This window comes from Gastrolobium bilobum, unplaced genomic scaffold, assembly GCF_033153095.1.
Source record: "Gastrolobium bilobum isolate Gb01-03AN ecotype WA unplaced genomic scaffold, APGP_CSIRO_Gbil_v1 utg762, whole genome shotgun sequence".
NCBI classification, from domain to species: Eukaryota; Viridiplantae; Streptophyta; class Magnoliopsida; order Fabales; family Fabaceae; genus Gastrolobium; species Gastrolobium bilobum.
In genome coordinates, this window is record NW_026899802.1 from 65,729 (window position 1) to 137,817 (window position 72,089).

Genomic DNA, 72,089 nt, shown 5'->3' on the forward strand with positions numbered 1-72,089 from the left:
AGAACAATCTAAATCCGAATCATTGTTGATAATTTTCATGGCCGAGGAAATCAATCAAATCTTTGCATTGCGTTAGTAATTACACTATGGTAAAATTTTAAAACAAAAAAAGATAAAAATAAAAATAAAATAAATAACATGGTGATTATTTTGAAATAAAAAAACGTTGCCTCTACAGGAAAGTTGCAGTGAGGTAGCGCCAAAATGGTGACCACGACACTGCCAAAGCAAGACCAAGACCTGACCCACAGTATAACGGGTGATTCAGATCATCACCACCACTACCATCAAAGATGAACCTTTCTTAATTTTCCATAATTAAAATAAATAAATAAATAAAAATGAATAATGAGAAGAAGGAGAAGAATTGTACGTAGTTAGTGTTTACCTTGAGATGGACCACGCCGGAAGAAGAAGAAGAAGAAGAAGAAAGAGGAGGTTTGTGGTTCTTCCGGCGATTATTGCCGCCGCCGTCTCTGTCCATCCTGGCGAGGCGGTTGGCGGATACTTCTCCGATCAGGCGAACGTCGTCGACGGGGGTCAGCAGATTGAGATTCTCCGGCCACCGGATCTTGGAGTAAGAAAGGACGCCATTGCGCAGAAGGAACCACCGGGATCTCCAGCCCTTGCCGAAATTGGTCCACTTGTAGAGCACGCCGGCCACCGTGGTCTCCGATCCCCGATGCAAACTTCCGTCAGATCCACCCGCCGCAAAACTCGCCGGAAGGCTCCTGGTTCTGGACAGCGCCGCCGCGTCTGGCTCCGGCGAGTGGCTCCCGATCCCGGGACTCTCCAGGGAGATGCAGCACAAGGGGTGCATTTCCTTCACTCGCATTCTTCACTTCTAATCGCCAAAAATCCTTTTTTTTTTACTTGTCTTTTGCTTTCTTCTTTTCGTAGTTCACTTCTTCATTGGAACAGAAGCTGCATTGAAAATGGCATGAGGTGAATGATTTAGGGTTCTTAAAAAAAAGGTAGCTTGGAGTGATGAGGAGCTCTGAAACTGAGAAAGAAGTAGATCGAAGGAGGAGGATTAATTAATAACAAGAGGAGTGGAATGACGAAGATTCATTGATTAAATATATAACAATTAGTTTATTAAAAAATGTAAGGGTTTTATTTTATTTTTTATTTTTATTTTAAAAGGAGGTTTTGCTTGTAAGTGAATAAAAATTTGTTTGAGTAAGGAACATTTGTAGATGGCGATATATATAGAGAGTAAGGGGTGTGGCAGAGTAGTAATTAAATTAAAATTAGTGATTTTAAAGGTTGAAAATTGAGACAAAAGCGGTATGGAAACACTGTTTGTCACTTTAAATGACATAAAATTACGTTATTTCATACAAAATAATTTTTGTAATTTTTATTTTTGGTATCTATCTCTCTCCTAAATGACATTTACCTCATTAACAAACCCAAAACCCCGGACATATAAGTGAAGAAACCCAGCTTCCGTTTGTTGCGATTTGACGTTCTATTTCGTGAGTCGTGACTCCTTTAGATGCACCGAGAGGGGGGGTTTTCGTGAGTCAATGAGGGTGTCAAATTATCGGTAAAATATCGTGGGGGTGTGAACTGTGAAAGAGAACACTCTAGCTTGAAGGAAAAAGGAGACAGGGTGGCAGTTGACGAGGATGAGTGGGAAACTGAGGCGCGTTATAAATGCTATTTACCGCGTAATCATGAAATTTTCATCTTCCAATTTCTTCCATTGTGTTTTCTATTTTACCCCAGAAAACACTCATTTTAGATTTTACTGCTATTTTTAATCATATGTCCTTCGCATTGAAATGTGACTCAATGTGTTAGAATCGTGATGATTATGTTGTACCAAAAATTTAGGAAATGTGAAATGAAAATATCATAATCGACTTTTCATTAAAGATTAATGATTAAATATAGCACACTTTTCTAATGATATACTATGAATTATTACAACTATATCTTCTAAAATGCGTACATGAATTATTATGATCGAACACTTTCATTTTTCTTGTGTTTCTGTACTAAATAATTGTTTTATAGTGTTTTAAAATATCTGGAGGAAAAAAGACAGAAATAAACTAATCTTGATGGCCCATTTTGTTCTCATTGTAATTTAAAAAATACTTATATACAGTGTTTCAAAACTTGATTCTCATTGTAATTTTTGCATATTGTACAATTTTTATTTTTATTTTTAAATTTGAAGAAGAAAAATTACCACACTCTAAATCTCAAACAAAGTAAAGTTTACAAATTATTACAGATCTTAAGGTTACCATATTAATCCAGCCTATAAGTAGCTTTTTTTATGGCCTCAAATCTCAATGAAAGTACTAATTATTACGGACCTTGAGGTCATCACCTCAAAAAATACCTGAAGGGTGGGAATGCTCACGACCTTATAAACCGCACAATAGTTGTATAGGCAAACAATGTGGGACTTGTAAGTTGTAACACAAATAAATTTTTTTTTTTTTTTTTTTTTGCAATAAATGTTTTAGAAACAACTTAGTAATGATAGAATTATCATTTACATATTTTTACATTTCTCTTGTAATAGGAGTTAAAATTATCTCTTATAACTCATAATGAGGTTATTATGAGTTTGATTAAATGATACTTTGAAAAAATTTATATTACAATAAAAAAGTAAAATTCTCAAATGCACTTATTTTTTCTCCCAAATCTCAAAATAATCTGGTTTTGAAGTTTCACCAAATAATTTTATTTGTTGCAAACTAATTTTTACAATAAAATTATATAAGTATAATGTATATTATTCTGCCATCATATTTCAAGGCATGACATGAACATATGATATTTGATAATCTAGCATCTTCTAATTATCTCATATATATATATATATATATATATATGGGAACAGATTCACTTATTATCAAAAAAGTTTACAATTCTTACAACCAATTTAATCACCGTTGATTTCCGTTAATCTAACGATTATAGTTTATTGGAAATTAATAACATTTATTTTGTCATATTTATTAATTTCCAATAAATTATAACCGTTAGATTGACCGAAATCAATGGTGATTAAATTGGTTGTAAGAGTTGTAAACTTTTTTTTGCGGTAAGTATATCTTCTATATATATATACATATAGGGATAGGTTATTGTGCCTACTCCTATTTTACCTAGGGTGTTCGCGGTCTGGATTAGATCGATTTTGAAAGTAAAAATCATTTGATCTAATACCTTCAGTTTAATCATGTAATCATCCATTTGGTTTGAATTTTTTTCAAATCTGATCCGATCCAATCCAATTTATTCAGTATGGATTGGATCGGTTGTCAATTTTTTTAAAAGCTTAAGATTTTAATGATGGTTATTTGGCAAATAACATATCTTTTATATGTATCAGCTTTGTAAAGTTTGTATGATGATTATTGTGCAATCTAGAAGCATTGTACGACAAAAAGATATATTATCATCTTTTACTTTCAACAAAAAAAATTATAATATGGTTGCTTGAGATACGAAATAATCAAAATTTTCATCCTATAGAGGAGCTGTTGTACAACAATAACCTATGTAATAAAAATATGTGAAAAGTATTTATCCAGTCACTGGAGATAAAGTTATCTCCAGTTAGCTGAAAACTACGTCGTTTTGGGTTATAAGATTAAAAAATTATAATGACAAAGACTAATATAACCCTGCAATATATTATAATTACAAAAATACCTTGTTTTCTGCCCCAAAACGACATCGTTTTGAGTTCACTTGAGGTAACTTTATCTCCGGTGACTGGAGAAATTCTTTACCCTAAAAATATATTATGTTTCTTAGCAACAAAAAAAGCATAACATAGATTAAGCACAACTCACTTTCTTCAACGTGATGGGTTAATGAGTCCTGGATTTAGAATGTTGCTATATGATTTTTTGATTATGATTGGGGAAAGGCTCAAGTAAGTAGATGGTAAGGTTGGGGATAATTGGATCGATTTGGATTGGGTCAATTTTTAACAACTCATCCAAAAATCGATCCAATCCAATTAAATTTTGCGGTTTTTTTTCGATTTTTCGGTTCGGTCACCACAGTTTGAATTGGTTTGGATCGGTTGATGAACACCCCTATATCAAACTTTTGATACAAAATCATAACTGTTGATTTTTGTCAATCAACTGTTATCATTTATTGGGAATAAATGATTAATTAATAAGTTTGATTTCCAATAAATGATAATCATTGATTGACGGAAATCAGCGATTAGGATTTGGTTTCAAATTTCAAAGTTTGACACCGATATTAAAGCATACTATCACACACACACACAGAGATTGATGTTTCTTATGTTGTAGGATATGATTTTTTCTCTTACACACATAAAAGTGTGTAGAGCTAATGTTTTCTTTTTCTCTCCTCTTCGTATAGCCCTACATGGATCTCACATTTTTTTATGTATGTGTAGGAGAATAAATTATCTCTTATAACATGAGAAATATTAATTGTTATATATATATATATATATATAAAGGGATTAATTAAATAAAATATATTTTATATTGTGTTAGCTATTTTTTTTAACAAATTAAGCGAACTAATTCTCTGTAATTATATACACTGTTGTAAAACTAGGCCCGACCCGGCCGGGTTGACCCGGAACCTGGCGACCCGGTTATCGGACCGGTTCGGGTCAAGCATTAGACCGGTCATGCATCGATCCGAACAAAATCGGTCAAACCCAGTGACCTGGTGAGCCGGTTGGGTCATGCATTTAAAAAAATCAAAATTGTTTCATCATGTCAGAAAAAACGTAGAACTCATTTTAAAATCTTTATGTAATTTTATTTGCTAGTATACTCTTCTACAATGACCTCGAATTTCAACTTCCAATACTAAAGCAATTTACGGAATAATAAATTAAGAGAATGTGACATATGTCATTTTAATGTAGTTGAATTTGAAAAATATGAGCTCAATGTCATTGAGAGGTATGCTTATGGGGATTCTGAGTTGCAATTTAAATTGACATAGTAATAGCGTACATTTTTTATTTATTTATGCTTCATGTTTTTGAGCTTATTTAGTGAATCTTGTTTAATTCATTTTAGATATGGAGAATATAATTGAATTTATATATTCATATTTATATATACTTTTATATATCTATATATATCTTGGTCAACCGGTCTGACCAGTGACTCAGTACCTCGACCGGGTCGATTCCTGGGTCGAGTTTAATAACACTAATTATACATGTGACTATTTCATGTAAAACTAAACCCCAACTCTAAACCGCAACTCCGTATGTATTGTTGACTATGAGTATCTTAAATAAAGTTCCAATGTTTAAATGGAGACTTGAAGTCACATGGATATCGTATTTAGTATTAGGGAAATATTATTCTCATTTCACATAAGACAACTTCTCTCATGTTCTCTCACTTCGATTTTCGTACCCCACCTTTTTCTTTTTTTTTTCTTTTTTCTTGTAATGATGGGACCTACCTATTTTCTCTCTACAATATAAGATAACTATCTTATGTAAAAGAAGACTAATAAAGCCCTTAGTATTATATATATTTAACTGAAATGGTGGTTTGATGGTTAAGAAGGTTAACTTTTAGGAAATGGATCCTCTAATGTGCCAAAAAAACATGATATGGTCATGTGGGAAGATCACAACCATACAAAGGTAAATCAACGGTTATGATTTCGTAACTACTTATTTTATCATTTTTTCTCTCTCCTCCTTTTTTACCGTTGATCCACCTTTGTATGGTTATGATTCCCCACATTACATGGTCATGTGAATTTTCACATTAGAGGATCCAGATCCTAACTTTTAACTTTAATTATTTGGGTTTGTTGAGAATGGTGCAGGAGAGCTCAAAATTATTAGCAAAGGATTCTTTCATCGCCAAATGACAAGTTACAATGAATAGATCGATATTACATTTTAACTCAAAATCTTAATAATGTAAATTTATGAGTCTTTTTGCACTTATATAATTCTCATTTGAATCGCAACAAGCTCCTGAAATTATAAATAATTTTAAATTTGTGGTGTGTTTTAAGATCAATTTCAATTATCTTAATTCTACTACTTAAACTAACAATGTGAGTTAACTCATTAATTAACCATGATAATTACATGACTTAAGTTTAAATTTAAAAATTCTTTATAAAAAAAAATTATGATCTTAATATAAATTCTTGCTAATATAAAGTATTTACCTTAACTTTAAATTAAATTGAAAAAGAAAAATCACTTCATTTTAAATTCTTTTATAGAGGAAAAAATTACTTAAACTTAATTTCAATTTGAGCACAAATTTAAATGAGAATATCTTAATGTAATGAAAAAAGAAATGTTATATATTTAAATATTTAAAATAGTTTTGTAATTAATCGAGATTTAGGCACGTGGTAGCGCACACATATTATAAGTGATGAAGTAGAAGAGGCAAGGCCTAGGGTGGTATTTGGGTACTATTGGGTCATGGGTAGCTGGTTCCTGGCATCCTTGAGGTGAGCCCAGGCCTCTGACAGTGACTCCAACTTACATTTCATAAAATTAACCAATAGCAATAAAAAGAAAACTTAGGTACTATCTATAAAAATAATAAGCTTTATATAGAATTGGCATATAAGATTAACATTAATAAGATTTAACTACTTTCCACGGCACCTATCCTTTTTCGGTTTCTTTCATTTGAGCCCAGTTTCACATGCGGCTCGTTCTTCCACTTCCCACGCTTCCCACTTAATAATCTTTTCTTTCTTTCTTTCCTGTCTTCGAGGTCTACCTTTTGGCCCTTCAGATTTTGCTTAGGCTGTAGTTATGTGCCTTGTGGAAAGGAAAACACAAATTGTACGCAAGTTAACTTGGCACATGGTACCTTTTTTCCATTTCATTTACTTTTTCAGTTTTCTTTTTGTACAACCAAAAAAATCTCTCAGCAGATGTGATTCACAATATTTTCAAAGCTCTTTTAATTGTAATTTAAATTTTAACATCCGGAAACTGTTATATAAAACTTTCAAAAATAAAATAAAAATAAAAATGGATATTTATATCATAATTAATAATTTATATTAGAAGAAGATTATACTTTAACCTATTTTCGTGTACAACTTCTTACAATCATATCTTAACTTAATTTTCGCCAATCAACTGTTATTTTTTCACAAATCATCCTTAGTAATTAATTATTAATTCACAATAAATGATTACTTAGCGGAAATCAACGATTAATATATAATTGTAAGAGATTGTAAACAAAAATAAATTGTACATATAACCTTCTTCTTTATATTATATTGTACATTCATATAAAAATATATTGACTTAAAAGAGTAAACAATGCACAACTCCCGTCTATTTATGCTAATTTTTTTCATATTATTTAATTATTTATTAATAAAATAAGAGACAATAAGGATTGAACTCGAGATCATTTGATTACAGAGATTCTGATATTATATAAAGATTATTTCAGCCTAAAATTTAAAATTATTAAATAAAATCTCATTAATAATTTTATATTATATGAATGTAGTATTTATCATTTATAACATAAAAATAAACAGCCATATAGTTTATTATTGTACCATCTTTTATAAATACACGAGTTTTGTGTAAATTTTAACAGTAATTTATTCTTTTTCCGTTTCTCATAATATGTCATAATTCTTTGAATATAAAATTAATTTCTTTTAAATATGAAGCAATACGATTAGATAATTTTTATAAATATCACCTTCAATATTTGAACCTTTTTTCTTTTTTAAAAATATAATTAGTTTATTATTACAGTAATTTTAATAGTAAAATGAATAAACCAACGGCAAACCTAAAGTACAGTGGAACTAGCTTCGTTATATAAATATTTTTATTTGATATGTATTACTCTACAATATATAAAAATTATTCATAATTTATTCCAACAATCAAAGAAAAACCATACTTTTGCTTGGATGCCTTTTAAACATCCGAGGCACAAAAACCTTAGCCCGAAGCACAAAAGTATATTCTAAATTTCAATAGCTACTTTTTTATCCAAAGCAAGATAAAAAGGTACGCACTATCGTTCAAATAAGGGGTACAATTACAAGGATACCTAAAAAAAAAAAGGGCGTGCGTGCGTGCGGATATTAGAAAATGGTAACATGACGTCTCTCAAGTTACAATTACAGCTACTTCTTGGGATCAGTTTGCATTAGTTCCGTTATTCATATTCTACTAGTATATAATCAATTCAAATCTCATCTTCATGCAAAAATTCTCAAAGAAGCTCCCCCTACTAGCATTTTGTTACTAAATTAACAATCCTACCTATAGCTACAGCTTATAAGTTAGTTCTTTTTTACATTATAGGGTGGACAAAAATCCTTCTTTTAAGCCTGAATGTTTTTCAAAGACGCGGATCCAAATTTGATTAGTGGCCAAAGTTGATTTGGTATATCATGCTATACGCATATGAATAGTAGTCGAAATTAATAGGAAGGAGGATATGATTTTGAAAGTTAACTAGAACTTTTATATATATATATATACGGGGGAAAAATATTTATGCAGTCACTTTAGATAAGATTGTCTATAGCTATCATTTTTTCACTAAGTACGACCGGTCGTACATTAAAATTGTATTTTCTCGCTCTGCCACGTCAGCCGACAATATTTGAGGAAAAAGAAAAAAAGAACAGCTTTGTTGTTATAACTAAGTATGACCGATCGTACTTAGTAAAGATGGAATAGCTATAGACAACCTTATCTAAAGTGACTGTAGAAATACTTTTATATATATATATATATATATATATATATATAAGGGTAGGAATAGGGGCTAGGGAGGGAAAAAAACAATCCCGGTCCGGAATCGAAAATTAAATGTGAAATTGGGAGTAAACAAATCAAATCAAAAACACTTACCCCAAAAATAATAGTGTTATCTCTTTATGAGACCAAAACTATCTACTTATCTATAAGCCAGTTGTCTGTATTAAGGGTATCTTAATGGTCCTCGCCATTCCATGTGTCCGGCCCCACTCACAACCAAAACAAGCAACATTAGTTAGTCCCAATCACAAGTCAAGTCTTTGCACTATATATCCATATAATGATGCTTTATAAAACGGAAAGGCAGATCCAGTTAGCTGCGAGTGCCAAATAAGGAAGACTTTAATCTCACTTTGTGACCTTATAATTCAATATCCAAATTTTCTGTATATATATATATATATATATATATATATATATATATATATATATATATATCAACTTTATAAATTAGTCTTTTTCTTCGTTCCTTTTTGATGGCTGGTTGCACTAATTGACACGAGGAACAGTTTTGTTTCTTTTGTTTTATACAATCTATATGATACTGATATGGCGCTATCCCCTTTTTTAGTTTGTTTGTTTGCTTATTTATTTTTATTATCGAGCTTGGAAAAGTGTTTTTTAGAGGATTGGGATTGGGGATCTGGGATCCCACATGTTCATGTGTTAAAGGAGTATAGAACGCCATGAAATATGGGTTAATTAAGTGATGTGATGCCACCATAACATTAAAGCATCTCAAGTTTATTAACTACTAATGTATACTTTTTTAAGCAAAATTAAATTATGACTCGTAAAGATCATTCACTTTTTTACTTTAGTTATTTCACCAACATTGAATTACATCAAATGTGACATTATAAACACCATATCATATCAAGCTGAGAAGACATTTAAAGAAAAAAGGTTCAGATCTATCTTATCTAATTCTTTTAAAATAAAAAATGGGGTGATGGAGTGTGAAAGTAGCTAGCTCCAAACAGCGACTGATTCTTGGCTTAATTTTATTGTATTTTATTCTTGAGATATTCTAATCGGTTCATTGTTTTATGACTAGTTCGATTTGAGACGAGTTCTAAGATTAAGGCTTAAAATCTCTTACAGAAATGATACTGGAAAAAAATCGAACACATACTCTCACCTCCCACCTACTCATTGTTTGGTATTTTTTTTTTTTCATTTTCATTTTTTTTTCTCCTTTTGTTTTCTTCTTCTTTTGATCTGGAGATGTCTATCTATGACAAGTGTCCCAGCTTGTATTGATTTCACGGATATGCAAAATGGATAGCATAATCCCGAGGAGCCTCTCTGCAATTGTGCAAACGTCTTAGATACTTGGTTTTTATGCATTAGAAACCGTCGACCCAGCCACAGATTGGTCTTATTACAGCAAATCATTAACTATGTATGGTTGTGATGTAAAATAACTCGTTACCCAGAAAACAAATAATGAATTAACCAAGATATCATTTAAAGTGATTAAATCAGTACATGTTTTAAATTACTAGCTAAGTAATTAAGTGCAATAACTAATCGGTATATAATACTTCGATGATTTTTTTTATTTTTTATTTTTTATAATATACTTCGATGATGTTTAATTAGTTCGCGAGCATACAATCTTCAGATTTTTCGATTTTATAAAACAAGTGTGTTTTCTGTTTACAATAAAATATTTGTGTTTGATGCATGTGAGAGTGATTATCATAGTTAGACATCACAATCTGCGTTACGCTTTTTTTTTTTATTTCTATTATAATTAGTATATTTTTATTAACAGTTATAAAAATATCAATTATTTTTCATTTTTTATTTTTAAGAATTGGAGAAATTATTTTAAAAACAAGTTTTTTTTTTTTTTTTTTTTTTTTTTTTTACTATTTCCTTTGTAAATACTTGCAAAAAAAAGGCAACATTTTTATAATCATTATTAAAAATATATCGACTAAAAAAAAATCAAACTTACTATAATATGTTTATTATATATTTTTTGCAAATAGGGAGGGATATACTTGTTATTGTTTTTTAATTTATTTGGGGTAAACTATGTTTATAATTTTTAGTTAAGATGTTTATTAAATGTGGTATCAGAGTTTGTAGTATTGTATCCTTTTAGACTCAATTTTTTCCTATCATTAATTTCAAATTAATTAAATAAATTATATAAAAATCATACTATTAATAATAGTTTTAATAATTAAAACGTTTCTAGTTCATAATGTTAATTATTTACACTATAAAAATATATATAAAATGTGATATAATAATTTTATATAAACATAATTATTGATTAAATATAAATACATAATTAAGAAAGATCGGCACATTTAGAAATTTAAAAGTTATTTGATGAAAATTGTTACATGCAATTAAGCAAAGGATATTTGTTTCTCCTTTTACAGGAAAACAAAATTCCGTTTCTGCGGAAACATAATCTTATGGATCTCATAAGTCAAAAATAATAATTAAAAAACAAGATTAAAACTTGTATGTGAAGAAAGGAGTGTTGTTTTCTCCAATAACAGTAGAAAAACAACACCCATTAAACAAAATCACGGATGCTTAGATATTTGGAATATTATACTAAATATGAGCCTTACATCTTTTTACGCATAATTTTATTGTTCTTGAATTCTATTGCATATGACGTCCTTTTATTTATGTAGTTTAGGGACGGGTGTCTTATTTGTTAGCTGTTTGCCAAATCCATGAATATTCGATTAAGCTTTTGTATGTGTATTAGGAAGCAGCGGTGTGTGGGAGCATCATTTCCAAGTTATATGGGATGGTGTAATCCTCAGATTTTATTATTATTTTGTACATAATGAGGGATAGCTTTCTGCTTATACGTTGGGTGAGCTAATGATGCTAGTAGTAGGTGATGCATCGATCAAATAGAAAAAAGTTAAAAGGGACACACTTTCATTGATCTCAAACGTACTCGATACAGTATTTTATTTTATTTTATTTTTTTGGTTTATGCTTGTGTTTTATACTCAAATTTTCACCTTCAATTCCCATAGATATATTATAAATGAGAGGTAAAAATAATCATCCATCATATGTAATTGCTGTTGTGAAAATATGGAAAATGAAAACATAGGTCCCTTGGAATTTGAAGATTACGTGTATAAAATGAAGGCTTTTTATACTTCGACAAAACAGGCTCGGCTCGACGGACCAATCCGTCCAACTCGTCAAATGGGGTGGGGAGGGCTGAGTTTTTCAACTCATCTCAAAAGCGGGCCAGGACGGAGCGGGCTCATTTTTTGACGGGTTGATGACGGACCGAAGCGGGTCAGTGTAAAATAGACTCGGGTTGGCGGGCTGGCGAACTAACCCGCCAAACGAAGCGGGACAGATTGACTCATTTTTTGACGAGTTGATAGCGGGGTGGGACGGGGCGGGCCGCCCACTTTGCCACCTCTACCTACTATCACTGTAAAAGAAAATATTTACAATAACACATAGAAAATCACGATACACGTTCCAATCTTGATTAATGGTGAAGGGACGTCAGAAGTTGGGGACCCTAAAATGAAATATGTCCCAACTATTATTTGAAGTGATGACAACTAGCGAACTTGGTCTCCGTGATTCACTGTTCCACCGTGCTTTAGTGCTTAGTCCTTGTGCCCCTCTGAATAACTGAAAAGTTAATATTCTTGCTTGTAATTTAAATCCATGTGTTTTTCCTTCTCTCCCTCCCTGGCTGGCTAGTGTTGATAATGACCAAATTAAACAAAACGATTTGCGTAAAGTAAATTAACGTTGCAACTCAAAAATAACATCTTATTATGTATATATGCAGTGCAATGGGAGGATCTTGATTAACTACTTGTAGAGTTTGAAAGATGAGAAACCTGTTTGAAAAGATTTTCAAGGGGGAGAGGTGAGGCATAGGCAAGTTCAGTGCGTGCAGGCTGGCCCTCAAAACCCATCAGCTAGCCTATAGAATAATGAATTGGCCAATTGGGTTATTATATTCGTGAATAAGATATTGTAATAATTAATTAGTGTTACTATTGATGTTACGATTATATTGATTCAACGAATATATTTATTTTCATCTTTGTATGGTTATGATTCCCCATATTTAATATGAAAGCATTAAATATGGAAAATCATAATCATACAAAGATGGAAATAAATATAAAATATAAAATATGGAGAATCTTAACCATACAAAAATAAAAATAAATATAACCGTTGGATCAACATAATTGAGCTAACGATTAAATTGATGGATAATAATATTAATAATAACATTAATTGATTGTTACAATTTTCTCGCGGGCGGTTGCAGAGATTTAATTCCCACCTTTCATTTTACTTTTACTTTTTCTAAACTATCAATATCAAGGGTTCCCCTTGTTGTCTAAGGTCACAGGTTGTTTTTTTGCTGTGTGCAAGTAACATCATCCTAGTGAGTTATATATATTAAGAGAGAGAAACTAAACAAGGCATGGGTTAGCAAAGAAACCAACAAACAACCATCAAATCCGTGTTCATAAATGTACGTCCAATAGCACAATAAAAAACTTCACCTCCATGGGAGATTCAGATCGATCAGTCACCAAACTCTTGCAGTTGGGAAACAACTCATTGAAGCACTTACGAGTATTAACAACCGGCTGGCCCCTCCCACAGCTTCTCGTGTCTTCTATGAATGGAGCAACATTTCTTTGCTTCCCCACTATCATTTCTAAATTTTTACATCATTTCATCTAACTTAAATTTTGCTTAATCAACACGGCATGTGCCAGCCCACACTGCTGTTAGAAAAGTGATATTAAAATCATTAAGAGGGGATAATTATTATTAGAGAAATTACTTCAACAATATTCACGTTTTATGAAATATACTCAAGAAATTGGAATATACAATAACACAAAGTTAAAATGTACTATACCAAAATATATGAATGTAATAAGGAAAATTCGAGTCCAGTGTTAAATATTGTGTCCTGAAAAACCAATAAAAAAATCACATTTTTTTGAAAATATTTCAATCGGTTCATCACTTCGCGATTAGTCTCATTCGAGGCGGATCCAGGGATTAAGGCTTTAAACCCTTTAAAAGACGGTACTAGAGAGGATCGGACACATACTCTCACCCCCACCCACTCAGTTTCCGAGCATCAATTAAGCAACCATAATTTGGTATAAAAAAAACGTGTATATATATATTTGTAAAAAAGTAAGGTCGCGATTTAAATGATGCTTATTCAATAACGAAACAATATATTTTTTCAAAATAATTCAAACTATATATCTATATATATGTACATATATATGAGGTAAATATTTCTACAGTTATATACAGTTACCCCAAAAATTACGTCGTTTTGATTAATGAAGGGTGTTTCTGTAATTTTAGGTGAATCAATAAATGGTGTTTTCGTAATTTTAATTTTTTTTTTATCATATACATTTCACTGAAACACCCTTCATTAATTCATTTAAAATTACAGAAACATCCTTCATTAATCAAAACGACATAGTTTTTGGGTAGTTGTAGATAACTTTATCTAAAGTGGTTGTAGAAATATTTTTTCATATATATATATATATATGGAGTTTACATTTCTACAGCTGTTGCACGTGCATCAATCAAATACTTGCCATATATATATATTTGAAAGCATTAAATGCGGGGAATCATAACCATACAAAGGATGAAAGCATTAAATGTGGGGAATCATAATCATACACTTGTCGTTGCTATATGTAAAGCGGCTGCAAAAATAATTTTACACACACACATATATATATGGGAAAAATGTTTTCGCAGTTAATGCAGAGATGTTATCTGCATTTATTCTTAAAACGACATCGTTTTGGTATTTAAATCTTAAAAAATTATAAATATAAAGACTATTATAACCCTAAAATAAATTAAAATTACAAAAACACCATGATTTCCGTCCCAAAACGACGTCGTATTGGCTTACTGCAGATAACTTATCTGCGGTAACTGCAGAAAAAGCGAACCCTATATATATATATAGAGATAAGATCCTTTGACACCAGTGTCAAATTTGAAATTTGACACCTAATCTGAGAATCATTAGATCAAAAAAGATCAATGGTGTCACATGCTTACAAATCAGAGTCGTTGATCTTTTTTGATCTAATGATTCTCAGAAGAGGTATCAAATTTTGAATTTGACAATATATATGGGTTTAGTGAGTGTACAGTGACTGGATGTAAAATTTGGTCCAGTGCACTAAGTTATCTCGCGAGAACAGAATTATAGTAAATATTATAACTATGTTCTTCCGGGAGAATACCATTATAGTAAATATTATAACTATGTTCTTTCGGGAGAACACCATTATAATATTTAGTGCACTATATTCTCGCGGGAGAACTTAATGTGCTGGACGGTCCAGTCACTTAATTTTCATGTTTCCATATATATATATATATATATATATATATATATATATATATATATATATATACACGCGCTTCCACCGAATCCAATATTTAACCATAAATATATGGTGCTTTGTAATTGACGTATGGGGCCAAGCCTGTCAAAGTCACAATTTGGTTCACCAATTGGTTTGAATTCTAGTGTGAATGAAAGAAATTAAGATATAATATGTTGATTACGTTGACCAATATTGCAACACAAGTATAACTGATGTGGAGTGTATGCGAAAGTAAGCACACTGAAATGGTTGCATTGCATGAGGTGCATGGGAGAATTTATGATTGCAGTTATGTCCGTGTATTAGCAAGTTGTATAATACAAGGAGGGTCGGTGGTACATTTTGCATGTGGCCTTTTATGATGGCCGTTCTGTGCAGGGACATATAACCTTGCCCACAACAATGTAGCTCCCTAAGGACGGATTTGTGCAGTGGTCGTGGGGACCATCCTTTTCCCTTTTCATGAGTTGATTAATTTAATTTCCCAGCAAATAGTAAATAGTAATAGAAACAATCGAGAAAAAACTAAAAAGGAATAATTTCCAAAAAAAAAAAGGAATAATATATGAAAACATAGGTACACTGATCATCTCCAAATTTAAGTGGAAAGTAAAATATCAATCTCATGCAATATCAATCTCATGCAGTATCCAGTAAAATATCAATCTCTCCCTTTCTTCCTTTTCGGAGTCTTTATTTGGTTTGCCTTTCTAGGATGGAAAGGAAAGGAAAAGATTGGGAGGAAGAAGTTTCTTCCTTATTTGGTAGCAAATTAGCAAAGGAAAAGAAAGGATACAAGGTGATAAAATTTGTGTTCTTCTTATCCTCCCCATTTAGATATATTTTCATTTATTCACATGCATTTTTTGTCTTTTTCTTTAGGAAACTAAATAAATATGGGTGACAATTCAAGTCGACATGATCTAACACAACACAACATAAATTTGACACGAATATAAATATACATAATATGAATACGACACGAATTGGAAATCGGGTTAAAACTTTCGATACGAACAAGATCGTTTATTTTGGGAGTTGACATGACAAGAACCCTTAAACTCATAATGTATTACTTATTATGTGAGTTGACACGACACAACTAGACATGAATGTCAATTCCAAATTGTGTTACTTATTATGCAGATCGACACGACACGACAAGACATGAATAACCTGTTTATAACACGACACTACACAACAGGAATAACCTATAAGAAAATTTATGCGGGTCAATTGTGGATTCACGAGTTAACACGCGACACTATACAAAAATTTTTGGGTCAATTTTGATCAACTCGAAAGTGACATGAATTTGAAAACTAGTTGACCAAAACACGAATTTTTCGTGTCATGTCAAAGTATCGTGTTGAAAATTGTCACTCGTATAAATAATGGGAAAAAACAAATCTTTTCCATTGGATCATATTAAACAAGGAACATGATCCGTTTACAAACTTTTTTTACAATTACACTAATGTAGAACCGATCGTACACTGTGTGACTAATGTAGGACCGGTCTTACATAGTGTAGTTTGTAAGAGTTTGTAAACAAAAAAGTTTGTACATATAACCTGGCCTATGAGAGATACTTCTCTTTTCCTTTCTCTTCCTTCTCACCTAACAAAGTGTAAGAGTTTGGTCAGAGACCACGAGTCACACCTTACTTCTCCGCGCCAACAGTTAATTCCATTACCTTAATTTATGATAAATAGTTAATTTGTCATGGGATAAATAAGTCAAAGACGGAAGCAATAACATTTATTCTGCATCAACTCATGAGTTTGGTACATTATTGCTGAGAAAAGAAAAATCAATATGAATAATTTGGATAAACTTATGGGAGCCACAAATTGTGTCAAAGTTTAAATGTAATTTCAATGAGTCATTAAAAGGAAAAGGGAAAAAGGAAAAAAGAGTCTCTCGGCTTAAAATCAGATATGATAATAACCAGTGGGGTAAGGGGGAGACAGGTTTGAAATGATGCCTACTGTCTTCATCGCTTGAAACCCTTCAACCGTTTTGATTATTTCCACATGGTGTCAGTAATGGTTCTCCCCTGAATCTCTCTGCCCAGTTCCTCAGTTTGTTGCAGGTACAAGGCAAAATTAGAAAGACATGTAAAGTTCAACAGCATCTGCATCAAATTTTCAATTTAAATGAGTGGTCCTCTATTAGCTTTTTCATAATAGGTACCCGATATCATCACAGTACAAGTCATGAACATGAGTCCAAAAATCGTTTTAATGTTTCCACGGACAAATAAATGCCCACAAACTCCCAAAATAAATCGTACAAAATCACACGATTGCATGAATTTCCAGGAGAATACGCAATTCACAAGCTGACTGCCTCACCATGAGCTGTGTTCATCATTATTAATCATGTATGCATGCACGTTACAGGGTTTACAGCTTATCCTTTTTGTACCAAGTTTGATCGTGGTTATCCGGAGGATGCCACATCTTGACTGGTACAACATCACAACATTTGGGAAGTTCTATTGGGTATGGTTCTATAGCTCACACAAAGACCCAGATAGGTGCTGTACGAATGAATATGATGACATGACAGCTACCATATTATGACTATTGACGATCAAGCCTATGGCTGTGCTACGTACCCCCTACCCTATATTTGGTTATTTAGGGGTGACTTCACCTTGTTTAACATTGCCCTTTGCTGGGGTTTCAGGATTGCTGCCTTTATGCAATCTTGATTCTCCGAGACACCAACGCTGACAAAGATTTACATACCTGCACTTTCCTCTGCTCAATCATAAAAATCAATACATGATGTTTGACCAACGAGGATCATGCATTGATTTAAAAACACCCTGAAAAGTGAATGAAGAGGGCAAAAAAACAGGAACTGACCAAAATATAAAGCAACTGTGTAAATGAAAGTTGAAACAACGGGTGGAAATGTAAACTCATCAGCCTATTCATATTTTCGTATCGTACGGTGATCCTACCATGTATAGAAGTGCACAATCGTAAATAGCTAAAAGGTTTTATTTCTCTAATTTCACTAAGAAAAATCGTCTCCTATTGGACCCACCCACTTTACTTAAAAAAAAAAATAGAATACGAAAATAAAAGTAAGAATATAAGACAAAAAATCACTTATGCCACAAAAAATAAAATAAAACCCATAGTTAAAAGTGAATACTGTTTCAGATAAAAAAAAAATTATTTCCTACACATATAAAAAATGTGTGGAACCTGTATAAAAAAAGAGGTTTGCATTTGTCATTTAATATGACACAACAAACTTTCCTACACATACATTTTGTGAGGCCCACACTTTTTGAAGAAAAAAGAAAAAAAGAAAATTACGGTACGCAAAACGAATCTCTATAACATTACACAATCATTTTTCCTACAACATAACTCTTATAAAACCAATAAAAAAAGAGGAAAAAAAAAAACATAGATGGCACATAACTTTATGTATGTATAAAAAATAAAAATATCTCCTACTACGTGAAATGATAATGTGTTGATTTTACCACCCCCATCACAAAAAAAAGTAAAATAAAAATGATAATGCACTTAAACAACTTGACTGTTTGCATTTCAAGGCAAATATAGCATTAACAACATCCCGATTTGCGGAGCGTGAATCACACTGCTCTTAAAAGAAAACGTTGAATTTTTGCAGAGAGTCGGTTTCTCATTAGTCATTACTAAGAAAACAATCATGCAAGGAGAATATCAAAAGCAGGAAGGCATATGCCCCACAAAATACGAATTTCCACCGACTCCAAATCTTGAGCAGTTACTTAGTATTGACTTAGCAAAAAACCAGACATGCAGTGCTTCATGTACGTGGTAGGCCCCTCAAATTGAAGTGGATTCCGCGAATAACCTGTTTAAGCAGTATCCAAGATAATGATCTTCCTTCTTAGTCCATTATAATAAATTCTAACCTACATGTAGATGCAATTATTTTTCAGCAAAAGCACGAAGAAACAGACATTAAAAGAGTGAAATTGTCAATGTTCCGCGGACTAACACGAAAGAAGATGAATGCCTCCTCCAAACTAATATGCTTAAAATTCTCTTGGGAGTTAATAGAAATCAGCCCCACCTGTCAAGTCAATAAAACCAAAATGACTCGTTTCACTCGTCTAATGGTGCGTTCCACATTCCATATCCTAACTATGGCAATGATGCTGCCAGCTCAATATAACAACCCCCGTCTACGCTGATTTGGTAAGTTTATGAATCTATTCCTAAATTGAAAGGAAAGCAAAGAGCAATCAATCAGTCCATCAATAACATCTTATCAGATAAAGCATCTCACACTGTAAGAAGGCACATGCAAAAGAAGCAACTGTCCTAACAACTTTTTATCCTTCAATTGATGATGGTCTAAGTTTCAATTTACGGTCGGCAGCACACACATCAGACAAACACACGGTCCCTCAGAACAATTCCTCGAAGCAAACGCTTATTTGATCAAACTTCATAGATTACTAGATGCCATTGAGCATATGCTTACTTATAATTTTCATATTATAATGTTTTCTTGATGATTACTACCCCATAATTCAAATAATAATGCTCAATCCACCTGAACGGGCAAGGTAGGGATCGGAGATAGACTAGACATAAACCAACTCGTTCTGGCAGCAATTGTCAAAAAAGATAAAACATTTCAACTCTTCAGACGATATGCAACAAATTGTCTACATCTGCAAAAATTAGAAACATCTGACAGCAGTGGCAAATTTGCACACCGCGCAAAGAACTCAATACATATCATACATCCTTATAGTTTGAATGGAACATAAGACAAAAAGCTGCAAAGAAATGATATACAGATCTCCTGTACCATGCATGCTATATCACATGTCTACGCTTATTATCATATGCCCGTAGGGGAGAGTAGGGAGAGGCAGATAGTTAACGCCCAAGAATTAATTACAGCAATGAAGCTCCAAATCCAATCTGAACACATGATCAAGTGAAGAGTTGAGACCACAAGTATTTGCAAGATGTTAGTCATAAAGGTTTCCAACATTATCTCTGTGATGATCAAGATGCCAATGCACTAAAACATTCATGACTTCATTATCCGTTGGAAATCAATTAGAAAGATTCCATCCCTTCGAGTAGCATAAGCTCAATGCGCTCCATAAGAACCTAAAGCATTAGCAGGAAAAAAGCACACAGCCATCAGATTCTGCACCATTATCCATCTAATGGATATTCAGCCATACATGTTACATTGAGAAATTTGCTTCCACTTAGATTTAATCATCTTTTTACTTGCTTACATTTTAAGCCCCATAGGAGAGAGAAAGAGAGAGCAAATGGTTACAAGTACAAACAAACTCTGATGGTGAAAAGGGGATGGCAGAAGAGAAAGTTGTAGCCTTCATTGTTGTCAATTTTAAGCCTATTTCATGTGCAACTATTCTAATAAACCAATCCAAAAAAATAAAGCTAACGAAAAATAAAAGATGTACTTCAAGAGTTTAGTCAACAAGCTTCTCCAAGAACCTCATCCTCAGCTCCTTATGCTTAATAAACAGGAACCTTCTGAACCATCACCATCAGCCCAAAATCACATACGAATTGAAAGGCTATGAGCATGAAGATTACCAATCACAAATCCAAAATAAATGTGCTAAAAACTTCTTTAGCATTTCATTTTTTTTCACTCTTCTGTGACAGATGAACCCTTCCGTTAGCACGCATCTTCATAAATCATAATGCTTCATTTATTATCCCTCAGATTCTCTCTCTCCCGCTTTTCCTAAGACACCCTACCTCTCATCTCTGTAGTCTCATAATTGGAGCAAAGGTCACACTACACTTGACATGGACAATATCAATATAGTCTTTTTCCCCACCATTTGTTTTACTTTTCTTTTTCTTTTCCTAAGCCATTCCCATTGACGGCCCCTGAATGTTCCTGTAAGAACAAAAGTTTGTTACCAAGAACTCGACACAAAAAGAGATAGAGCTAACCAAAACTTACCTAGGAAAAGGTAGATAAACAAGACTTAATGTAGTGAGATATAGATTGACAGATAGTGTGTCTTAGGACGGAATGGAGAAAAGCTATAAGCAGAGTGGAGGGTTAGACCCGTTGTTATCTTTATATTCCAGATGGCCCCTTTTCTTTTCTTTTATCTTATTTCCCCTTCCCCGTCTTCTTCTTCTTTGTAGTCTCATAATTGGAGCAAAGGTCACACTACACTTGACATAGACAATATCAATATAGTCCTTTTCCCCACCATTTGTTTTACTTTTCTTTTTCTTTTCCTAAGCCATTCCCATTAATAAGTATGGAAAGGTGGAAACTCAACCGCAAGCCCAAATATGAGCAAAAGTTAAAATCGATTGATCAAATACAACATAAAGATGAGAACAGTCAAGACTCACTGTAGATTATAAAAAGAAAATTTAAGGAGAACAAATGACAAGTGAAAGCCAAATTGGATTACTATAGCATGGAAAGATAAGGGTTTTTTTTTTTTCTACAATCAAGACTCTCGCTCTAGATATGAGGACAGTTAAAATGGATTGAACAAATACAACATAAAGGTGAGAACAGTGAAGAGTCTCACTCTACATTCTAGAAAAAAAAATTAAGGAGGGGAACAAATGACAAGTGAAAGCAAAATTAGATTAACATAGCAAGGAAAGATAAGGTTTTTTTTTTAATGCTGAATCAAGGAACAATCCAACAAATAAGTTTATGAAATGGTTAATCAATAATGGTGCCTCACAGTAAAATAAATTAAAAATAAGCATTCTGCATTCTTTCCAATGAACTATTCTTTTATCGCATACACAGATAAAAAAAGAAACTGTACTTTAGACCAGCAGTTTCTCAATTCTATCTTTATGGGCACCTTACTAGCAATTTTTTCTGTAATCAAAGTTCATGAGAGAATTTCTTGATTCAAATCTGTTCTTACTTTTATTTGGTTTTATGGGCCACCAATCCTAACTAGTTTGGGATTATGGTGATGTTGATGTTGAACGATTCCAACCATGATTGAATATGGTTTGGTACAGAACGGAAAAATAAATTTATAATGTCTTTGAGGATATAATAAAAAGAAGCATATTCATTCAAATGATCATATTTGCAGCCTCTTTGGCAAAGCATTTCTTTTGTTAACTAAATTGGTCTTTTTTTGGGGAGGACAGCACTGTGGACTGTGCTCGTGCTTGCAGAGGTCAGTGGCAGAGCTATAAGAAAATTAATGAGGGGGCCAAAATAATGCTAATACACAATTAAAATTCTTGGTGGAGCTTGATGAAATTAACTTTTTGGGGAGCTTGATTAAATTAAGATTGCATTAAGGAATCTAACAATTCTTTAAAAGTCCCCAAATTCATTAACAAATTCATCATTACATTCTCTGGAGAAGAAGCTATAGGTTTAAACAATGACGAGTCTAAACCAATTTAATATTAATTAGCCCGAAGTCTAAGTATGCCTCAGTCTACCCTAACCATCCAATATTTTGCTTCCCTTCAATTGAAATCATTAATGATTCAAACATTTCAATTTCATCTCCTTGTTGCGGTGTGCCCTGCATCTTCCGCTATCAGTCTTACAAATTACAATGTCTTTTAATCTTTCTCCTTCTGAATTTGGGTTTATTATTCTCATATAAATTAATTTCTTTAAAGAATTTGTATAACGTCCTGAGCTTGAAAATTCTTTCAGTGACACATTTGACAACTAACTTCTCTCCATAGTCTGGTTACAGGTATCACACATGAGCACTTAAAATCAACATTATCATATATTTCATCTAAATAAAATATTATACAAAAAAATCTACCAGCTAGTACAGCCCCTACTTGATAGCTGAACAAAATGGACATTGATATGTTACCATGCATATATTGAAAAACCATATGTAATACACAGCAACCATATGGTACCAAAATCTAGTGTGATATTCACCATTTGGTAACACCACCACGACATAGCCATTCAACTCTAACAATTCCAAATTCTTGGATCTTACCTCAAATCAAAGGAATTTGAGAAAGCGCAAGGTGAACATAGCTTCGAGGACACCGAAGCAAGCTCCGAAGAAGACATCGAGAACATAATGCCTCCCGAGAACAACCCTAGAAATCACAGTGGCTAGGGCCCACGACCAAACGGCCGCGACCAACAGATTAACGGCCATAACCTCGTCTCCCCCGATCCAGCGACGAATCAGCATGGCGACACGTGGATGGTGCAGATTGGCGATGGCGTCGATGATCCAATGATGAGAGAGGTAAAAAATGGAGGCGATGAAGACAACCCTAGAGGAGTGACCGCTGGGGAAGGAGAAGTTGTCAACCGGAACGACGGCGTTGTACTCGTCGTGGTTGGAGTATGAGGGGCGAGATCTGCGAACGAGGAATTTGAGGAGAGCGATGAAGAGGAGGTCGAGGAGGGAGCCGAGGATGAGAGGGAGGAGGAGTTGGGAACGGAGCGGAGAAGATGAGGGGGTGGCGAGGAAGACGGAGAGGGAAACGGGGAAGAAGAAACGGAAGTCGGCGAAGAGCTCTAGGAGGCGTAGGAAGGGTCTATAGGCTATGGGTCTTGTGAGTGTGTGGATGTAGAGGGAGACGGTGGCGTCGAAGCTTACGATGCGGCGGAGTAACGGCAGCGCTTCCGTCGTGGATTTGGGTTGTTGATGGCCCATCGCAGTTGCTGATGAGGCTATCGAGATAGTTGGCTCATTGGCTGTCGTGGACTAGAGATGGAAAAGTTCCAACGAACCAAAACCGCTGGGGATAACGACGCCGTTTTATGGTTCTAAAAATTAAAAACAATTAGATTAAGAGAGAGGATATTCTTAGTATCAAAATTTTCTACTACTAACTTATTACTTATCTAATCACCATTGAATCGAATTAAAGAGAGAATGTTAAAAAGTTTTTGTAAAAAGAGAAAATATTGATCCAATGGTGATTTTTTTTTTTTGATAGACTAATCCAATGGTGATTAGATAGGTAGTAAGTTGGTAGTAGAAAATTTTGGTAGTAAGAATATCCCTCCTCTTAAAGTAAAGTCCCTTTTGAGTCCTTAATATAAAAACATGTCCCCCGCCTTTGTCCCTTATAAAAAAAAGTCAATTTTTGTCTTTTTACAATTCCAGTTCTTTGAAAATTGGTCCCTAAGAAATTCAACGAAGACCCAATTTAGTCCCTAAAAAAAAGACTAATATGGATATATTTTTTTGTAAGGGACGAAAATAGGAACCATATGTTTTGTTAAGAACCCAAAAAGAGCTTTACTCAAACAATTATTTGGACTAATTAAAGTAAGAAAAATATTTGTTATGTTAAACGATATAATTTTTTTTCTAGATGAAACCACGTCATTTTAGTATAGAATTGATGATTTTTTAAATCATCTCTCCTACATAAAAATAGGAAGCGAGAGAAAGTGGAGGAGAAAAAATATAAAAAAACTACAAATTTTGCATCAAAACAATATTGTTTTATTTAAAATGACATAAAATTATATCATTTAAAATAATAATGATAAATTTTTCCATTAAAATAAGAATTTATCATTTGTGTGTTCACTTGAAATAAAATTATTAAAGGATATTTTAAAGATCTTATTTATTTCTTGTTATGTAAATTTTATCAAAAATATTCTTCATCAATTTCTTCAATCCCCGAAACGAGTAGTTTTGGGTTACTTAAAATAACTTTATGGAAAAACCAACTAATTTGTACATACATTACCACTTATAGTGAATAAACCAAGTAATTTACCCAACAAGCTTCATTGCTTGCCGTTTTAATAAATGTTTGGGCTTTAAATTTCTATCAATTGGTTTCAGGTCATCATTAGTAGATGGGCCAAGCCTACACATGTTTTTATACTGGTACCAATTGAGAGGCAATATATTAGAGTAGTCAAATCACAATGTAGCCTATTTTCAACCTTTTACCACGCTTTGGGTGCACTTGTAAACTTTCGTTCATTGGTGCCCGAGAAGTGAACAAAACAGCTGGAGGTGTTTTTGTTGTAAAATCAACAAGGCAGAAGAACAAAAGATGCAAGAGCATCACATAACAACACACAAACAATATACTTGGTTTAGAATTTAAGGACTCGTTTGGTGCACCTGATAAAGAGAATATGATAGAATAATTTATCTTATCTTGCCTTTATCAATTGTTTGGTATGCCAAGCGGATAGGATATAGTTATTTGGTTGGTTTTTCTTATTTACCAAAGCCTAATTAGTTATTCCATGGGAGGCTTGGGTTAGAAAGTGTTAGGACAGGATAAGAAGATTTTTATTTTTATTTTTATTTTTCCCAATACATCCTTGCCACATGAGAAATTCTTTTTCTCTACCATCGTCTTCTATGCTCAAACCAAAACGGGAAACATCAATCATCATGAGTTCAGAGCAACAGTAAAACGAGAGACGCCCATAAAGAGCAACAGTAAAATCTCTCACGGTTTGTTTGTTACTTGTTCTCTTCTCTCGCTGCTGAAACCCTTCACCTTTACAGAATCCCTATTTCCTTTTCACCATGGGTAAGCTCTCTTCATCTTGATTTAATTCTCCTCTTCCTAGTTAACTGCATAGTTTTTTTTCCCTTATTTGTGCAATTCGTCCATAGTTTCATATTAATCCGTTTTGGATCTGCATGTTTCGAGTTTGTGATAGACATGTTTTGATCTGTGTTGCATTTTTTTAATCCTATTGATCGATGAATAATCGATATGATTTTATTTTGCTTGTTTTGGTTCCATTTTTTCGCTCAAGTTCTAATGATTGGGATTCCTCGAGTGAGTAAATGGATGCGACTATAGTGAGTATATTGAGCTCGGGCTTGTGATGTTCCATTTTGCACTTCTTAATTATGCGTACGAATTTATAACGTAAAGTTGTCTGCTGGATAGTAAAAGTATGTGTTGCGTGTTATATCACTTTTACTTGCAGTTCAATTTGTAAGCTTCGGGTGGCAGTAAGTGAATTTTGTTGGCAGTAAGCTGAGTTGCATGTTATGGTGGTGTTCTTTATTGGGGTAGTGGGTTGAAATCTAATTATTTTTTATTCTATTCATACTGAAGAAAAATTCAAAATTGAAATGAATTAGTGCTTTTCCTGAATCAAAACAAAAACATTCCACTTTGATTTTATATGGAACTTGGTGAGTTGGAGGAATATTTATGTATGTTTTGTATGAATGGTAGGTATTGAGGAGGACATTCGTTCTTTACATCTGGACTCAGCAGGTAATCTATAAGCCTATTGTTTTTTACATTTTAATTCTTTTCACTATGTATCTATGGCTTTATACCATTCTTGTTTAAATCTTTCCATCCAATCTTTATTTTGACATAGCAGAAGATAATCCAGAGGATGGAAAGCTAGAAGGTTTTTGATCTTAAACGTTTCTCCAACAATGGAAAAACACTTTTCTAATGATCTTTGATCCATTCTTTCTCCATTTTTGTACTGTACTATTTAACACTCATTCTAAGACTTCTTAATATTTTTTTTTGTCTAATTTATGATTTATTATTTGGTAATATGATAAGAATGGAATCCAAGAACATCATGCAACCAAGTGGCAAGAAAAGAAGAGATCGTAGGCAATGGTCTAATGAGGAAGATGAAGCTCTTCTTGATATTTTAATTGAAGCTATGAATCAAGGTCAAAGACTTGACAATGGACAATTCAAAGCACATACGTTAGAGTTCAATTGTCTTAATCAACTTCTGTCAACAAAGCACAATTTAAGAGAAAACATTATCAGATTGAAACTCAGCCAAGAAAAAAAAAATGGAGGGGCGCAAGCCATTGCTAATAGCATATCTGAATTGGGAAAGAGTTTAGAGAAATAGCTAGAATCAAGCTCAGAACGATTGGAAAGAGTTGCAGATCGCCTAGGAGTTGCCAAAGATGTATTTGATAATTCTATCGGCCTCATGAATGAATTGCAGAAACTTGATTTAACTGAAGAAGAGTGCTTGACTGCAGTAGATAAGATACTATATGTGCCCCATCGATTGCATATTTTTATGGGATCTAATGATGTTGTTCGTCTTACATTCGTGAAGTCATTGATATAGAGATTGCTATGGAGATTATCTATTTTGCTTGACTTTGTTGCTTTAATTATCTGATTAGATACAATGTCTTTGAAAATGATTTGAGAACTTGAGAACCTTGGTTATTAATGACTTGAGAACCATTATCTATTTTGTTTGACTTTATTCCATTGTCAATGTGCTCTTCTAGTAAGGTCGAATAATGGTTTTGCTTACTACTTTGGGTTGCCAAATTGGTTGTTGGCTTGTTGCCTTCTTCAGTGAGGGCTTTAATTTTGATAATCTTTGCTTACAATTTAGTTGGCTTTTGTCATAATCATTTTGTCATTTGTCATGCGTAGAATATCAAGTATTAGCAACTTGGACATACTATGGATCCTATAATTGGGGCATAAGTGCATGAAATATATATTTTTTCTTCCTCTTTCAATATATGCCACTGCTTAATCACAGTGCTATGAGGCAAAATGACGGAAGAAATTTGAGATAAACTTAGAAAAATTTGTAATTAGATACAATTTAATATTTTTTTTGGTAAAAAAAAATATATTCATAATTATGTATTTTTAATATATTTTATTTAAAATAAAGAATTTAAATTCTTTTAAATAATTTAAAATAGGAATTAATATATAATTAAAAAATTTAAACATAAAATAAAAAAGAATTATATGAAAATCTATTATTGAAGGTATTTTTGTCTATTTAAAGCATATCCCGGCACAATCTGATTCACACCAAACAACGGATAGGATGTCCTATCAGATAGCTTATCTAGTGCACATCAAACACAGGATAAGATATGAGCTTATCATGCTCATATCATATCCTACCCTTATCCTATCTTGTCCACCAAACGAGCCATAAATGTGTTAGATCTCTATATCCAATTGAAGGACACAAGTTAAAATTCCTATGTTGCTGCTTTATAAAATCAAAATATTACAATGTACAATAGGTCCAAGTTACAGGAAACATAAAAGCTTGAAAACAAACACAAGAACCTTAAACAACACATATCAAACTCAACATCCTTCTTTCACTAGAGATAATAATGTTCGAGTCAGGAATATTCATATTATGGTTAGGCTAGCACTCAAAATAAAATTTTTGCATTCACAAGGACTTGAACTCAATATCTTACTTAAGCGAAATTAAGCATGTACCACTTGAACTAACTTTCTTTGGTTAACTCAACATGCTTTTGGAATAGAGAGCACAATACGAACTCCAAAAGTGATACCTATATAAAAAGGAATTATATTTTCTTATGCAACAGGAGATATGTTATCTCATGTTGCACTCACAATTTTGTATGGGTCTCGTTGCACGGAAAAAGAGAAAAATATTAAAGTGGGACCCATACCTTTTTGAGTGTGTAGAAGAGACTTGTTGTCTCATGTGACATGAGATTAATATTTTCCATATAAAAATCACAAAATACTCTTTGTAAAAACCCTTTATTTTAAAAAAATAAATGAATAATACAAAAAATTGAAGAAGAAAAGGGAATCATTCAACAATCAATAATAACATGTCTTATTGGTCAAATTTCTTAACACCCCTGTTGCAGACAAACAAAAAAATCTATTAAAGAAAATCAAAAGGTCAAGTAAGGGTGTGCATGGGTCAAATTGAACTAAATTTTTCATAACCAGTTAATTCAGTCGAACTGAATTTATTTTTACTCAAACTGATTCGGTTCGGTTCGATTCAAAACTGGTTCGGTTTGAAAACCAGTTCGAATTGGTTTCTGAACCGATTTCTATTTTATTTTATTTTTGTACAAAACAAGTTTCTATTTTGAAGGAAGATAAGCAGCGTAAAAATGGTTCAGAGAACAAGATTTCACACTTTGGAGAATCGAAAATCACAACAAATGGCGCAAGTGAAGAAAAGAACCATGATGTCCACGTGCAGCAAAATGAAGGGGAAGGTGTAAAAGTGCTTTGCTGTGGTGAAATAGTCCAAGGAACCGAACAAAGATTTCAAAAAATTGATGCTGGAGATGATAACAGAGATGGAGATTTTTCTGACGCTTAGCAATGTTTCGATGATTTTGGTTCTTGAGATGTAAAAGAACTAATATGCCTAAATGGTTTGGTTCAATTCAAACCGGTTACAAATGACTCTCAACCAGTTAATAAATGAATTGTTTTAAAAAATAAAAACCGATTCAGATTCATGAATATTGGTTTGAAAAAGTAAGCTTTTAAATATGAATGAATTTAATACTTCTCTTATTTGATATAATCTGTTAATTGTTTTTATTTATTTTCTTTTAGATATTATAATGAACAATGGCTCAATAAAGATTATAGACTAGTTCCTCCACGCAAGTATCAAGAGATTAATCAAGAAAGACAAAAATGCATAAAGAGATACTTTCCTAACTTGGAGGACCGAAATAAAATAAATTTGAAGTATATGGACTTTGCTAGTAGGAGTGAGGGGTTTTAGAGATTATGATGCCATCCAAAATTGATATTCTACAGAACCCAAAGCTAGGTGGGTCTTCTTCTTCATCATATGCTGAACGAAATCAGAGTACTTATTCTTTTGTGCATTCTGCAAGGAGGAATAAGATGACTACAAAACGTGCTGAAGACTTGGTTTATATATATAGCAACCTTCGACTCTTATTAAGAAAAAGTCCACAATATGCACAAAGGGTGGAGATACATTTGAAAATGCTAGAATTTTTAAAGTTGCTACTCTTTCACTTGATGAGCCGGAGATGGAGTGAAATGTTACTCTAGATGAAAATGCTCCATGAATGTAGGCTACATATTTTATGGTTTTCTATAGTTATTCTATTATTTTTGTTTTATATTAATGTAATGCTATTATGGAAATAATTTATTTTCTTTGAATCTTTTTTGGTTAAATTGATGGGTATTATCAGTTTAGTTTTATTTTTTTTAAATTATTAAATATTAAATATAATATACACTATATAAGTTAAAGATATTATTTCATATTAAAATGTATCCCAACGTGTCAAAATTCATATTTTTTTAGAATTGATGTGTCAAGGTGTTGTACAGTGTCATGTAGCGTGTCGGTGTCGATGCTACACAGACTGCAACAAAACACTACACACAAGAGTCTAGCTAACAAAATGAATTTGATTAGTGCAAAGTTGAAAAATTGGTGAAGGAATCAAGAATGAAAATAGAAACATAAAAGGGGAAAGATGACAAGAACCATACTCAAAGTGTTAGGCAACAGATACTATGAGCCAAATGATGAAAGGGTAAGGGGGCGAGTTAAAAAAGGAGGATAGATGAGAAACTTTCAGGAAGGGATGTTCATTCTTTAGCACCAAAAGAGAGTGAAAAGAACTCTACTGTAATTTTCTAGAGTGGAGAGAGATTACAGAGAGAGGATCTTCCTAGAGTTGAAGCTAAGAAAAATATCTGAAAGATAAAAAAATGGGAGGCTAGTGTTGAAAGAGATTGTCTAAAAGAGAAAAAATATGTTGGCCATGAAGCCACAAAGAGCATCATTCACACTATTAGAAATTGTCTTACGATGAGAGCTTTGTGGAACACACTGCTTCATAGTCAGCGTAACCTCTTATGTGCCTCTCAAGAAAGCCTCCACATATCTCGATATATAATTTATATATTCATATGTTGGAAGATTAGGAATCAGAGAAATGCACAATTGAGTAGCAATTTTCTCATGATAAGCCAACAAAATCAACAATAGGTTACCCACCTCAGAAGGAAAACCATGTTGCAATAAGCAACAAAATGAAATAAGCCCCTACTTCAAACTATATGTAAGCATACATCAAGTGGCACCCACCTGAATTGGGGTGGATTAAGATCAATATGGATGGTGCTGTTAGAGGAAATCCTAGACTTACAGCTTGCAAAAGCATACTGAGGTATTCATAAGGCGAATGGTTGGTCGGTTTTGCTAATAGAATTGGCTACTACACACCCCTTATAACAAAATTTAGGGTATCTTAAGCGGTTTAGAATGTGCTTGGAATGAAGACTAGAGAAATGTGATTTTGGAAAGTGATTCAACAAGTGCAATCATATGTATGGGGCTTAACTTTTCATGTTTGAAAAAAAAAATCTTAATATGCACACACAATTAATAGGTCGATTTTGTCACAATTACTCAAACAAGGACTAGTGAGTCATTGTTTAAGATTATGACTCGAATGGTTGGTCGATTTAGCTAATAGTATTGACCATTACTCACTCCTTATAACAAAATTTGAGGTATCTTAAGAGGCTTAAAATGTGCTTGGAATGGAGCCTAGATAAATGTGATTTTGAAAAGTGATTCAACAAGTGCAATCATATGTATGGGGCTTCACATTTCATGCTTGAAAAAAAAATCTTAATATGCACACACAATTAATAGGTCAATTTTGTCACAAATACTCAAACAACGACTAGTGAGTCATTGTGCAAGATTATGACTCTAAATCGTTGGTCGATTTTGCTAATAGAATTGACCACTACTCACCCCTTATAACAAAATTTGGGGTATCTTAAATGGCTTAGAATGTGTTTGGAATGGAGGCTAGAGAAATGCGATTTTGAAAAATGATTCAACAAGTACAATCACTATGTTTGGGGGAAAAAAATCGTAATATGCACACACAATTAATAGGTCGATTTCGTGACAAATACTCAAACAACGACTAGTAAGTCATTGTTCAAGATTATGACTCTTGGATTTTAGCAAGATTATAAAGCTTTCATGCAATTGGCTTCAAAAGTTTATAAGTTGGTCAAAAAAAAATGGGGGGCCGTCATCGTTAACTCCTGCAACTAGGGCTATTGTTTTGCAAAATCTGTTTTTCAATGACAATATGATTAGCAAAGAAGGTCATGATTCTCCATTTCTTTAAACAAAAGTCATGCTAGATTTGGTTCCCCCTTTCGCTAACTCATTCCACTCGTAATTGTAACTTTCCCTACAAACTTGAATTTATTGAAAACATTTTTTTTAAGATAAATCACCATATTAATGTGTTTCACGATTCTTAAAACAAAGTGTAAAGAAACCCGAAAGCTTAAGTAATTTGGTAATAGCGTTTTTAATAGTTTATATTATTATGTAACATAAAGCTATGAGAGTTGACTCGTTTAAGTGTTTTGATTAAGGTTTTGGAATCTCAGCGTAGTTAGTTGTGTAGTTTGGAAGTTCATTCTTTTCTAAAAGTTAATATCCTAACCGTAGTTTTTGTGTGAAATGGTCATTTAAATGAGTACCCTAATAACAATCCTCAACACAGACTCTCCAAAATCTTAAATATGTTGCTGGTCCTCTTGACTAATAATATTGAAACATCCTATTCTTACCATTATATATAAAAAGGCAAAAGAGAAAAAATAACTGTACGTTGCGAAACCTTTAAAAACAAAGAGAATCAATCTATTGTCCCACTGGTATTATTACCATTCCAACTCTTTGTCCTTTCTCTGTCAGTAATTAAGTTCTTTGAGTTTGCTCTCTCTCACAAGCTTTGAACATTATAGTACATCATTCGGACAGAAGAGGAAACAAAATTAAAAAAAGAAACTTACCAAATATAAGAATTTAACTACCAAAAGCTTGGACTTGGGCATAGCAGAGTTTAAGGAGGCGTTTGGTAGAGGAAAATTTTTTTTTTATCCGAGAATCTCGATTTTTAAAAATATGATTTTTATATTCAGTTTACGATAATATTCAAAAATTTAAAACTTAAAAAAATTCAATTTTTTGAGAATCCTACAAAATGATGCGTACCAAATACGTGATTACTATTCTCACCTACTACTTATATGAAAAAGATTATACTACGAGAAAAAAAGTTAAAAAATAATGATAGTACAACATTATTATTTATATAAGGTTACGTTTATTAGAACCTAACAAGTATTTTTCTGTTGTACGTTGAATTGGAAGCATGCCTAAAGAGTAAGGGTGCCTAAGGATGAAAGGTGTGCATGAGTCAAATTGAACTGAATTTTTTAAAGAACCGAGCTGAATTGATTTAAATAATTCAGTTCGATTCTATTCAGAACTAATTCGGATCGATCCTATTCTAAAAAAAAATAAAAATAAAGAAATAAAGTAATAAAAATCAGTTCGGTTCGGTTCAAAAATGATTCGGTTCGAAAATAGTTCGGTTCAATTCAAAAACGATTCGATTCTTGAACTGGAGTTAAAAATTAATTCGGTTCATGAATTGGTTCTTAAAAATCAGTTCAGTTCATAAACTGACAATTATTTTAAGTATGGTTCAGTTCAGTTCGATTCAATTTTATGATTTTTTTTTGCTCATCCCTTATAAACAACATGTACAGACTAGTTCCAACTTCCTGAGCTATTCAATTTCGCACCACAGATGTAAATGTTATACAATTTGAAATCTTTGCCTACTTTGGCTACAACTTAATTTGCCCCTAACGGGCGCAAATCCTCAACTTAATTCGGTTGTTTAATATTGATGTGCTATAATGAAGCCCATACAATTATAGACAAGCTTTGATTATCTCAATGTGATTGTCTGCTTCTAATGGAACCAGAGGCCATTATCCCAATAAGAGTCCCAAACTTCAATAACGGCGACCCAGTACTAGAGTGGCCGCTGCAGGTATAAACAATGCGAAGGAGGCATTCAATATACTTATAATAAAATAAGAAAAAATAAATAAAATAAAAACCAAAGTGGAAGAAAACTTGTCGTAATACTTAAATTTCAGCGCTTTTTTCATTTCCGTTATCCCAAGTCTGTGCCAGTTTCCGTTATCTTTCTATTCTTCTATTCCCACACGGCCACACCCTTTGTTGTTCCACTTCAAACTCCCATGACAGAACATTTTTTAATTTTTTGTCTTCCCTATTATCCCTTCTGCTACTCTCCACTTCTGTTTAGTGAATGAAGTAAAAAAGGGAAAATCCTAAACAAGGGGAAAGTCTCGATTGAATTAAAATTGATAATTCGAGTTCACTATTCCACTGTGACATAAGAAATTAAATTAAAATGATAAATAAATCAATAAAGGAAGGGCTTCTCTTGAATCTCCTCCCTTACATTGGAAAGTAGCGTTTACTGTTTGATGGTACTTGGGTTTACTGTTTTATTGAAACTTCAACCTGACGAGGCAATGCTGCAGCTAAGTAATGGTTGCTTTGATTTCAAGAAGGGACAATGCTGGCAAGGATTCGCAGTTACGGACTTTTTTTTTTCAAGGAGTACTTCCTTTTTTTTTTTATAGAAGCTCTGATTTTTTCATTTTTTTTAACATTTTAATCGGTTCAATTTAAAATAAATTTCGGGATTAAGATTTTAAACTCTTTTCAAAGGAACTGAGAATGATCGAAACCATAAGCAGTTTTTAAACACTCAAGTCTCTTCCGTTAATACTTCTCCAGTCACTTGTGGGATATGTGCAAGTGTTCATTCTACAGAAGAATGTGATGTCAGGACGACACCTGAGAATGCTGAAGTCAACGGACTCATTCTCACCTACTCATTTTCTTAACGCCAACTAAACTATCATTATTTAATTGATTTTGTTTATATTTTCCTTTAAAACGCAATGGGTATTGGTATTAGTACTAGTCAAAAAGTTATCCAAGCAAAAGCTTTTATTGGAAAATGACTTGACTTGATTAGCAACTAACCAACTCCAATTGGGTTGGTTCATAAAAAACAGGGGAAAAAAACATATTTTTTTTAAAATCCAACTGAATATACTGTCATTATTTTATTTGAGTTTTTAATACACTTTCACCGTGTTTACTTGAAATTGCCAAAACAATATATACAGGGAAAAATGAAATAAAAAAAAAAAAAAAACCCTATTAAGGTGTAGATTTTGAAGCCTTATCTCATGACAATAGTCACCTCCAGACTGATGGAGTAGAAACAACTCGATACTCATACCAACAAAATTACTGAAATGCAATCATATATCGTTCCAACTCCTAATTAAAGCACTTCTTAGCTTTGAGAGTCTATAATATCACATAGCATCTCTTTAGGGAGTGGGGAGAGCCATAATATTGGCCTTGAGAGTAGAAATTACTCAATCAAAAATATCAACTTCATACCACAAAAATAAAATTCCAATTTAAAGCAGGACGGCAAATTGTAATTATTACTATAAGCTCAAGTACATTAAAGAGAAAGAAAATGAAGAATGTTACCCACGCCGGTCCTGTTTTGTTTTGTTTTTTTTTTTTTTTTTTTTTTGAATTCTCAGTATGCCCAAACAAAAACAAATGTCCACGCTCTCTCAATGGAAGCAAGAGTTTTCACATGTACCAATCTCTACCAAACAACTAATTTGTAACATTCAAATTTTCAACTAATAACAGCAACGCTCCTTTTGCTTTTAAATTTATTTTGAAGTATTGTGATTGTGATGGACATATCTTATTTCAAATGATATTAGAGTACCCTTCCTCCTAAGTCCTAACGCCAGGGTAGGGGACTAGGGGTGCGGTTGGTAACTTGGTAGCAAGGCTGCATTGAATATAATATTAAACAGCTAAATGAAAACCATTTATGAATGTTAAAACTTAACCCATAATTAAACCCTTAAGTTAATATTAAGAATTAAAAAAAAAAAAAAAAAAAAAAAAAACGATTGTGTGAGTTACATCAAACATAAACACCAAAACTCTAATCGTGTGTGGACCAAAGTGACTTTGCCTTGTTTCATGAAATTGTGTTTTACCTAACTAAATAAGATTTGTTTTTTCATGAGAGAACGAGACAGAATTCACGTGGGCAATTAGGAAAACTTCAGAAGGGCAGAAGAGAACCATGATTTCGTAACGCATACGGAGTAAAGAGAAAATAACTCCCATTTATTATCGCGCCATAGCAATGACTCTCCCACCAGTCCACCACTGTCTCTACTTTCTCTCTTCTCGTTCCTCACAGCAAGAAAATTCTAGAGAGAGAGAGAGAAACACTACGTGTTACATGTAATGGCGAGTAAGTGGGTGAAGTCATTGCAATGCAAGTCAAGAGCATTTGAAGACGTGTACCACCCAAACCCCAAAATCCTTATGCCCAGTGTCAGTTGTAGAAAAAGCGTCCAAAACATCAAAGACATGGTTGACATACCCAAACCCAAGCCCAGAAAACCAAAACCTAAGCCAGCCTTGGAAAAACAACCTAGTTCTAAATACCCAACAACAGCAACAACAACAACAACAACAACCAAATCCGAATTCGAACCCACCATGAAAACCTCTCGAAGAAGTTCTTCCACTAACACCTCTTCGCGTTCCATCACGGAGCTTCCCGTGGGGCACCCTTCTCGCAACGTCGTCGAGATTATCTTCCACACCAGCTGGGGACCCAAGCCATTTCCGGGTCGGGTCGAGATTATATTCAAGGTTCAAAACGGGACCCGGACCGTGTCACGATTCGAGGAGTTTCGCGAGGCGGTGAAGGGACGCGCCGCCGCTTCCGTGGCTCTGGCGGAAGGGACCAACTGGGAGGAGAATGCGCGGTGTGTTGCCGATGGGAACGAGGTGATGCGGTTTCACTGCTTGGGGCCCGCCGCGGACGGTGGTCCCTACGACGGTGGCTTTGCATGGTCGTTTCCGGAGAGGAAGGGGTCGGCGATCTGCACGTTCGCCGGCAGCGGTGGCGCTCACGAGACTGCCGGCGGAGGCAGGGGGAGAAGGGCCATGCTGGTGTGCAGGGTCATAGCGGGTCGGGTATCGAAGCAACTCGGGTTTTTGGACTCGTTGTTAGACAAGCGAGTGGGGTTCGACTCGGTGAGTGGGGACAATGGCGAGTTGTTAGTGTTTGACTCGCGTGCGGTGTTGCCCTGTTTTCTTATTATTTACGAGTTGTAAAAAAATGAAAAGAAAAATTATTTACCTTTCTTTTAATTGTTTTTGTTTTTTTAACTTCCTTGATTTATTTTCATTGGAGATGTATTTGCGTATGTACTTGATTCTTGAGATCTTAAAGTCGCACTTATCAGCTTGCATTTATCGACTCAATTTTTTCTGTTTTGGTTAATGCTTAAATACGTTGTGTTGTTATGAGGAAATTGAGTTGATAAATGCTCTACTGAAAATTTGAACTTTTCATTTGTTTCCTTGGTTGCCTCCATATTTTTGTACAGAGTAAGTTAATAATATTGAGTGTGAATCAAATGATTTTTGCGTTCAGTTCTTCTAAATCGTTATTAGAGTGTAGCATACAAAAAATAAAATAATAATAATAATTAATATCAACAACATCTTTATCTCAAATTAATTTAGATCTATGGGAGATGAACTCAATATTTCTGCAATTAATGCGATAAGTTATCTGCATTTATTTTTAAAACGACGTCGTTTTGGGATTGAAAGATTAGAAAATTATAATTATAAAGACTATAATAACCGTGAAATAAATTAAAATTACAAAAATATTTCTGCCCCAAAACGACATCGTATTGGGCTTACTGCAGATAACTTATCTGCTTTTAACTACAGAAAAAGCAAACTCTCTCTCTCTCTCTCTATATATATATAGGGTCTTATTAATCTCATTTCACATAAGATAGTTATCTTATGTTGTAGAAAAAAATAGGTGGGTCCCACCATTACTAGAAAAAAGAAAAAAAAAAGAAAAAGGTGGGGTACGAAAATCAAAATGAGAGAAGATATCTTATGTAAAAGAAGAGTAAAATTTTCCATATATATATACGTTCATTTTTTCTGTAACAACATTTTTATCCCAAATTAATTTATATCTATGGCAAATGAACTCAAACGAATGGTTCGAAAAGATTGAGAGAAACGGATAAAAATAACATTTAAGTATATATATATATATATATATATATATATATATATATATATATATATATATTCATTTTTTCTGTCGTGACTACAGATAAATTATCTGCATTGAGCCCAAAACAATATTGTTTTGGAGAGAAAATCAATGTGTTTTGTAATTTTAATTTATTTCAAGGTTATAATATTTTTTATAATCATAATTTTTTAATCTTTCAACCCTAAACGACATAACTTTAAAAGTAAATGTAGATAATTTATTTGCAATTATTATAGAAATCTCTCTCTCTCTCTCTCTATATATATATATATATATATATATATATATATATATATATATATATATATATATATATATAACATTATCCAAAAAAAAAGCAAAGCACAATTAAAAGAGAAAATAAATAAATAAAAAATATATAGGAAGACAGAAAAAATAAGAAAATAAGAAATAGAAATAGAAATATAAAGGAATATAAGGAAAAAAGAAAAAGAAAAACACATAAATAAATAGGTAAGAGAAAAAAAGATTGAAATGAAAATAAAATAAAACAAAAAAAGGAGAGAGAAGGAGATAAGGAGGAAAAGGATTAAAAAAAGTATTATCTGAAATATAGGAATAAAAATGGGTCTAATTCTTCACCATGCTTTTAGCTTTTTTTCCCTCCATCCTAAGACATACAATATGTCAATCTATATCTCATTCAATTAAGTTTTGTTTTACTATCTTCCCGAAACCTCTTCCTCTTTTTGTGTCAAGCTCTTGGTAAAAAAAAATTGTTCTTAGAGGAGTATCCAATGACCTTTTCATTACGTGCCAAAATCACTTTAATCTATGTTCTCTCCTCTTTTCCGTCATTGGTACTACTCCCATCTTTCGTTAAATATCTTCATTTCTTATCTTGTTCATTCTCGTATAACCACATATCCACCTTAACATCCTCATTTTCGCTACTTCCTTTTTATACTCATGTTGCCACTTGCCAATGTGCTGGCCAACATTCAGCTCCATATAACATTACAGGCCTTATTATTGTTCTATAGAATTTTCCTTTTAGCTTAAGGGAAATTTTATGGTCACACACAAAAACCCAGATGCATTATGTTATTTAATCCACCCTGCTCTGATTCTATGATTTACATCATCATCAATCTCTTCACCTTTTTGCAAAATTGATCCTAAATATCTAAAAGCATATTTCTTAAGTAGCTCTTATCCAAGCAGATGCACAGAATATTGATATTTATTTCTTACCAGAAAAAACTCACTTTATATACTCAGTCTTGCTCCAGCTTAACGTAAATCCTTTAGACTCTAACATGCTTCTCCACAATTCTAGTTTTTAATTAACATCAGTCTTGGTGTTACAATAAACACAATATCATCTGCAAAAAGCATAGATCGTGACACTTCCTCTTTGATATCTTTTGTTAATTCATCCTTAACTAAGGCAAAAAGACAAGGACTTGGCACAGAACCTTGGTGTACATCTACTCTGATAAGAAAATAACTTGATGTTCTATTGCAAGCTTTTACACATATAGTAGCACCATCATACATATCCTTAATTGCATCTACATATTTTGATGGTACTTTTTTCTTCTCAAGAATTCACCATAAAACTTTTCTTGGAATCCTATTATATGCTTTCTCAATATCTATAAACACCATATGTAATTCATTCTTCTTTTCTCGATATCTTTCTATTAATTGACGCTTCAAGAAAATGGCTTTGATTTACAGATCTTGGTCTCTCTCCTCAAACAATGTTCAATAACTCTATTCCACAACTTCATAGTATAACTCATAAGCTTAATGCCTTTATAATTAAAACAATTTTGAATATCTCCCTTGATTTTGTAAATAGGCATAAGCAAACTTTTCCTCAATTATCAGGCATATTATTTGTTTGACAAATCTTATTGAAAAGATTGGTCAACCATTTCCTCCATAATAATAGTAATTATAATAATAAATAAAGGGAAAAATAATTTTTCTTTTACAGGAGATAAAGTTATCTCCAGCAACCCGAAAATTATATCATTTTACGGATTGATAGAATTAATGAAGGATATTTTAATAATTTTTCTTTGTCATATGAATTTTATAAAAACACCCTTCATTAATTCTCCAACACTCAAAACGACGTAGTTTTAGGATTGTTGGAGATAATTTTATGTGGAATAATTTTCTCATTTTACATGAGAATATTTTCTCATGTTACACACACAAACATGAGTGGGGTCCACAAAAAAGTGAGAAGACAAAAAAATAAAGATGGGTCCCACCTTTTAATTGTAAAATGAGAAAATTATTTCCCTAATTTTATTTGCTATGCCAGGAGAAACGATAAAACCACAAATAAAATTATATTTATATTGTGATTTGAGACATTGAGTAGTAGCAGCAAAGGCAATGCTTGATCATCTTCCTTTAAAACCGCAAAATGCCATTTTTAAGGGGTATAAGTTTCTCCTGTTATAGGAGAAACTTTTCCCCCTCTTACTGAAACAAAAATTTGTGGGGCCCACCAATTAAAAAAAATAGTTGGCCAAATTTTTTATATTTGTGCATGAGAATATGTTTTTCTCCTATAACAGAAAAAAAAAACCTTTTTTTGAAAGGTTCTATTTCTCTCATGTTATTGGTGATAATTATCTCTTATCATAGACACATGATGTGGTGGGGCCCATCACCTATTAAAAAAAGAAAATAGTGGTGGCATAATTTTTTATATGAGAGTAGCATGAGATAGTTATCTCATGTAAAATAAGACAATAATTTTCCTTTTTTGAAATTGTGAAATAAATTCTATTTTTGGTGTGGGTTTAATCTATTTCCGACACTGGCATATTTTCGACACTTAATTAAATGTCATATGTGAGTGTCCCAAAAATGTCATATTTAGAATTACACACCGAGAAGTTAATTCTAAAAAATATCATATTTCGACACGTTGGGACATATTTTGATATTAAATAATATTTTTAATATATATAATATAATTTATATTTAATACATATAACAGCCTATAACAAGTCATATAACTAATCAAATATTCAAATTTCATAACATAAATATAAACAAAAATAATTTTTCATTCAATGTTAATTTTTCATGTAAATTTCATAATAGAAAAAAATTGATTTATAAATATATTTTTTTGTTAATAAAATAAAATTAAGAAGTTAAAAAAAAAATGTGTCGAATGCATGTCGGAGCGTTGACCGCGTGTCAGAACATGTGGTGTCCAACACGCACATTTTGCAAAAAAAAAGGGGTCCCTGCTTTGTTGGATACATGTACGAGAACCTCTCCCAATTTATTTTTTTTATTATTTTTTTCATCATCAATCATGTTCAAAATTAAAAATGGCCAACCCCTTTACTTTTTTTCTTCCTCAAAGTCAAAATTAGTCTTACCCTCTTTCTTCTTCTTCGCCTTTTTACTTTCCATAATCATGATCATAAGATGTTTCAAGTGAATTTAAAATTATAAAATAACGTTTGTTCAAATAAAATTCAATTTATTAATTGAGCCAAACCTTGTGGTTCGATGTCTATTTTGATCATGCACCTGTAAGACCAGAATCACAACCTTTCGCACTCAACTTTATACCACAAGGCCAAATGTCGTGTTATGTCACAATACCCAAACACCACGTTTTTTTTTTAAATAATTATTCTTATATATTAAATTAAAATATATTTTTAATAGTTAATCAAATTATTTGATGCATTATTTTAAAAAAATTATTTTTAATTTTTTATATTTTAATTCGATTGATAAAAGAGGGTTAACTTTTTTTAAAAACAAATTACTAAAACAGCATCTAGAAATCACTTTTATTTCTCTTTAGTAGAAAGAATAATTAAAAACAAACAAATAAAAGAGGTTCACTTATAGGTTCAATGAAAAAGAGAAGCTTAGTTTGAGTACCCCGAAAAAGAGAGAGAGAGAGAGAAGCTTAGTATTTATTAAAAGTTGAAGTTAAGTTTATAATTAATAAGGAGATAAGGTCCTCTCTCAACCTCTAGCCGAAAATTTGGGTAAGGCAATAGACAAAGTATAGCGCAAGTCACGCAATGAGTTCCAAACCAAGTCTCTTAACCTTTACTTGTCTGATAATGAAATATGTGATAGAGAAAAATTAACTAACTACAAAAAGAGTCTCTGTCTTTGACGGGAATGCACCTCTGCTACCACTGCCACTTGCTAGTTAGCTAATAGCTATGTTACTTTCGTTATGTTCTCTAATATTTTAATTTATACTTTTCTCTTCTTTTTCCTGCTAGTTATAAGATATTATTTGACTTTTTTTTATTCTTATTTCTGTTACATAATTTTAAAAACAAAAAACAATAAAAATAAAATGACATTTGTATAATTATAACTAAAACATAGCGACTTCAAATAAAAAAGAAAAAAAGACCAAACAATCCTTGTAGATTTCGCTTTTGTCAATACTTAATGTTGAATAAAGACGCTTTGCTGGAAGAAAAAATAGAAAAAAGGTACATGGCGTGCATAATTGAGCATCAAAATTAGTTTTTACGTTTTATAGTTACGTGAATTCAAAGATAAAATATGAATAACACGATAACGATCATAATTAACCAAATTCATCCATCAATATTGAATACTATATGAGCTGACTTCCTTATATTACTTTTAGAGCAGGCAAATAAACAGGGTCACCAAAACATATACTCCAAATCCAACAAAACAAACTCCAAAGTTGCATTTTCTTTTTTGGTAATGCAAATCTACTCGAAAGGGTGGAGAAGCAGTGATAGGATGGATACACATAAAGGAAAGGGCTATTTGACCATTTTGCTCCTCATTAATTAATTAATAATCATTTTGTCCCTGATTCGAAATTATCTATCAATCTGTCCCTATTTAATCGATTACTTTGAATGTTTAATCGACTAAATGATTGTTGGGAGATTTAATCGACTAAATCTTCCTACTTAATCGATTAAAATCATACTGACTTATTTTTTTTTTGTCAAATATGGAGATTTAGTCGACTAAACAGGGAAATCTCCCAACATTCATTTTTTGTCTGTTTTGGCCATTTAGTCGATTAAAAATGCAAGATAGTCGATTAAAGAGTGGCAGATTGATAAATAGTTTCGAATCAGGGGCAAAATGGTTATTAATTAATTAATAAGGGGCAAAAGGGTGAAAAAACCGGAAAAAAAAGGGTAATACAAATTTCATTAGTTTGATGAGATTGTTCCTCGTTCCAACTACAAGCATATTTGCATCAACAAGCATTCTTTCCATATCAAAATCTTGGGGCAAAGCATAGGGTCTCAATGATCAGCCTTTCAAATTCAATAACCGTAAAGAAGAAAAAGAAGAATAGCACATGGGTGGAGCTAAAATATATGGGATTCCAAATGGGAAAATACCCACCGAATAGCAGCGACGCATTTCCCAAATCTACATCTTTATCTACTGACAGCACTCAGTATATTCCACTAATACATGCAAAGGCTTCCCATTCAACCGTTCACGACCCTGTCACATATTCACAAAAATCATTCACACACGAATGCGTAACTTGACAATAAAAAACCATTTCCTGAAAAATATTTTTAGATTGAAATATTTCCATAATTTCAATACAAATAAACAAAGAAAATACAATTTTTTTTTTTTTAAAAAGTTTCTTTTTATCAAATAACAAAATAATCTTTTCACCAAAAATGTTCTGACACCAATCAGAAAATACAGAACACATTTTTCAAAAGGATATTTCGCGTAAAATAAACCCATCGTACAATCAAAATTACTAAAAAAAATCATTTCAAGAGACCCCATTAAATGCAGACGAAAATCAGAAATTGGAGTTCCTCCTATCGATATAACAATTTGATAACATGCCCTCTAATAACAAGGAATAAACAAAGGTTTATCATCTATCATTTAACATGACCACAGAAAATTTCCTACACACACAACATTTTGTGGGATCCGCAGCAAAAAAAAAAAAAAAACTTCGGCACGCAAAACGAATCTCTATAACATAACACAATCATTTTTCCTACAACATAACTCTTATAAAACCCATAAACAAAAGGAGAAGTGTGTGTCATTTTAAAACATGTAAAGTTGTGTTATTCTAAGTAAGAAAAAAAGATAGATCATGGAAGAGAGAAAATGGATAAAAGAAATAAATGTGTGGATCTTATCTCTTTGTGAGAGTGAAATGACATAAATTATATCATTTAAAAAGATAATATTTTTAGCTAGAACAAAACATAGGCAATAAAGGAATACTAGATTAAAATAAAGTAGATAAGATATGTTTAGACAACCAAATCAAAGGATAGCATCTAATGACCACGGAGATCAAAAAGTGTGGCTGCTGTCACTAATACTAAATAAAGAAAAATGTCTTGTACACTTGAAATCTCACACACTTATACCGTCAAATCAATTTGACTAATAACCTGCTTTTCTAAGGGAAAAATAGGTCCAATCAATTAACATTAATTAATAATTAACTCATCATTGGTCAATTTATAGCAGGTATAGCATTTCATGTATAAAAATAACAGTACTCACAAGTAAAACAGATGTCCTTGAGGTTCTAGAACAAAAAAAAAAAGGTAAATTGAACCTTATACATCAGTGGACGTTAATGTTAGGTATGACTGATACTTCGCATGCTAATGAGGACTCTTATTGTCGGGGTCAGCAAAAAGACAACTAAAGATTCCGCTCCCAGGTGAGTGGGCAGGAGTTCGAGGGAGCCGCCCCAGCGGGGTCCAGTGCCCCAGGCCCGTAGAGGCTAGGTATTATAGTGAGCCTCTGATTTATTGTAAATTTTTCTTTTCTTAATAGTTGGGCTTGGACTCATGAATAGTTGCTGTTAAGATTTTTTCTAATCCTATTTATATTCTCTTTATAAATCGAGTGACTTGTAACGAGTGGCGGTGAAGTGAATATAATACAGACAAGATAAACGTAACCTATATTTAGTGAACCAGAATAAATCACTGTATTTATTCTCTCGGTCTCTTTTCGTTTGCCATTTATGTGATTGTTGATTTCCAAAGAATTAACACATGCATTAAGAATACCTCTTAGAAACGACAAACCAGATATTGAAAGATGCCATAAAATATAATTCATCCCAAAGTTGAAGTAGGCTTGGAGCCAAGAGAAGGAATGGTGAATGAAAATTAAAAATAACATCAAAAGAAAACCAGATTATGCATACCTTTAATTCTGGTAATTCAATTACACATGCACACTCCACTATCTCTGCTCCCACACGTTCTGAAAGACAACCAAAAACCATAAATATAATCAAATCCCAATATGACAAAAAAAGATGATATCATAACCGAGGCATGTTTGACGTGCAATAAAAAATGGCATATAAAGGGAAGAATGCATTTATAAACTTAATCTAAAAAAGCTTATTGAGGGAAAATAGGACCCCTTGAACCTGTTGATTCATAAAATGATACTCAATAAAAACATCACTTTTGACTACTTATTTATGAAAATTATATTTATATATGGTTTGTCAAATGAATTTGCAGTACCTGAACAAAGATGAGGTAATGAGAAACCACATTTCGATTTGCTTATTTAATAATAACCGGAGTAAAGCATGAATCCTATGCGCACTTAAATGTGACCATATAATGTCAAAGGACCTCAAATATTGGCAAACTAACAATGCAATTAAGTTACCCACGAATATAACTATTCAATAACTGAGATAGAAAATTGGCATATTGCACAAGTACTTACCTAATAAGTCCATAGCTGCACCGAGTGTTCCACCAGTAGCAATCAAATCATCAACCACTAAAGCACGTTCACCAGGTTCAACAGCTCCAACATGCATCTCTAGACAGTCCCTTCCATATTCCAAAATATACTCTTGAGAAATAACTTTTCCTGGCACCAAAGCAATCTTTTGTTAACAGAAACTGAGAGAAAGTATGTAGTAGTAACAATCTAAGCAAAGCTGGAACCTTGCCAATGCCAGAACATTTTCAATAAATAATAACACATAGAATGAGCAGTGGAGATTAAAGTTATCCGCACATTGAGAGTTAGATAATAAAACAAAGCAAAAGATACAGGATGACAAATGATATTTAAGAGGCTGAATGGTTTAACCACAAGTACAAGAAGTAATTATATTTGTAGACCACTTATCAATAATTGGAACGCACACCTTAATGGGGCAAAAGTATTAATGCATGGCATTCTAATCTCATTGTTACCTTTAACATAACCACAATGGTTTCTCCATATCAGAACGATATGGTTCAAAATGGAGTCACATATTTTAGACATTACAAATTGGATAACTCTAAGCATATGTGATGTACCAACTCTTGCAAAATAAACACAAGAGATAATGAGCAACTTCAAGAACCACTTTTATCAATCTGTTACACATGATAGGCAGGTGGATGTAACGATGATGAATCAACTGAGGAATGTTAATAAAATTAGAGGAAAAGCAATAAAATACAGCATAAGTACTACTTCGTAAAACAAGACACGATGAACAAACAAGAAATGAAAAACTCCGATGAGCATATATAATGCATGACAGTATACAGTCAGCATAATTATGAGAGGAAAACCACCTTAAAATGAAAGATCCAAACATACCAGGCAATTTTTTTGGTTTCCTCAATGGTACAAACTTTGCTCCTATTGCCAGTGCAATGGGAGGACCAAAAATAAAACCTCGAGCTTCAATTCCTGCAAAACAGAAGGAATTTATTTTTAAGAACACAAGACAGTGGACAAATATTACATGTGTTATTGCAGGTGACTCTAGTTCAACACCATCAACAAACTGTCTATTAGAGCTACTACCAACCAACTAAACATGACTGAAAGGATCAGATGATTATTCCTTCTTGTTTTATTCTTGCATCATAAAATGTTCTGTTGACCATTGATTGTAGAATGGCACAATATGTACAAGAATTCGGTAAAGGGGAATTTTAAATAACAGTGCCATAAGATTGTAAGCAAGTTTTCCAATTTGTCATCAAATAAAGGAGGCGGACAAGGAATGTAAATTAGCAATGGCTAAGACACCAAACTATTTTGGCCATAAATATTGTCAAGTAGCTTGACCCATAATAACTCAAAACAATAATATGAATTTGATATCTATAATCAGTACCAAACAGTAAAACATCCAAACATAGCAAATGCGATGATGCCAAAAAAAAGGACCTATCAATTATTCAAAATGTGAGTGGAATATTAGACCCTTATTACAATTACTCAATTGTGTTTTACTAACAAGCAATTTCAACAAACAGGGGTAGCAAAATCAGTAGGCAGTAGTCAGCAAAAATGCCCAATTGATAATATAGACTACATTTTTTTTTTTTTTTTTGGTGAGGGTAATATAGACTACTTATTCTACACAATTGAAATCCTAAATTTAATCTAGACTAATTAAAGATAAATTTCGAGGATGGTCTCACAAAAACAATATACCGTTTAACGGAAAAAATCCACATACACAAAGCGACCAAAATGGACATGCATGAAGACCAAAAAGAAAAAACAAATTTTGTGATCTGGTTCATTTTCTACTCAGAAATAAAACAAAAAAATGTGAACAACAATTTAAGTGGAAGGTTATCTTTAAAATAGCACAATTCGCATCAACACCCAAAGTATTGCATTAGACATTAAATCTATGACTTCCATGACATATCCTCCGGAACATAAAATTAAATAAAAATAAAAAATTAAAGCACATCAGCACATGTTGGACCACAAATATAAAAATAAAAGCAGAAACAAAATTAGAAGAAGACAAAAAAAAAAAATTTGAAAGAGCACACTGCAATAATACTGATAGTTCATCATTTGCAGACTGTAGTGACATCCACATTTAAACATAGGATTAAGAATTTGCAACACAAGTTGACCATAAAAGAATTTGGAACACAAGAAAAAGACAAGGGAAAGAACAATTGAGGAATTGGAGCTCCAAGTCACCCAACTGTAACATGGATATGGAGGAACCCACCCACAAATATAGTGGAACCAAACAAAATCGGCCCAATCGAAACTCACGTCATACGGGTCCACTTTCCACTAGTTGGAATCAATCACCATGCAAATTGGATCCAAGCACATTTCCACGAGTACAGAAAGGAAAGAGAGGGCCGCTGAAGAAAACTTCAGAAAGCGCCCACCAAAAACAATGAAAAAGAAAGAAAGAAAACTTCATTCCCATTTCAGAAAACAATCAATGGCACAATCCACTAACCAAAACTCATAGTCAAACGAAAAATCACTCCCAAAACTCACAGTCACTTCCATTCCACAATGCCCCATGAAAGCATTCAAAAAGCCAACTAGAAACTTATGCAATATAGAGCATCCCTGCATTTTTCTGGCCAACCTTCTCATTAGCATGGACCCCACCACCTTGAAAATGATAACTCATAACACAAGTCCAGGTTTTTTTTTTTTTTTTTTTCTTTTTAACTGAAAAAAGAAGGCTTCAAATAAAGTTGTTCATTCAGGTTTCACCACTTTTTTCCCCCAAAAGACCAACATATCCCCCCCTTCATACCTGCAACAATAGAAATATTTTTGCCTTTGTATCGTTCAACGAACAAATCTACTGTGTCCTTAAAAGCTTTGGGATCGAGCAACAAAGTAGTAATATCTTGGAACATAATACCTGTCAATGCAACAAAACAATTAGATTGGCAAGCAAACTGAGAAAAAACACGAAGAAATCAGAAAACAGATAATCCCCTTTTCCTCGAAGGCAAGAAAGTTTAGAAATTTAAAAACAAAAAGCTCAAACAAAATAAGAATTCAAAGCCCCATGCGTACAGCGGTGGTTTCTTAGTCCAACGACAAAAAAAAGAGGAAAAAATAAATCATAGAGTTACAAAGAAATAAAGTATGGGCGTAAATTGTGAACACCATTATCCTTTGGGTGTTCCTAGTTCCAAGCAACATATAGTATCTAATTCATGAACAAAAAAGGCACCTGTCCACCTACGTTTCTCAAGTTTTCATGAGGAACTAGTAAGGAAACGCAGAAACCAGAACAAAAACAGGGCAGAATAAACTGAAGAAGATGAGATTAAAAAAGAGAAGAATTTTCACCCAAAAAAAGAAAGAAAGAAAGAAGAAGCAGCAGCAGAGAACAAAGGACAACAACAAACCAGGTTTGGGGAAATTCGGAACAACACGAATCTTAGTTTTGATGCCATTAAGACGGGGATCCTCGTCTCTGTAAGCCGACATTGTATATATGATTCGTGACAGAGAAATTGCAAATAAAAAAAAAAAACAAATAAAAGAAAGAAGAGCTTCCTTTGTGGCTACTAAACTAGAATTGAGTTGAGTACAAAGGCAAAGTGAGAGTGACAGAGAAGAACAGAAGACGATTTATCCAGGGGAATATTTATAGAATGTGTATAGTATAGGTGGGCGCGTGTGTCGGAAGAAGGGAAATGGTTACGCACACGTTAAATTAAAGATGAGATGATTATGTATGTAACGTTGTAATTACATATTTTAATATTCTTTATTTTTCTTTTATTATTATTAATTCATTTTTATATTGTTACGATTTCCTCGTATAATTATATGGAAAGAAGTGTCATTTTATGCCTCCTTATTTTGGTTCAGTTACAAAATTTAAACTTCTCTTATGAAGTAAGAAGTTTAAAGTCTATAATTATATTATATTTCTTTTAACACGAGAGCGAAGAAGAGATGAGTTCATACTCTGATCAATGTATCCTTGGAGTACGGTTTTAAGGCTATCTCTTGTTAAAACAATAAATGCATTGAGCTTCGTTACATAAGAATGATAAGACTAATCCTTTCATACGAGGAGAGAAGCACGTTCTCCGGCCTTCCAATTTTTTTTTAAGAATTTGCTTTGAACCTTGACTCAAACAAATTCTTGAAAACTCAGTTACCAACTGAGACACATTTGGAGATTTCACATACATGTTTTAATTTCTAAAACCTACTCATGCTTATTGTGTGTTTGAAACAAATCCGATGCAGAATTAAAGTAAAAATAAGTAGACATTTGTTGTATTAGTTTTTTTTTTCAAATAATATAATTTAATACAGTTCTAAAATTTCATGTTTAATTGACTATTGACTATTTTTCAAATATATATTTGTAATAAAATTGCACGTACGTGTTTTAATTTCTAAAAACTACTCATGCAGTCATGCTCATTGTGTGTTTGAAACAAATCCGAGCAGAATTAAAGTAAAAATAAGTAGACATTTGTTGTATTAGTTTTTTTTCAAATAATATAATTTAATACGGTTCTGAAATTTCAAGTTTAATTGACTATTTTTTTTTGGTACATTGACTATTTTCTATAAATGTCAAATCAAACGTGCTCACATCTGTTAATTGTTTTAGAAGACAAAGTTCTATAAATAATTAAAAAATGTCGTAAGTTATATAAAAGCACAGTAAAAGATATTACTTTTTAAAATAATCAAAATGCAAATTATATTATAATTGACTAGTGTTTAAACAGTAGTATAAATGACCTATCTAGAGTTTTTTTCTTTCTAAAAACAAAAAATAACACATTATAATATTGTTGAAATGCGTATCTAGGAGTTCATTTTCGGTACACTGGAAATACATATTCCATTATCAAAAATAAAAAAATATAGGATATAAATGAAAATTAATAATAAAGGAACATTAAAATAAAAATAAGGAGAAATTTATATTTACTAATTTCTTATTAGGTAAACAACTTCTACTTTCAAAGAAGAAGTTTTTTTGGTGCAGCACTAGCATCTCACAAGTAGGGGTGTAAATGGGCTGGGCTGGGCTGGGCTTTGGCCATCCTGGCCCAAGCTTACGTCAAAAAAAATTCAGCCTATCTGGCCTACTGGCCTATTAAAGGCTTTATTTGTAGGCCAAGCTCGGCCCATTTTCAAAAATAAGAAAGTCCGACATGGCCTACAGGCCTTGTAGGCCACTATATATACTAAGCAAAAAAAATAATTGTATAGAGCAAAGAAAGCTCCATTCATGCATGCACTAATACTTCTCATAAGAAAAAAATGACAAACAAGAAAGAGTCAACATACTACCTCAGCTCTAGAATGTATATCATAGAGGAATAGAGTCAAAGAAATGGGAAAAATATGAAAAATACAATTACTGGATGCTGAAATAAAGTCTACAAGAGAATGTCATTCATTTAAAAATCTTTAAATCACCATCAAGATAAGGGAAAGAAGAGTATTATTGAAAGATTTTCATCAGCAACATCATAATCCAGTAAGGTACCCATTGCTCTATGGTATTAAGCTGCAACAGCATGTAAAATTTGGAGACATTAGACAAGTTTTCCTTTCATAGAATAAAATAGCACAAAAAGTAAGAGATATTAGTATTTGGTACTTTGTGTCTTTGCCACATAAAATAAATATTATTTTATTATTTTATTTTAATAAATTAAATAGGCCAGCCTACAAGGCTGTAGGCCGGGCTTGACAAAATTGGCCTATGGCCTATTTATTAAAAAATCTTTTTTATAAGCCTAAGCCTACTCTATTTTTCTGAAAGGCCGGGCCTGGGCTGGGCTCAATGTAGGCCGGGCCTGGACTGGGCTCAATGTAGGCCGGGCCGTAGGCTGGGCTGGGCCAGCCTGGCCCATTTACACCCCTACTCACAAGCATTGAAATGTGTGATATATTTTTTGTTTTATTTTTTTCAAAGCAATCAATGGATCCCACCAAAATACTCTCTCAGCGGTAAAAAAATAACTTCTCCCTTGAAAGGAAAAGTTGTTTACCTATTTTTATTTACAAACTACACTGTATTTTATTGATAAGATATTTTTAAATAAAATTTTACCGATAAGATATAATGTAATTCGTAAGTTTGTAAAAAAAAAATTATTAATATAATTTTTTTCTAAAAGTATTACTTTCTGTTATATTTAATAATAAGTTATATCGAATATTCGCTAGGATCGAAAATATTTTCCGTATCTAGAGTCCTGATAGTGATATGTAGATTATATCGATATGGCGCGAAAAAACTAGACAATCTTATACAGAGAAACCATGCTTTAATGGTTAGGAGTGTAGTTTCGTCTGACCGGGATTGAGGTTGTGGTTGTGGTATATCGAAGTACTAAAATATTTTCCTGTGTGTCAAACGGGGTTGGACAGAGGTCAGGCGGTCTTGTGTATCTTCGGTTTATTCTAACTTGAAAAGCTGCTCATTTCTGTTTCATTTTGTCCGTGTTTTCAAGATTCTACCGCACCTTATTTTTCAGTCAACTTACACTTTATCTTAATCGGTTGATTTTGCTTCCTGCAAGTGTGATTGAAATATGTTCAGAGATGGATGGATTTAGCTGCTACTTTGAATTTTGTCTTTTTTGTACATGTCTGAGGTGCTTGAATATGTGATGTGATGGGTGAAAGGTGGTGGTGATTCGCCTATATATAGAGCGCTCAAATCAAAATGTACAAGTGATAGAGTAATGCAAAAGGATAATATCCCATGAGCCTCGGAGAGATATATTTTTTTATCTATTTTTATTTTTTTTAGAAATATTTTAATCAGTTCATTGTTTTGTAACTAATTCGATTAAGGGCGGGTTTAGAATTAAGGCTTTAAATCCCTCCAAAGGTGATACTGAGAAGATTCAAATCATACTCTCACCCTCACTGCTTAGCTCCCATGTGCCAACTGAACTACCACCATTTAGTTATATATGAGATTTATTAATCTCATGCAACAGAGACAAGATAGTGAGGTTCATCATTTGTAAAAAAAATAAAAAATAATATGAACGCCACTATTTTGTCTCTGTTGCATGAGATAATTATCTCATCCAACATGAGATAATTACTTCCATATATATATATATATATATATATATATATATATATATATATATAGGATTTATTATTCTTATGTGACATAAGATAGAATGTATCTCCTACACATACAAATTCAAGATGAATTCCACTTTATTTTTCCTCTCTCTTTCCCTGAAAGTGGACCCTACCTGAACAAATGAGTTTGTAGGAGATAAACTCTTCTAAACTATATTTTGTATTCTCGTAAATATATTATGTTATACTATGTATTTTTGAGAGTATATATATAGGGGTTTACATTTCTGTAGCTGCTGTACGTGCAGGAATCAAATACTTGCCATATATATACTTGAAAGCATTAAATGCGGGGAATTATAACCATATAAAGGATAAAAGTATTAAATGTGAGAAATCATAACTATACACCTGTCGTTGCTGTAAGTAAAACGACTGCGAAAATGATTTACCATATATATATATATGGGTTTTATAAGAGTTATATTGTAGGAAAAGTGATTGTGTAATGTTATAGAGATTTGTTTTGCGTGCCATAATTTTTTCTTTTTCTTTTTTCTTCAAAAAGTGTGGGTCCCACAAAATGTTGTGTGTGTAGGAAAGTTTGTTGTGTCATGTTGAATGACAAATGCAAACCCCTATATATAAATATATATAGGCAAAATGATTTGTAATGTGACTCTATATAAGCATTGGTGCAGTCATATAAAACTACGTCGTTTTATAGTATAAAAATATTAAATATAGGAAATCATAATCATACAATGGTGAAAATAAATATTAAATATTAAATATTAAATATTAAATATTGAGAATTATAACCATACAAAAGTGGAAATAAATATAGGGTTCACTTTTTCTGCAGTTACTGCAGATAAGTTATCTGCATTAAGCCAATACGACGCCGTTTTGGGACGGAAATCATGGTATTTTTGTAATTTTAATTTATTTCAGGGTTATAATAGTCTTTATATTTATATTTTTTTAAGATTTCAATACCAAAACGACGTCGTTTTGGGAATAAATGCAGATAACTTATCTGCATTAACTGTGGAAATATTTTCCCCATAGATATAATATTTTTATTTTCTGCAATTAATTTTGAACGTTAACTTATCCCACCTAAAACGACGTAGTTTCTAAGTGACTGCACAAATTCTTATATACAGTCACGTTACAAATCATTTTACCTATATATATATATATATATATACACACACACTGGCGGACCCACGTTGGGTCACATGTCCGCAAGTGCGGACATGTGATTTTGGATTTTTTTTTTTTTTTAGTTATGTAAGTTATTATTTGTCTCTTGGTTCAATATTTATAGTAGGAATAAATATCATTTTAAATTCCTAACAAAAAATATGGTCTCCATTTTAGTCCCTTATCAAAAATTAGTCTCGAAGAGGTCCCTAAAAAATTTAAAGTGGATTAATTTAATTAAAATCATGGTCCCTCACAAATTCAAAAAAGACTTACATTAGTCTCAAAAAGACTAAAATAGGTCCACTTTAAATCTCATAGGGACCAGCGACTCTTTTTTTTTTTATAATGGACTAAAGTGGGGAGCGAATTTTTTGTTAGGGACCAATATTTATTCTTATATTAGTTAGCAACGTACAGAGATGATTAAAACAACGTAGCAACACAAATTGATTAGAGAGAAAATTTATTCTTCCTCCCCTGTCACGTACTCATTCTCATGATTTCTTCATCATTTGTTATGGAAGCAACTAGATTATGAGCGGGTTCAAGCATTAATTTAAACTTTTTTTACAAAAAAAAATTCGGGAGCGCTGCCCCCGAACCCCCGGCACTAAATGTGCGGACATAGAGAAATTTTTCTGGATCCGCCACTATATATATATATATATATATATATATATATATATATAAAAGAAGTTACAGAGATTATTTCGTAATGGGTGGTGTAAAATGGAGTTATATAAGCATTATATAATAGGACGTTTTGGACGTTCTTGTGGGGTTGAAATTTCAATAAGATTGAGAATGGATTAATTGCAATGAATGACCTTTGTTGTCGGACCTGTGTTTGTATTCTTGTATAATTTGTCATGAATTGTGTTGTGAAATTTCCTGCAGATTGCGTTGATTATTGTGTCTCGCATGCTGATAGAAAAAAATACCTAAAAACTTGACGCAAATTACTGATAACTGTATAATATTTACGGGGCAATCGATCTCCTGTTGCAACAGTAGAAAATTTATCTCACGTTGTACGCAACAAGCGATGGGTCTATCCCTTACATCAAAAAGAGTAGTTGTATGGATTTCCATGGATTAGCAGCAGGAAAAAGAATTCTCTAATTATTGGAGAACTTTATTTCCCAATATTTATTTATGTAATCAAGTGTTTAGCGAATAAAAATTGTTATAAAATATTTTTTATAAATTGACAAATTAGTACATAAATGTATTTATATAAATATGTTCAAATTTATTTTTAAATATATTGATAAATAAGTATTTTTTTAAAAGTATCTTTTATCTTTTAGTATATGTCCGTGTCTATAGAAATAATTTCTTTAGCATATAGAGTTGCAATTATATGCCTTTTATGATAGTTTTAGTTAAAAAATAGTTTATATAAATTATTTTATCAAATAATATTTATAACTTGAACTCAACAATAATTTTTAAATTGAAAAAATTGTACAATTACCAAATAATTGTATTTGATTCTAAAAACTAAAAAAAAGTTATAATTTTTAGAATTATTTTGCAAAACAGGCCTTATCAAATATTTTTTTATTCTGAAAATTAAAAAAACTATTTTTATAAACAGAATTCAAACGGAACTAACATCTCTCTGTTTCATAGACTCTTTTGAATCTACATTGTAATATTCTGGGTCAGCTATGTTGAGTAAGAAGCATTTAATGAGTTATAAGGGAAGCTATATAAAATATATATATATATATATATATATAAGTCATTTTGCCAACTAAGCGAACTCGGATCTAGCAAGTTAGAACAAAAGAGTCATGGAAATACTTAATTTGGATAGCTCCCTTGAGGAGTAAAAATTAGATTACAAATGTTATCAAAAAAAAAAAAATTAGATTACAAGATAATGTTCTTCTCTAGTACAACATTGGAGATTTACTCTCAATTTCCATACACTCTTACAATGGATTATAAAAGTTTTTTTTTTTCTCACGAGGAGGAATAATTTCTAACTAGAGCTATACCATAAACATGATAAAATCATTTCTCTAATGGCTAGACTAGCACTGATAGGTATATGATTATGATTTCACACATTTAATATTGTTACACACACATATATATATATATATATATATATTAAACATTTCTACAGCCACTTTAGATAAGATTATCTACAATTATCATTTTTTAACTAAGTATGACCAGTAAAACATAAAAATGACATTCTTTCTCTCCGTCACATCAATCGATAATGTCTGAGGAGAAAAAAAAAGAATAACTTTATTGTTATAACTATGTCTTACTGGTCAGGTCAGACTTAGTTAAAAAGGAATATATATATATATATATATATATATATATATATATATATATATGAGTTTTATGTTTGTTATGTTACATAACCTAACATCACTTTTCTATACACACAACAAAGAGGAGAGAGAAAGTGAAATGATGAAAGAGAAAAAAAAAATGTGGACCTCACCTCTTTGATGTGTGTATAGGAAAATGAAATTAGATTATGTAACATAACAAACATAAAATCATATATATATATGGAAAAGATATGTATCATTTTAAAGGATATAAAGTTATGTCATTTTAAGAGAGAGAAAGAGATACATAAAGAAGGAGAGAGAGTTGTCAAAAAAAAAATAAAGGTGTGAGTCCCACCTCTTTGTGAGAGTAAAATGATATAAGTTGTATCATTTAAAAGGATAAACACTTTTTCTTATATATAAATATAAGATTAGAATAAAAGTCGCAACATTTTCAAGTTGACTCTTATTTAAACTTTGTAAGGAAGGATTCTTTTGAACAAGATAATTTAATCAATAATAAGTCAACTTTCAAAATCTCATCATATAATGCAAATGTAAACTACTTATATAAGACTGTTGGAGAAATAAAAATAATAATAATAATATGTTTTGTCCGCTGTCAAACATGGACTATAGAAAAGGTAGTTACTTATTAGCAGGAGGAGTAGAAAGGAAACTGCGCAAAAATCATTTGCGGGATCTGGCATGTCTTAAAAAGTAGGGAAAGGTGAGGGATCTGCCGTATTCCCGCAACCCTATTGCAAAGGGTTTGTGCACAATGGGCCTTTGCTAATCAATGCGTCTGCATTCATATAGCATATCTAATTGTCTATTGGAGAGATACACTTTCGAGATCGCTTGGTACGTTTGTATAACATTTTGATACCCAACACAATTATTTCTTGTCCGTAGGTTTAGATTGTGTGAAGATTTGAGTTCTTTTCGTATACAATTTTCATAGAGCAATTACTGTAGCCTCTAATAAAATATTTTTTCATACTTGTATTATATGTATGTTACGGTGGAGTGCACTTCAATATTTAAATATTCACATGTTTTTTTGTGACCATATATTTTCTAAATGTATATCACACTAATGAAGATATTGGGAGTTGTTAATTTTTTTTATTTTTAAAAGTGCATATTTTCAAATATTGTTGGAAAATATAGGGTGACAATTCAGGTCGACACAACATAACACGAAGACAAATCTGCTTAACACGAATTTGAAATCGTGTTAAAACCTTCGACACGAACAAGACTTGCTTATTTTATGGGTTGACATGACATGACATGACACGAATAACATATCAACCCTAAATTGTGTTACTTATTATGCAAGTAGATACGACACGATAAAACATGAATAATCTATTTACAATACGACACGAATAACCATAAAAAACTAAGGCGGATCAATTTCGGATTCGCAGGTTGATATGCAATACGATACAACACAAATTTTTCAAGTTAGTTTTTATTATCTCGAATATGACATGAATTTAAAAACGGGTCGACCCGAATACGAATTTTTTGTGTCATGTTCGTATCGTGTCAGTGGGCTATGCTAAAGATTTTCCCCGTAGAAAATAGTGTTGAAAATCTTGGGGGGGGGGGAATGTGTGGATATTAATTAATAAACACCTGGAATGAAATTAATTATTTAAATCAAGTATCAAAATAAATATGAATAACCGGAGTTCTTTTAGAATTATACTAATCTAAAATTAAATATTATTTTTATATAACAATATTTGAACTGAAATGCAAGTCCCTAATTTAAGTGTGTGTGTGTCTAGAGCTAAAAGAAAAACTCCGTATCAACTAGTTATAAAGATCACCAACCATTCTTAATAAACTGTTTTAATTTATTTTATTTTATTTTTTATTATACAATCGAATATTTTCAACTAATGAGATTCTCTAACTGCATCGATCTCAATCCATGCATAATTCAGATGAAATCGGATTCTATGAGTTTTTTATTCTTTTTTTTAAAAAAAACTCAATTTTGTCGCCTGGTGCTGATAGGTTTTTTGACTTGAGAAATGTGTTTTTCAAAATATTCTATTGGTTTAATTCTTTGATCAAATATATTATCAGACTAATACAAAAAAACACGCATAAGGTGTCTACGCATATAATCCCGCACAAGCTAGGTGCAAGTATGACAGAGATTGATTGTGATGTACCATAAACGCGCACTTAAGCATGACATGATTAGATTGGACGGATTTAAACATGCTTTTGGGTATAACGCATCCATACTGAGATGCACACCTAATTTTAATGTGTCTTAATTGGATTGATATGAGATGTGCATCTGGTTTTTATATATCTTGATTGGACTAACATGAAATGCACACGTATCATATGCACAATTAAACACGTAAACACTTGATGCTCAACTAAACAAGTAAAATATTTCGAAAAATGCAATTCTCAGTGAAAAAGCCTTATGTATATAATTAGGGACATTCATCAATCGATCCAAATTGCGGTGACCGAACCGAAAAACCGAAAATTGAATTAACCGAAAAATCAAAAATCGAAAAAAAACTGCAAAATTTAATTGGATTGGATCAGTTTTTGGATGAGTTGGTGAGAACCAATCCAATGATTCTCCAACCTTAACATCTACCTACTTGGACCTTTCCCCAATCATAGCCCAAAAATCATATAACAAAATTTTAAATCCAAAACCTATTAATCCATCATGTTAGAGAAAGTGGGTTGTGCTTGATCTATGTTATGCTCTCTTTTTTTGTAAGATACATAATATATTTTTATTACATGGGTTATTGTTGTACAACAATTCTTTTATAGGATGAAAATTTGAGCTACTTCGTATCTCATGAGACAACTATATTATAAATTTTTTGTTGGAGATAAAAGATGGTAATTTAAATTTTTGCTGTACAAAGCTTCTAGACTGCACAATAATCATCATACAAACTTTACAAAGCCGATACATATAAAAGATATGTTATTTGCACAATAATCATCATACAAATTTTAGGCTTTTCAAAAAATCAAAAACCGATCCAATCCAATCCAAACCGAATAAAATTGGATTGGATCGGATTTAAAAAAAAAATTAAACCGAATGGATAATTATATACTTCAACCGAAAGGATTGGATCAGATAATTTTTACTTTCAAAACTGATCCAATCCAGAGTGTAAACACGTCTATATATAATGGGCTTGGTGGGGGTGTCAGCTTGACGGACAGATATTTTTGTTTTTTTGTAACCTGACTGGACAGATATTTACTGGCTGCAAAAGTTAGCGGAGGATATCTTGATATCTTCCAAGATGATTTTTCTCAGCACAGGAAACTACATATAAGACAATAAAAACTACATTCATAGATATATCAATCTCTTCTTTTGTTTTTTTCGCAAGCCATGCACGGATTCTCTGCACCTGAAAATCATTAATAACAACGATGACAATGATGAAATGTTATCTAAAAATTATACTCTTATCTTGATATATAAGATTTATTTCTTATCTTACACTCACATAAAAATATATTTCTTTTTAAAAAAAATAAAAATTGACGGACTCCACTTTATTTATCTCACAACATAAAATAAATTCTCAAATACTATATAAGAGAAGTAAAGCACAATGTTATTATTATAAATGAAAATGGACATTTTCTCGTGAAATAAAAAAAGCAACACTATGTAACTAATCCAATAGGGAAGAAGAAACAAAATAATTATAATTGGCTTGCCAAACGAGGGGTAGAGTTGCGACTTGAGATTGAAAATTTTTAATTATGATTAATAATTGTTGCGATTACGACAAGTATATCGATTATTCAAGTAATAAAAGTGATAAGAAAGTATCGTTCTCACGAGGATTAATGCACCAAGTATTATCCTCATTATTTCTTCTAATTTGGACAATCCAATTTGATTTAGAGAATAAATTTTGAATGAAAAGAAAATTAATTGAAAGTAATTTTAAAATCAATCAAGAACGCAAGAAAAAAAGATGAATAAAGATTGTAAAAGGAAACCGTAGCCATGATGCACTTCACATTTGATCCTCCTTGAGAAATCTAAATTAATTCTTATAATTAATTAACTCAGTAGTTCAGACAATTCATCTTTCTCAAATCAATTAGTTAAACCCTAACGCTTAGTTTATTTAACCCTTTAACCCAATTAAAATCCTAGTGTTCTAGTAATCCTTCTTGAATCAAGCATTAAGTGGATGAATTAAAAAGTCTGCAATTCATACAAGCCTATGTCTAGATCATGCACAAATTGTTATTTTACCTCAGTCTGAATAAAAACTCCAATATGCCTATTGTGAGCTCTAACCCTAAAAGCCCTATAATAGAGTAATCAGTTCTAGTAAGGATATGGAAAAATTTATGCAAGGTAAAATAAAACTAATTGAATTTAAATAATTATAAAAACAATTCAGAAATCATAAAAAGGGTTCACATCGGATCCATGACCCTAACTACAAAAGAAAGTTAGCCAGACATAACTGACTTAAACAAAGCAAAAAAATAAAAAGAAGAAGAACTCATAAAGAAGAAGAAGAAGAATCAATGTTGCTCAGTCTCCTTCAAGCTCCTCTCTCTCTGAGATCTCCAACTCTGGTATCCGGTGTTCTCTTCCTTCCTCTGAATTTGCTTGCCTCTGTCGAATTCCCTTTGTGTTTCCAAGAGTTGCCTTTTTATAGAGATGAAACCATATCTTTTAATTTTTCATAATATCTTCAATGAAATCTTCACTAGAATATCTAATCATATCTTTAATCTAATCCTTCAAATATTTCCTTTTTTAATTTAATGGAAAATTTTCCTTAAAAATATTCAAAGGAAGATTCAATAAGATCTTCAATGATTTAGAAATCCAAAGCAACTCTACTTGATCTCTCCAATTAATCTCTTTATTGAGCTGGAATTTACTGCAAAATATAAGAAATTTTATGAGAATATTATTGAGAATAAAATAACAATTTAATTATAATTTTCATAACTTTTACTTTTAAATCAATTTCATGCTCATATTAACATTTAATATATATTAAATTGGAGACTCATCAAATAATTTCCATATTTAGACATTATTGTCCTCAACAAGAAACTAGAATAAACACAATGAAGCAGAAACTTAACCTTGTGAGAAGAGACACATAAAATTTAAGCATAACATTGCATCAAAACAAACAATTTATAGCAGAAGCTCATGAGAGTACTATGCTAAGCATGAATGATTTTCAGTGTCGAGAATTTCAAACAAGACTTATTCGATTTAAAAAGAAAACCATAATCTAACTTGAATACCCCTCACTAAGATAAACAATACACTCATCACTCAAGTGTTTGGGGTATAATCGCTAAATCTATCAGTGTAATAGCATTACCATATGCTTGATCTTATTCTCAAGTTTCTACATATGAGAAACATAGATAACATGCAAAAATTGATCTAAAGTTCTTTTTAGGGTTGTAATGTGGCCTGGTTTAGGGGTATGAATATTTGGAAAGAAGCTAATTTTAATGTGAAATTGAAACACATTTAATTTAATTCAAAGCTCAGTCAACTCTCATACAATGATTTCACTATGTCTCTTCCTTTCAATTCATTACTTTTATTCCTTTTTTACCACTTTTTTTTTCTTCTTGCTAATAATTTATAGCAGAAATTCTCTTTCACAATTTCTATCTTTTCCTTTGCACATCCTCTTCTAAGACAGATTTATTTTTCCTTTGAGGCACTCTTTTCCTTTTTTATCACTTAACTTTTAATGGAGAACTTTACCTTAAATTTTCTTTGATCAGTATTTCAATCTCATTCAAGGGTGAGTCCACAGTAATATAAGCTAAGTGATTTATGAGAAATTGAACAAACATCAGTCTAAGGCTCAAAGGGGCTAGCAATTAGGGGTGTGCAAAAAAACTGGTTCACTTGCCCTGCCCTTGATCCGACCTTGACCCGACCCATAAATACCCATATTTTTTGAACTGGTTTAAATACTGACCCACTTTTATTTGGGTCAGTTTTAGACCTGACTCGTTTTAATATTGACCCACTGACCCAAAACTTGACCCATACCCATTATGTGAAAAAAAAATCACAATTGCATTAAAAGAAAAGTTTTAACGTAAAACAATTACGTCAAATTTTTTTATGGAAAATATTTTCATAAAAATTTTTGACAAAAAATATTTTCATCAAAATTTGTGACTAAAAACATATCGGTAAAAAAATTTGACGGAATATTTTTTTGTCAAAGTATTTTACAGAATCTAAATTTCGTCAAAATATATTCATAAAAACTTTCGACGAAACACATTTTCATCAAAATTCTTTGACGGAAAAAAATTTCATCAAAATTCTTTACAGATTTCAAATTTCGGCGAAAGTTTTCGACAAAAACATTTTCGTTAAACTTTTTGACAAAAAAAAATTGCGTCGAAATTTTTAGCGAAACACATTTCTATCAAAAATTTTCGACTAAATATTTTCGTCAAGTTTTTTGATAAAGAATATATCCATCAAAATTTTCAATGGAACACATTTCGGGTTTTTGACCCTTTTGCCCCTAATTAAATAATTAATAACCAATTTGCCCCTCCCCCAGAACTATCCACCATCCTGCCCCCATTTAGTCGATTATGTTGCACTTTTAATCGACTAAATGGGCTAAACTCAGAAATTATGAAACGCAAATTTTAGTCGACTAAAAACTCATCTTAATCGACTAAATTGTTTGCACTTTTAGTCGACTAAGCACATTATTTAGTCGACTAAAGATCGCGAAAAACCCTATATCCAGACCTCTCTTGGGCTCATTTTCAAAATATTCGAAATCAAAACTTCTCTCTTGGTCTCTTTCTCTTGTTTGTCAGCTGGGAACCTTCCAATCACCCTTCCATTTCATCCCACCACCTCTAAGACATAGTAATTGTGAAATCATTGTCATTTTCCTTTATTTCTCAATTGTTTCCCCAAATCCGAACCCTAACCCCTAAAATCTGATTCCTACCCCCAAAATTCGTGTGAAAGATGAGCTCAAGTCCAAACATGTATGTTACCATGATTTACTATGATGGAAAGCATTATGAAGGCCCCAACGGTGTTCAATTTGAAGGAAAAACGAAAATGTTGAAAATCAAACGGGGCACTACGTACAATGAGTTGAAGGGGAGGATTAACCAAAAATTGGGGCTACACGGGAGCCATGGCGTTCAACGGATGATCGCCAGGGTAGAGTCTACAGTTGGTAAGGATGCTATATTCTACATTGGTAATGATATATGTGACGATGAAGATGTGGATTGTGTCATAGATGCAATTGTGGACCGAAAATTTCAAAACTTTATTGAGATATATGTTGAAATAGACTGTGGTCAATCTTCATCTGCACCTATGCATGGAAGAAGTCAAAGTCAAGAAGACAGAGTGGTCGGTTTATCTGCACCTGCACCTGTCTTAAGTCAGATACCACTGAGGGAAATAGACGAGGATGAGGATGGGCATGACGAGGATATGGACAGTGAAGACGATGATGAACCCGAGAGTGTTATTCTGCTGGGTGACACCTCAGATACGGACGTAGAGGGAAATTTTGACGCTGATACTAGTTCAGGAAACTTGAGTTCCCAGGTTATGTCACCGCTCCGTGTTGACCCTGTTAGCAGTGGTAAGATTGTAATATAAAGTTTTAATTTTGCATATATATATATTTGTGTTTTCTTTCGTATTGACGGATAAGTTTAAATTTGGACGTAGGGTCTGAGATTGAGCCATTTTGGAACGACAGCCCACACTATTCGTTCATTAATTGGGCTCACCCTAATGATGAGACAGAGATATTGTATGGCAACGATGACATCCACGGTGGCTGGCATTTAGGAGATCCATTATATTTGTACCAGGAGTTTCGAACTAAATCTGAAATGCAACATGCTGTCAAATTATATTGTATGAAGTCTCATCGTACTGCTGTGGTGGCAAAAAGTGATGACCATAGATTTGTGATGAAGTGTCGACACCATAATGATGGTTGTCCCTGGTACACCATAATGATGGTTGTCCCTGTCCCTTGTACGTCGTAGCTTTTGTCGTCTCTCATTTCCAGTGCTAGACGATCTTCTACGGCCAGCCATGGGAACAACTGTACCTACAATGCAAGTGGAAACAAAAATCAATGAACAATAACAATATCAAAAAATTTAAAATTCAATATAAAAAACAAAACCTAATCCTAAAATAAAACAGAAATCAGAAACCCAATCCCTAACCCTAAAACAGAAACAGAAACCCTAACCCTCAACCCTAACCCTAACCCTAACCCTAACATAACCCTAACCCTACGCCTAAGGCACCACATCAACCCTAACCCTCACCCTCACAACACACTTAGCACCCTACCCCTAACCTAAATCCACAAAACCGCAAACATAAATCAAATGCATGAAGAGAACCAAAATAAAAACTAAACTTAAAACCAAATGCAAGTCAGAATACGTTACCTAAATGTCGATTTCGCAAGTGTGAACCAAGGAAGCTTTAATCGCACCTTCAAGGGTTGAGATTCGGACTTGGTTGGAGAGAGGGGACGAAATGCAGCCTTTTAGTCGATTAGGGTTTGAAAATAACCCCCTTTGCGAAATGGGGGGGTTTTTAAAAAACCTGATCTGCGACATTTAGTCGACTAAATAATGTGCTTAGTCGACTAAAAGTGCAAACAATTTAGTCGATTAAGATGAGTTTTTAGTCGACTAAAATTCGCGTTTCATAATTTCTGAGTTTAGCCCATTTAGTCGATTAAAAGTGCAACATAATCGACTAAATGGGGGCAGGATGGTGGATAGTTCTGGGGGAGGGGCAAATTGGTTATTAATTATTTAATTAGGGGCAAAAGGGTCAAAAACCCAACACATTTCTGTAAAAAAAATTCGTAAAATTTTTTGACAAAAATATTTCGATAAAAAATTTTGACAGAAAAAATATTTTGTCTAAATTCTTTAGATAATCTAAATTTCGTCGAAAGTTTCAAATGAAACATTTTTCTCAAAACAATTTTCATTGAAAATTTCGACGAAACACATTTCCATAAAAAAATTTCGACGGCAAAAAATTTAATTAAAATTCTTTACAGATTTCAAATTTCGGCGAAAGTTTTCGACGAAAATATTTTTGCCATCAAAAAAATTTGACGGCAAAAAATTTCATCAAAATTCTTTACAGATTTCAAATTTTGGCGAAAGTTTTTGACGGAAACATTTTTGTCATCAAAAAATTTTGACTGCAAAAAATTTCGACGGCAAAAAAATTCATTAAAATTCTTTACAGATTTCAAATTTCAGCGAAAGTTTTCGACGAAAAAATTTTCGTTAAATTTTTTGACACAAAAAAATTTTCGTCGAAATTTTTAGCGAAACACCTTTCCATCGAAAATTTTCAAATAAATATTTTCGTCACGTTTTTTGATAAAAAATTTCCATCAAAATTTTCAACGAAACACATTTCTATAAAAAAATTCCGTAAATATTTTTGACAAAAAAAACATTTTTACGAAAAAAATATTCTCTCAAAATTCTTTAGAGAATCTAAATTTCGTCGAAAGTTTCAAATGAAACATTTCCCTCGAAATAATTTCCGGCAAAATTTTCGTCAGAACACATTCCCATCGAAATTTTGAACGAAAAACATTCCGTCAAATTTTTTGACAAAATTCTTTTTTCGTTTAAAACATTTGATGGAAGAAATCATTTTCGTCAAAACTGTTGATGGAAACTAAATTTCAATAGAAAAATGTTTTTTGTAAAAATTTCGACGAAAAAATAATTTTGTGACGAAATTTTCGTCTTTTGCAACGTAAAAATTTCGACAAAATTTTGTGAGAAAACTAAGTCAAAAACGGGTCAAGTCAGATTTGACCCAGTTCAGAAACCAAGTCAGACCCACTTCAGAAACCAAGTCAGGTCAGATCCAAACTGGTTCTGAACTAGTTCAACAAAATCCAATCCAAGTCAGACCTGACTTGGATCAAATTAAAGCGGGTCGGGTCAAAATACCTGACCTATAAAAATCAAGTTGGGTCGAGTCGGACAAAAACCTGACCCGACCTGACCTATGCACAGCCCTACTAGCAATGGAAGAAAAAATAAATTCTTTTCAGGTGAGCTATTTGGCCAAGTGGTTAACAAGAACAAAAATGCCTTTATCATTTCAATTCATGCATGCATCACAGAGAAACAAATCAAGTTCTAGAGTACCACTATAGTGAGGCCTCTAAAAAAATTTAACTGCTTAGGCTCAAACCTCACAAGCTGTGGTATCAAGCTAGAATCTAATTCCTAATTTTCACATCAAAGCTTTATCTAAAAATTCTCAAAAAGAAAATCACACAAACGAGCAATCATATTTTCTAGATAATATTCAATGCAATGTCAAAATAGAAATTCTTTTTTTGAATTCTCACAGTTTAACTTGTGCCTCTTAGAGTTTATTCAAATTTATTAACCAATTCAGCTCATGCTATCTTGGAAAAATATTCAAAGACACCAATACCAATAGAATAAGAACAAAAAATATATATTATATCTTGTGTTGCTAGACCTTAATTTTAACTCAATATTTATTATTTATTGTAAGACAAATAAACTTTATCACAAACTAATGTCTCACCTCTCTTACACTACGAAGCAACAAGAGATTAAAACAACATTGAATAAATTCATATGTCAAAATAGGATAGCGAAAATTATATTATATATAAAACTACTGTGTATATTCAAACTAGAATAAATAATGTGGGACTACGTCCTTTATACTGCTTCTACTATACACAATATTCCTCCTCAAGTTGAAGTGTATAAATCATAAGCACCAAACTTATTACATATACACTTTATTTGAGGACCTCTAAAAGACTTAGTAAATACATATGGTAATTGGTAATTAGAGGGTACAAAACTGGTCATAATTTCACCATAAAATACCTTTTCTCGAACAAAGTGACAATCTATCTCGATATGTTTGGTTCTTTCATGAAACATTGGATTGGAAGAAATATGTAGTGCTGTTTGGTTATCACAAATGAGAGTTGATGGTTCAGTTTCTCCAAACTTGAGCTCTCCAAGAAGTTGTGTTAGCTAGATGAGCTCGCAAGCAGTAGTAGCCAAAGAGCAATACTCTGTTTCAGCACTTGATCTGAAAATTACATTCTGCTTTTTACTTTTCCAGGAAACCAAGTTGCCTCTAACGAAGACACAATATCCACTAGTAGATCTCCTATCAGTAAGACAACCTGCCAATCAACATCAGAGTATCCGACAACTTTGATATGATCTTTATCTTCATATTCAAGGCATTTTCTTGAAGATGCCTTGATATACTTGAGAATACGAATGACGACATTTCAGTGTTCTTGACATGGAAAATTAAGAAACTGACTTACCACATTAACTGTAAATGAAATGTTAGGCCGAGTGGCGGTGAGGTAGTTCAGTTTTTCAACCAATCTTATATACCTTTTAGGATATGAAAAAAGCTCTCCTTGATTCGGTAGAAGCTTGACATTTGGATCCATAGAGGTATCAACAGACTTAGAATTCAACAAAGTAGTTTCTTCAAGAATATCCGAGGATATTTTCTTTGAGATATCACAATTCCAACTTTAGATTGGGCCACTCAATTCTCAGAAATATCAAAGTTTTCCAATATCCTTGGTCTGAAAATGATGACATAAATATTGCTTCAACTGAGTAATCCTATGACTATCACTACCTATTGTGATGACAATATTATCAACATACACCACCAAGTAGATAGACCCGAAAACTGAGTAAAATATTATACATGCTTAGATAGATTAGATGATAATATAAGAAAACTTTAACTTTTACGGTTAAAATAAATTAAAATTAAATCCGAATGTTTATTATGGCTTGATTACAAAACAAGAAAAGCCTATGGATCAATTAAATTGCAACTTGAAGCGAATTTTATAGAAGTCAATGTCTAATATTTGTACCGAAAAAATCTCAAGAATTTTAATCATTAACACCCAACTCTCATGCTAGATTTTCAATTTGTTTTCGCAGTGGTTAGCACTTTGCTTCTTTCATGAATTAGCTAAATTTAGATTTTAATTATCAATCTACTATATAAGGTTAGTTGCGATGTCTTCTCTCGAATTAGCCAAATCCCATAAATCGTGACGGGCATCTCGCATGATAGTTTAGCTGTAAAATATATGATAATTGAAAAGTGTAAGAACCAAAAGAAATATGTGAAGAATGTTCATAATAAACCCTAAAAAATTAAAAAGACGGAGATAGAAGGAAGCTTCCAAAGAACAATTATGAATGAAAAATTTGCGCAACTTGTCCTGGTTTGATAATTTTCTTCATCTACCACAATTGATGGATTTCAATGTGGATGTGGCCCCAAGTGTGATTCCATGTTTGCCTGCATATATGTCCATGTTCAATCATAAACAGAAAGATTTTGAGAGAATGGGCCTACCGCCAAAGCAAAGCATTACTTGTGGTTGAGAAAATATAACAAATGATGGTGCCTAGCTAAAAGTTTTACTTTTGTAACCTTCTGGTACTACTCATCGCCCACTCGTGGCTAGGCTATCCATCTGAAACCATCATTCGATAAGCGTCGGAGCTACTCAAAAGGGTTATCATATTTATTTTCCAAAATGATCTAATGATGCGATGCTTATAATGATAAGAAAGATCTCCTAAAAATTCAATGCAAGATTTGAGTTATAGATACTTACACTATTTAAAGGAGCATCCAATGTGTCATCTAGAAGAAGATAAATTCTTTCGTATTAAAATTTTACATGATCTAGTGATAAATTTTTAGAGGAATGTTATACTTATAATTTTTTTTTACAACCTCTTACAAACATATTTTAATACTGTTGATTTTCGCCAACCAACAGTTATGATTTTCGTAAATTAAACTCATTAATTAATTATTAATTCACAATAAATGATAATCGTTGATTGGCAGAAATCAACGGTGTTAAGATATGATTGTAAGAGGTTGTAAAAAAAAGTTGTAAGTATAACTTTCCTCAAAAAATTTATATGTATATCTTTCTTCATTAATGATAATTGATAATCTTAACTATTTAATATATGTAAAAAATAGATAAATACATAAATTTCATATAAACAAATAATGTAAAATTCTAATATGAGAGAAATCACTTCTTATCTAAAATGTCTCAGTTGGCAACTGAGCTCCCAAGGGTTTGCTTGAGTCACGAGTTCAAATTTTGTCTTAAGCAAATTTTTGAAAAATCTTTGGGGGCTAGAGAACGTGTCTCCCTTCTCGAATAAGGGGATTAGTCTTATCCTCTTTCCGGTAACGAAACTCAATACTTAATTACTTAAAAAATGTTAAATATTGTAAAAAGAATTTAGTATATTAATTTATTTTTCATCTGATACTTTATTATTATTATAATAAAAATTATTAGGAATATAATAGAAAGATATAGGATGCAATTTGTCCTTCTAATAAAACAGAGCTACCTAGCTAGCTAAAGTTACACTACGGGGGCGTTTGGTAGAAGAGAAATTTTTATTAATCCAGGAAAGAATGTTTACTAGGATATAGTTAGAAATATATTTTACTGGGAAATTTGTAAAAAGCTGTTTGGTATGATGAAATTTTCCAGGAAAATTATTAAAAAATTAGTGGGTGTGTGTTTGGTTGGTTGTAATATATTTGTGGGAATGTTATGTAATTTTACGAAAATGTCCCTGCCGTACTCATTAGTCCAACAGCAAAACCTGCGAGCTTCTCTCTCTATCTCTATCTCAACGATGGCCACTAACTCAGTCCGAGTTGCTGCGGCTCAGAGCCGCTTCCATCAACGATTTCGCTGCTAATATCGCCACCTGATCTCGTCTTGTTAAAGTCTTCTTTTTCATCTTTAATCTTATCTGGGTTCCTTTTACTGCGAGCTTCACAATTTTTGTTTTTTTGTTGTTGTTTGTTATGATTTGTGCTTTGTTGTCATCTGTATGTTCTCCAAATACACGAACAAGTAAAGCAGCACAGCTTGCTCAGGATTTGACACCCATCGTACAAAAATGAGGGTTAATTTAGTCAATTATTTTGCGCCTCAAATCATCTTTTCCCAAGAACGAAATGGTTCAATCTTCTGGATGGAGTTTTCATCTTTGCAATCGGTACTGTTCATTACACTTGGTATGAATTCTCGGGATAAGTTTGTGGTCTGGAAAGATTTTCTTTTTTGTTTACCAAACGCGGGATTCAATCTTGTCAAGTGTTGTTTTCCCGGGGATTGCAAAATAAAACGCCTACCAAACGGCCCCTACGTGTATTCTTTCTGTCCTCGTGTACTGTGCCAATTAAAGCGGCCCAAGTTTTGCACTTTTGACATTAACTGAAAACTTATTTATTTTATTTTATTTTTGAGTCCAAATTTTCGGCAAGGACTGCGTAGCTTTAGGAACAGTGACCAAAGTGTCACTGTTTATCAATTTTTTTACTTAAATATCACGCAAACAGTCTTATTTTCCAATCTGTCACGGGGTAAGTTCGCTACTCGGTGTAGCAAACTCGGTTTGCTGACGTGTTACGTTTCTAGTGGACACCAAGTTTGCTACACGGGGTAGCGAACTTGGTTTTAACCAAGTACGCTAGCGACCTTTAAACTTTTTAGCGCGCAAATATACGCGACAACAAGTAATACAGAGTGTATTTGAGACCTTTTTATCGTTCCCATAAGGATCTTTAGCGTGTGTAACTTGACTAAACTTTATAATTGCTAAAACTTTATTTAATCTAAAAATGAGGTAACAATAAAAAGGAATTGACTAATCTAAAATGCTACTGACTAGTAACTATAAATATTTTTTTTTTTTTTTTATATTTTCAAATTTGATTTCTTCAGTTAGGAAGTGGAAAATGAAAGGGCAACAAATTAACATTTGATTGAAAAAGATTTTTATATAGAGAAATTTGTAAACAGGATTAGAAGTGAGGTTTTTGAAAATCAAATGAAAATAAATCTAAGTCGGTGAAAAATAAGTTGTAAAGTAGGTTGAGTTTCGGTTTCCCTTCCCAACAGCCTCTGAATGAGTGCTAATTACAAGTCACTAAAAATTAATTCCCAAGTGATGGATTCTTTCTTATTGCTTTTAATCTCTTAAAACCATTTTTGTCCTAAACAAACATTTGCACATCTCTGTGCTAAACGAAGCAAAGACCTGTATAGTCCAATCCAAAATTACATGGAGGTTGTTCTCATCTCTGAGTAACATCCCTTGAGTGCCCTCTCACTCAAGTCCATGTGCTTAACACAGTTCTGGACTTAGTCATCTCTCAATGGCTAATTCCTAAAATAATATCCTACAATCAGGCCTTAACAATAGAATATTTAAATTCAAACACAGTGTTAAACCAAAAGGGAATCAACTTTCAACAAAAGTAATCAGCACAAGTTCATAATTGAGGTTCGGGTACCTACACCCAACCTAGAAAAGATTAGCTCCTATCCATAAGAATGGAGCTCAAAAACAGCAAATGAAATTGGAAATTGCAGAATCTTAAAGTGCTTAAA

The 72,089-nt window shown here is 32.3% G+C and overlaps 4 protein-coding genes across 8 annotated transcripts in view; 1 reads left to right on the top strand and 3 right to left on the bottom strand.

Moving 5' to 3' along the window:
- The window catches only part of LOC133293624 (oxysterol-binding protein-related protein 2A-like), an 8,787-nt gene extending 7,952 nt beyond the window's left edge, over positions 1 to 835 (bottom strand). The window contains exon 1 of the mRNA XM_061492210.1: positions 389 to 835. Coding sequence (XP_061348194.1) covers positions 389 to 835 — 447 coding nt within the window. The remainder of the gene's footprint in view (positions 1 to 388) is intronic.
- Positions 836 to 17,002: 16,167 nt separating this feature from the next.
- LOC133293684 (probable lipid phosphate phosphatase beta) lies at positions 17,003 to 23,952 on the bottom strand. 4 transcript variants are annotated; one of them, XR_009749085.1, is made up of 3 exons: positions 23,237 to 23,952; positions 20,708 to 21,156; positions 19,906 to 20,381 (listed from the first exon to the last, which is right to left on the bottom strand). XR_009749085.1 is itself a non-coding variant. In XM_061492289.1 (2 exons), the coding sequence occupies exon 1, from the start codon at positions 23,909 to 23,911 to the stop codon at positions 23,243 to 23,245; it is 669 nt and encodes a 222-aa protein (XP_061348273.1). In that variant the 5' UTR covers positions 23,912 to 23,952; the 3' UTR covers positions 17,003 to 17,368; positions 23,237 to 23,242. The 4 variants fall into 4 exon arrangements, 3 of the variants coding, with proteins under 3 accessions (XP_061348273.1, XP_061348271.1, XP_061348272.1); XM_061492289.1 differs by lacking the exons at positions 19,906 to 20,381; positions 20,708 to 21,156 and adding an exon at positions 17,003 to 17,368; XM_061492287.1 differs by lacking the exon at positions 20,708 to 21,156.
- A 12,168-nt stretch (positions 23,953 to 36,120) lies between these two features.
- Positions 36,121 to 37,272, top strand: LOC133293691 (uncharacterized). Its single transcript, XM_061492296.1, has one exon. It carries the CDS (start codon positions 36,256 to 36,258, stop codon positions 37,135 to 37,137), a length of 882 nt encoding a protein of 293 aa, XP_061348280.1. The 5' UTR covers positions 36,121 to 36,255; the 3' UTR covers positions 37,138 to 37,272.
- A 6,108-nt stretch (positions 37,273 to 43,380) lies between these two features.
- Positions 43,381 to 49,454, bottom strand: LOC133293665 (adenine phosphoribosyltransferase 4-like). Of its 2 annotated transcripts, none has more exons than XM_061492257.1 (6): positions 49,282 to 49,454; positions 48,675 to 48,785; positions 46,733 to 46,825; positions 45,854 to 46,003; positions 45,312 to 45,370; positions 43,381 to 43,579 (listed from the first exon to the last, which is right to left on the bottom strand). In XM_061492257.1, the coding sequence occupies exons 1-6, from the start codon at positions 49,361 to 49,363 to the stop codon at positions 43,538 to 43,540; spliced, it is 537 nt and encodes a 178-aa protein (XP_061348241.1). In that variant the 5' UTR covers positions 49,364 to 49,454; the 3' UTR covers positions 43,381 to 43,537. The 2 variants fall into 2 exon arrangements, with proteins under 2 accessions (XP_061348241.1, XP_061348240.1); XM_061492256.1 differs by having other exon boundaries at positions 43,381 to 43,603.
- Positions 49,455 to 72,089: the final 22,635 nt, after the last annotated feature.

Coding starts and splice junctions, on each gene's coding strand:
- LOC133293691 (XM_061492296.1), top strand. CDS start 36,256: ATGGCGAGTAAGTGGGTGAAGTCATTGCAATGCAAGTCAAGAGCATTT.
- LOC133293665 (XM_061492256.1), bottom strand. CDS start 49,363: ATGTCGGCTTACAGAGACGAGGATCCCCGTCTTAATGGCATCAAAACT. Junction 46,826..48,674: donor AAATATTTCTATTGTTGCAG/GTATGAAGGGGG, acceptor TCTGTTTTGCAG/GAATTGAAGCTCGAGGTTTT. Junction 43,604..45,311: donor TTGAATTACCAGAATTAAAG/GTATGCATAATC, acceptor AATATGTGACAG/GGTCGTGAACGGTTGAATGG.
- LOC133293684 (XM_061492289.1), bottom strand. CDS start 23,911: ATGGGCCATCAACAACCCAAATCCACGACGGAAGCGCTGCCGTTACTC.